Source organism: Tursiops truncatus, chromosome 3, assembly GCF_011762595.2.
Source record: "Tursiops truncatus isolate mTurTru1 chromosome 3, mTurTru1.mat.Y, whole genome shotgun sequence".
Lineage (NCBI taxonomy): Eukaryota > Metazoa > Chordata > Mammalia > Artiodactyla > Delphinidae > Tursiops > Tursiops truncatus.
Genome location: NC_047036.1, coordinates 36,844,314 through 36,916,402, shown reverse-complemented (window position 1 = coordinate 36,916,402; position 72,089 = coordinate 36,844,314).

The window sequence follows — 72,089 nt, the reverse complement described above, 5'->3', positions numbered from 1 at the left end:
GTGATTCTAGCTAATGACTTCCAGATAAGAATTTGCTTATTTTCCTAATGGCCTACTGAGTCCTGCTAAGCTATCATGTCACAAACAGAATAGATAACTTTAATGGGAGAACTGTCTGAGGATCTGAGGACATAGCCACAGCACCTTTGTCTACATAAAATATTTTTTAAAATAAGTAAACGAAGGGAAGCTGCAAACAAGTAGAATCTAAGAATAATTAAGTATTCAGTGAAACTATTTTCACAACATGCAAAATCAATAAAAGTAAAATCTATAAAGACTAAATGTATACATGTTTTTGGTCTACTGTAAAAAGAAAAAGTTCTTTATTTAAGAGATACTGTGGAAAAAGAGGGGAATGTAATGAAAACATATTTGTTCACTTGAAGGCAAGATTGAGAATTCCAGCCTAGGGTTGCTTCATTCAGCCTTTCCTTTGCTGCTTTTCTGCCATAATTATCTGAGATACATCTCCCAGAGTAGCCACTAATATGAAACCCCTGCTAAACAAAATGTAAACACTAAACAAACAGTAATGATGGTCTTTAGTTCACCACAGAGGTCTGACCACATCAAACATGAATGAGTAGGTGGTTTTCAGAATATTGTCAAATAAGAGAAAACAATCTGTTGCTGAAAAAAACATTGAGTAGTGGAAAAAGAAATCCCCAAATTGTTTCATCCTCATAATAATAAATGAAATAAAGTAAAAATATTAATAAAAACATAATAGCAGACCAGAGCTATCATTCAAGAAAAACTTTTCAATATGCTTTATTATAATTAACAGTTATAGGGAGGAAAAAGCAAAAAATTGGGAGGAATTGTGGTTACCATTTTCAGAACTGCTCTAGCATGGAGGGTACTTTTCCTGTCTACAGGAAAACATTTACTTTTCACTTCATTTTTATCAGTCTATAAATGATACTCAGGGAGAAAAAAAGAAGTCTTACTTTAAAGAGATATTTGGCTTAATGTTTATAAAGTGGTTTGGTTGCTTATAAACTAAAAAAAGTAAGAAGTATTATTATAGCATTTGTGGCATTTAAGCCTATAATTAAGGTGACCAAATATTTTCTATAACTCCCCCTTTATATTCAGTCCTTTACAAACTTTTTGCAAGTTCACAATTTGAAGCTAAAACTTCCCATGTTCTATACATTAGTAAATATATATTGCCTGGAATCACTTAAAAATTATTCAAACAAGTTTGATTATTGGTAATTTGTCTTTTCTTGGATAACTGGAAAGTCACTGATGTTTCTACATAAAGCAAAAGAATGCTGCATTTCACTTTGGATTAGAGCTTAAAATCAACTGTAGCATTCAGGGAGCCAAAGGGAGCTTATATAAAGTTGGAAAATAATAGTTTAATGATAATAATGATTGATAGATTAAAACCCTGATCTAAACATGTTCCGTTGCAAATTTTACCTTAGAAATGCATTTTTGATAGTTGGACCAGTTCCTCTTCTCTCATTTGACTTGTACCTCACCAACTGGTTGTTTGAATGCTGCACAGAAAGCTTAGAATGTAATAATTAATTTTATATTTAGAAAAAGGCTGTATTTCTAGGACCAGTGTAGATTCCAAATTTTTCCATTATATTATACTTTTTAAAATTATTTAAGAGAAACAGTAATTATGTAGACTTTTGAGATGAATTACATTCTCATAAATATGTGCTGTAACAAAATTCAATCATAGATGATAATATTTTCGTTTTTGCTCTTCAGCACTTAGCCAATGAATATTCTGAGGCAAGGGGTATAGGATGAGAGTGGAGAGGAGGATGGTGAAATAACAATAGTCTTTTCAGTTTTGCATATTATGTATATGTTTCTTTTATATTGTTTTAAAATCCAGCAACCAGAAAGTTCAATTGGCTAGGCTGTTCCTCTACATTACAAATGAAAGGAAACAAGCTGATGTAGATTTTTTTTTTACTTATAACACTCAGAGGTTTGGTAAAGATATTGGCATATTTTGCACACCTAAACTGAGAACACAGGCCATTCATCATACATTTCTTGAGAATATTCGGTGTTCCACTGGATCGGGCAAAAGCAGTGCCAAAAGAATTAGGCACAGAGAGTTGTTTCAGAGAGTTGAGGGGAACAGAAAATAATTTCAATACATGGTGATGAAGGTTATATCAAACATAAATTTGCAGGGTTTTGGAATTGCTGGGGAAGAAAGTTATAACACTCTAAACAGTTGGCAAGGCCAGTTTAAAGGATGGTACGCTATCTCAAAGATTTTCCTTGACGTTAACTCTGCCTTCCAATCAGTTTCCAAATGCTCTGGAACTTAATGTGATTCCATTTCTCACAGTGCAGTTCATGGACTGGCAACGCTGGAATTACCTGGAAGCTTGTTCACATACAGATTTGGAGGGCTCCAGTCCAGACCTACTATATAAGAATCTGCATTTTAAAGCGATTGCTTGGTGATTCATATGCATATTGAAATTTGAGAAGCATTATCCTAGATTCTGCATTCTTAATAATTTTCAAACCTAGCTGAAAGCAGAAGTTTGTATTTCCCTTTATGTTTGAACTTTGGAAAGACACCACCTCAAAGAGCACCTCCAGCACACGGTGTATTTAATCAGAGAGAATGGACCCAAGATAACCTTTGACTCCAGTTCCCCATGGTGTGAATGTAAATGGAATAGGTTCACAAGCTCCTGTTTGCATTTTAAAGTGCTAATAAGTGGTCTGGAGATCTGAAGACACATGTAATTCGTACTGGGAAAGTATTTAGTCCCCTTTTGACTGGAAACTGTGGGATGACAATGGGCCATAGTAGCCGATGCTACAGACAGAAGGGAATGGGTACATCAATAAGGGAGACCAGAAAGAATCGAGAGGGCAGCTCATGGAAGAGAGGCCCCTCTTACCCCACTCTTACAAGTTTTTTTTAAATGCTCAGATATCCACCAAAGAGAGGTGTAAAAGAAGGGTGACGTGGGAGTAGATAAAATAGAGTAGGTGGAGAGCCTCTGATTTACCTAGCTAACCTGGAAGAGACTAAGTTCTAAAGTGGAAGAAACTAGGTTGCTTGGTAGGGTTGAGTTTGTAAGTTATTTTTATTTTTCTCTCTATTAGCAGATTTGGGGCTAAAATCAAAAATAATTATTTTATGGAAAATAAAATTGCACTTCCGTATATCTGATTGATAATATTAAAAATTTAAAGCACAATATAAACATGAGATACCTTTGCTTAGAATCCTTTAGTGGCTTCTTACGGCTACTAAATTATAAATTGGCACATACCATTTCATTTGGTTCTTGCCTATGGCTCTAGCATCATTTTCTGAAACCAGCAATGGAGACTGGAAAAACAATATTAAAGAAATAAAAGAAAATTTTCATGCAAATTCTAAGCCAGTAGACCTGTATTGGAGTGTCTGTGTCTGTCTGTCTGTCTGACTGTCTGTCTATGTCTGTGAAATACATATGACATTACCCCTTTATCAGTTAATTCTGATCAAAATAATGTTGTGTTAAAAACCATCCCAAAACTCAATGAGGAAAAATAGAGGACCCAATATATAACATATCAGAATCATATAAAAATTTGTGAAAAATTCAAATTATTGTTGTGGTCATCCATTTACAATGCTTGGTGTCAGTTTATCTCTTGTAAAAATAAAATACAGTGTGTATGTGTGAAAAAAAATTTTTAAATAAATAAATTAATTAATTAAAATTAAAGAACAAACCTGAAATAGATCAGCCCTAACAGTCCAAAACCCAGTCTCTCATGGAACAAGGTGATGTGTTCATACTCGTCTACCTAAAGAAAATTAAATCCTATCTGGAGAAAGACCACTTCGAAAAACAAACGAAAAAATTCGAATTATTGAGGTCGTCACCACCTGCCCTCTCTTCCCGGCCCCCACCCCGGGTTCTCTCAGCCCAGCCCGGTCCAGCCCAGGAACTGGGAGGATGAACTTCGTGTATAAAGAGGAGTATCCGTTAGAGAAGTGTGGCTCTGAGGGCTAGAAGATCTGAAAGAAATTGGCACATGCACCAATTAATTTCTCTTAGATGTCACCAAAGATCTATTTCCTTTCAAAAAGAAGAAAGTTTTAATAACTAACAGAACCAGGATCTGAATGCACATCTAGCTGACTGCAAAGCCAATGCTTTTTCCAATATATTACACTGTTTCCACAGTATTTGCACTGTTTTGAAGAATACTACTTATTCTGATAAGAGATGGGAAACAGAGGGACCAATGTATCAAAATCATGATCAGAATCATGTGAAAAGCTCGTTAAACATTCAAACTCTTGAAACAAAGTCTCTATGCTTGGGAGCTGGAAATCTGAATTTTAACGAATGTCATAGGTGATCCTTTTTCACACTGAAGGCAAAGAATAAAGGTATTAGTGAAAGAAACAACTTGATCGATGTTGAATTTGAGTTGATGGATTTGAGGAGAGTTGAAAAGCTTGATATCATTATGGTCTTCAAGGGGCCATGGTGAAATATGCCTGGAAGAAGATGGGGCAACCTTACTCCTGACCCAGTTCTCTGCAGTTCTTTAAGGGTTCGAGAGAGGATAGCAAGTGTTCTTGACGCTACATGTAAAGGTGCATGAAGGTTAGTGGTGGGCATGAGCTGCATTGCTGCTCAAGAGGTCATAGACGTCAAGTGAACAGATGTTCATACCAGAGAAAGATTGGTGATTTTATACCTTTGACTTGTCAAAGGGAGTCGGGGCTATCCTTTGAAGAGGGAACGGAGTCTGGAGCAAGCTGAGGAAAATATGCCCATATGTCTTCAAACATCATGTCAACAGAAAATACTAGGAGAAAATGAGACCAATCAATACCAGAGTGAAGCCAGAGGCATCCCTCTCTCACTGATACCTAAGTCCCCTATTTATCCACCTTGCCCCCAAAAGTGGGGAGTGAGTGCATAGAAGGGAAAAAGATGAGATTTCTTTGAGCCAGAACCTGCCCCCTTACTCCAAGAGTGGAGGAGGCCAGATTTGAGCCTGCAGTGCATCAGGGAAGGACACAATCCTTGAACTGAACTGACATTAAATCTTTACAATGAAAAGGAATATATCCAGTTGTGAAACAAACAGAAATCTCTGCTAATAACTGGAAGTATTTTCTGAAAGACAATTCCCCATGAGTCTCTTGCATTTCTGCACTTCTTTTGAGCAGAGGCACTAACTAGCTGCCTTTGTATTGAACTACCTTTTCACAGACAGCTGTATAATGAATAGCCTTGGAAGACAGATATGTCTTCTTCTGAGCAAAAGGCCAGTATAATGAAATTACTGTCTTCCTCCAGAGCAACAGCAAGCAGGTTTACTGCCCATGATAAAAGATTTGGGTTCCATTAGCTTGGAGTCATTCTCTTGTAACACAATCTGCTGTATGTGCAAGTGTAATATGGATCTCTGTTATCTTGTGAGAATTCAGATGTGTGCAACTAGCACAAAAATGATAATCCTCTGGCCACAAACTATTGTTGAGAGTAATAACCTATCTTTTAGCTCTAATCCAGGACTCGTCTGCCTCTACCAGCATCCGTGATATGGTGGCAGGCTAATTTGTCTCATATTTTTCACAGTTCTTGATAAGGAACACTTAAGAATGTATACCAGGGAATGTGGGGAAGAGAAAACCCTTGTGCACTGTTGGTGGGAATGTAAACTGGTACAGACCTTATGGAAAACACTATGGATGTTTCTCAGAAAAAATTTTAAAAGAACTACTATATGATCCAGCAACTCCACTCTGGATATTAATTTGAAGGAAACAAAAACACCAACTCAAAAAAATATATGCACCCCCATGCTCACTGCAGCAGTGTTCACAATAGCCAAGACAGGAAAACAACTAAGTTCCACTGAAAAATGAATAGGATAAAAGAAGATGTGATATATACTATATATATATATATATATAGTGCAATATTATCCAGCCATAAAAAGTAAGGAAATCCTGCCATTTGTGATAACATGGGTGGATCTTGAAGGCATTATGCTAAGTTAAATAAGTCAGGCAGAGGACTACAAATAACATCACACTTATATGTGAAATCTAAAACAAACCAATGAACAAAAAAACTGAACTAACTCATAGATACAGAGAACAGGTTAGTGGTTGCCAAAGGCAGGATTGGAGGGTGGGGGAAATGGGTAAAGATGGTCAAAAGGTACATACTTCCAGTTATAAAATAAATAAGTCCTGGGGGGGTATAATGTACAGCATGGTGACTATAGTTAATAATACTGTATTGTATATTTGAAACTTGCTAAGAGAGTAAATCTTAAAAGTGTTCATCACAAGAAAAAAATTATAACTATGTGTGGTGATGGATGTTAACCACAATTATTGTGGTGATCATTTCACAATATATACAAATATCAAATCATTATGTTGTACACCTGAAACTAATATAATGCTATATGTCAGTTATGTCTCAATTAAAAAAAGGTAATAGTCTATCACAGGTCACCTTCTGGTTTCCAGTGATGTTCATGTCTTTCCCACTTGTAAAATATACTTAACTTCCCTCTCCTGTAATACCTCTTAAACCTCATTCCTTAATGGCATTATGCTCAAGGCTTAGTGTCCAGAATCTCATAACTGAAATCAGGTTCCAGTAATGTATGAGAGTTTTCGGGTGCAGCTCTCCCTTAATGAAGATCTGTGAACTAAATCTATCTATCACCCATATTCTATATTGAGGGTAAGACAGGGACAAATGAACCACAGTAGAATATCTTACTCAAAAATGAGGGCTGAGGTGATGAGAGGCACATAGCAGTCACTGATCTATAGAAATTCTGAAATCCAGCCCTTTTCATTGTTCTGGAAACAAAGGAATTATGTTCATTAAGACCAAGTTCTGCTCTCTGGGAGTGGTTTTCTGCAGCTATTTGTTCCACCCTCTGGGGTACTGGCTCTGCCTTCTGAGACATCCTTCATTTTCCATAAGAAAGGCCAGCGTTAGCATGTGAATAGTTTTCTCAGCCAATATTTCTGACCTATAGAAAAGAAAAAGAGCTCAGAGATTTTGTTTTTCTTTGAATGTCTCTGTCTCTTTCAGTCCAAACTGATATAATTCCTTTAAAAGCTTCATGGGTTTCCAGATTATCAAATTATAATCCAGTCCATTAGACAAAAGCCATAATAAATCTCTTAGAAAAAGACTCTGTCTACCCTGAGTGCTATAGAATGATTCCCTTAAGTCTTTTTTTTTAATGTTTATTTTATATTGGAGTATAGTTGATTAACAATGCTGGGTTAGTTTCAGGTGTACAGCAAAGTGATTCAGTTATACATATTCATGTATCTATTCTTTTTTCCTTAAGTCTTAAGAGTGCTTTTGTTTGACATAGAGACTATAAGAGGCATAACCTTAAGATTCTTATATGTCTTTTGTATAGCTGAGAGGACTATGAAGCACCATCGTAAATATTCCTCAAGCCTCAAAAAGGGATCTTATAGCTTGACTTGACTTGATTATTACCCTGAAGTCACATTTTACTGTCAGCACTCTGTACTTGATATTTGCACTGAGGCCTTTCCCAACTTTGAAAACCTTTTGCCAACTGGAAATCCTGAGAGTGAAAAACAGTTTTATTTTCCAACCCAGTAAATCCTGTTGTGTAAATAATTCTTCTAAATTCTGCTCAAAAGTTGAACATTTCCTCCCTTACTTAGTACATCTCTCTTTTGAAATACTTTATCAAAGACAGCTTAAAAATGTACATTATACTTTTAACATTCTGCCTGAAAATCACCTTATCCAGACCACAGATTTATTAGGTCCTTTTCACATCTTCCAGCTTATAGCTAGTGACAGTCTCACCAATTGCTCCACCAAATATATAACACAAATCCCTCCAGCTTGCAATAGCACTGTTCTCCCTGAACTTCAAGCCCCCACCAACAGTGTCCTTACTGACCACTCCCAAAGCCATTGCCCATGATTTAGGTTATTCTTACATCAGTATCTACCTTTTTAGATATTAACTTCTATCTTGGTTACACACTGCTGCGTAACAAACAGTCCCCAAACTCAAGATCCTTAACTTAATCACATCTGCAAAATGCTTTTTCCTGTATAAGGTAACATTCACAGATTCTGGGGAACAGGATTGGGATATATTTGGGGACTCTTATGTCATCCTACCACAGAGATACTAAATTATACATACTATATTAAAATTATACATACTATACTACATTATCATTTTCTCTCTCTCCCTTGCTCAATTTAAGGAGAGTGTCAAGTCTTGAACAACAAAAGGGATGGTAGCAGGAACAGAAAGCAGAAATAAACTGTGGATATTTCTGGCTTTTGTTTTCTGAAAATCTATGTCCTAAGTGAATTTAAAGCATATAAAGGAAGATCTGCAGATTAAGACAATGTGTTTTGGAGAAATATATGGATGAGAGTGTCCATAAAGGATAGGAAAACGTCCCTCAAGAATAGAGATCCCCTGAACTTGTGGAGGAGGAAAGAAAGAAGGATGGTGTTTTCTGGCCTCATCAGGAAAGCAAAAAGATTTCAGATATGAAAGGAAAATGAGTGCATGGGCAAGTCAGAAAACATTCCCTCTCTTAAGCCTGGCATAGAAGTAACAGACCTGAAGTGGTTTTGCAAACAAGGGAATAGATGACAGAATGCCAGTAAATGTCCCCCAAGGCCTTCACTCTGGAAAAAAACCTGTCAAAATAGGGGAGACACCCAAGAATGATGACAATTGAATTTTTTAGATACATATAAGTAGATATAAAATGGAGTCTCAGGGTCAGAAATGAAGTTGTAGAAAATTTTAATTAAAATATTTCCTGCATGTCCAGGTTTAAGGACAAAAGTTTATCTCTGCTTTCTCTTTCTTCTTTCTTTTTCTCATGTGTATGTGTGTGTATGATAATTTTTTACATTGTTTAAACAATGTGCCAAATTATCATTACTTTCAAGGTATATATAAAAAGAAGCACTATAATTTTGGTGCATAAACTTTTCTTGAACAAGAGCATAAACATACCTTTAGAAAACAATTTATCACCCACTCATTGAGTGTTACTCTTTAATGATCATGTCAATTAGGTCATTTTTGTTTTCATTTTTATAAATAGTGATGTATTTATTGAGTCTCAGAAACAAATGTAAAACTTTTCTCACTAGACTTTAAGTATCTTAATTCCATAATTTCTTGTTAATAATATCCATCAAAGTATTACACTGACTTTTTCCAATTTGTTACTCAGGGGAAAATATAGATATCTATAGGTTCTTAGTTTGACTTATTGCTTATCAAGACTTACAATCTTTATACAATTTCTTTTTCCTCTGACAGTAACTGAATTATGAAAAAATAGCTATGAAATTGATATCAAGAGGGGTAGCCAAGAGTCCTTTCCAGTGGGAATAATAACTTCAATTTTCAGATGGTTTCTATATAAATTTTTCCATTTGATTTTTCACAAGAACATTAGATAGCGTGGCAGGAGTTTTCATGTACATTTTACTAAATTAATTCTTTCAGAAACTCGTGTGGTCTACTGTGGAAACCAGAAATAGAAATGAGAAGGAGCTAACACATTCTAATTGTTCAGTAAATGGTAGCCATCATTGCTATTATTTGGTGCCTGTGAGAAGTGAGGGTCAAAGTGATTATGGCTTGCCCAGGTCTTCTGACTCATAGTCCAAAATTTCATCCTCAGGGCCTCACAGAGATTCTCAGCTACTTTTTCCCTTCAAAGAATGGGGATTGATTTAACAATAGAACAACAACAGGAGTAATCCCACAGATTGTATTCCACCTGCAGGACCTCAGGCTTTTAGGTTCACCAGTTAGTTCTGGACAAAAAGTGTCTGCCAAGTCCCTGATCCTCTCAACCTCCCACACTCCCAGTGTTTATCTTTAGAAGAGAAAAAAAGGAATCCCTTAGAAAAGGTCTTAGTCCTCTTCTCTCAAAGGTGGGGGAAAAACACCTTTTGAAACTACTCCTGCTGTCAAAGTTCATGCCTTGATTTGTGAAGCCTGGTCTTGCAAAAGTACTAAATCAAAGTAAAATGGATTTACATTTGTAAACTTTGTTTCCACTTAATGGGATTAGAAAGACCACTCACATTAAACAAACAAAAACATCAGTTCAGCAGCAAGACAGATAGAACAGTAAATTAACCGTACACAAGCTCTGAAACTCAGTGTGAACTTAGGCCTAGTAATTTTCTTTTAAGATAATTTGAAAAATCAAGAAAGTTCCAGAGCCTACTTATATGTTTTCATATCTACTCTTTACCTGAGCCACGTACATTGTTGGGGAAAGATAAAAGCCACAAAGAGAGTGATAGACAATGTGCAATGAAGTTGGTTGGAAAGCAGTTAATAAACAGGTTTTCTAAACCTAAACTTCTCCAGTTGTGAAGATTTAAAGTCTGAGAACTTAAACTCAGACGTAGGCAGCAACACGGCCGTTGAAAATCTTCTCAATATGCAGTGAAGAAATGCACAATGTTTCCCAGAATACACAGCAGTAGAAAGTTTTCTTAAAACCATCTTAAGTACTCCCAAATAAATTAGCTTTGAATATTTCAGGCAATAGGAGAACCTGATAATAATTACTCTTATAACCCAGCGTCTGCTCACACATCTAACAGATTTTGCAATGTTTTAATTACATCTGTTTACATTTTTTCTCTGTCCCAAAAGAAGGCTCAGTGCTGTCTTCACCTTCTGGCCTCGGTTCCCACTGACATCAGATTTCTCCCTGTGGAAATCAAGCAATGGACACAAAATTCAAACTGCAAAGGGTATGATTTTTATCAATTTGTTTTGTCTTTGTGGCTTTGCCTACATAACATCCCAACTAAATTTGTAAATTCAGGCAACATCCTCATTTGAATTGAGGGTGAAAATGATCATGCCAGGGCTTGAGCAGCCACAGAGCAGGTGGGCGTAGGGGGGGAGTACAGTTGATAAAATAGGAAAATAGGCTAATATATGGGTCCAAAGTCTCATCCAAAAAGTTCCACTAAGAGACAACGTGTGGCGGATACTGTAGGGCAAGGTCAACAAGGAGACTGGGCAACTGGATTTGAGCACCAAGGCTCGGTGCTCAGACCCAAATCAATAGAGCTGAGCAGCAAGAAGGTATCTGGGCAGAAAGTCTTGAGGGACCAGAAAAAATGTGAGCTGATGCAGAGCAGTGTCTGTGTTGCAAAAGCTTTTTTCAAGGAATGGCTATGAAATATTAAGAAGAATTTTAAGTGTGTCTGGCGTTTTAGCAAACATACTAAAGCATATACATTCAGATGTGTGTTGTCATGCATATGAATCACCAGAGTTAACCCTTAATTCGTTGAGGCTGCTGTTAACAGCTCAGTTTTGAAATTCCTATGTTAAAATCGCTTTCACAACCCGCTTAAAAACCACACAGTGAGATCAATGGTATTATTCATGGACAAGGCAAGCAGACCTTATGCTTATGCTTATGCATGTCCACTCTGCTTCCAAAATCTCACCCTGACATTCGCCATTACTTCAAGTAAAGATGAAAAGAATGAATTAGCTATTACCTATTGTGGCAATCAGACATTTTAAAACAATAATGTGAAACTCCTGACTTATTTACATACTCAGGTCACTCTCAGTAGCCTAGTGAGAGTGGTGCAGGATTCCAGGTGAGGAATATTTCATCCTCAGTGTTAGGGAGTGAGAATGTTGCCAATAGTTACCAACATTTATATGGGACTGTGTCTCATTGATGTGACATAAGTAACCCCAGTGAATGCTAGGCTGAAAAAAAATATACTTGTCACCATCTTCTCTTGGATGTCCCAAATTCCACTGATTGGACTGCCATTGCTTCTCTATACACTTACACACTGGCAGAATTCTTTCCCAGGACTACAAGCAGAAAGCAGGTTGATGCACATAGTTCTTAGCCCAATATCTATCGACTAAGTGCCAGTGAGGTGTTGCTGATCTGAGACAGGATTGCCTGTACTTCAATGCCGAATTTTGCAGCACTCTGAATAAATGATGCTTTCAAAACTTAACAGTATTCACTGAGTTCTTTCTCATTAATATTTTTACATAGTAACTTTGTTTGTAAAAATTATACCTTCTAGGATGTTGTACAACCTCACTAGACAACCTCTCCCCAACACAAACACATACACACACACACACACTCCTGACTAGTTGTTTTCTTTCTATTTATTTATTTATTTTGCGGTACGCGGGCCTCTCACTATTGTGGCCTCTCCCGTTGCGGAGCACAGGCTCCGAGACGCGCAGGCTCAGCGGCCATGGCTCACGGGCCCAGCCGCCCCGCGGCATGTGGGATCTTCCCGGACCGGGGCACGAACCCGTGTCCCCTGCATCGGCAGGCGGACTCTCAACCACTGCGCCACCAGGGAAGCCCTTTCTTTCTATTTTTTATCGTCTCCAAATAGACATACAAAGAGAGAGAGTCATGGTAGTAATAGTCATTGGGTTATGGAGAGGGAAGAAGAATCTCAAAATGTGGTACACATATAATAGATAGTTCCCTAATTTCCAAGTCGATGAAGATTTATTTCTGAATCAGGAAAAATAGCAAAGAGGGAAAATTTTATCTACTTTTAATTGGGCAAATAATGTTGGAATACCTATTACAATTTTTAATACAATTTTCTTAGCTCTGTTAATGAACATTCTTTACAGATACTGGTAAAAATTTTATTATCAATTCTGATTTACAGTGTTCTGACTTGTGATTTTCCTCTGCCTTCACGGATATTTTTGGGCACAGTTGAGACCAGCTGGATCATGGGCTGCAAACCATATGCCATTTTACACTAGAAACCTCTTTTCCCTCTGGACCCGCTTGCAATTACTCCCATCTTCTGATTTCCTGAATTTTTGGCGCCTCAGTTCAATTTCTACATCTGCTGCTTACCCATTTGCTTTAGTGAACATCCCTTTCCAAGCTTCTTGGACTTGGATTCTGCACACATTTCTGGGATCTGTTCATTCCTCTGGTTTTGGTGACCTCTATTCCATCTCTCAACTTGTTACATTTCCAGCTTTTGTACTGAGACAATCGCTAAATGTACTTGTCCCAGAATTACATGGAGTGGTAATGATTATTTTGTAATACCACAGTCCATGTATAGTCCTTGAATCAGGTGAGTTTGTCTTTCTGGGGTATGAGTATTATATTATGATGATGATGATGTACTTATTAATGTTTTTGTGTACAGTCTATGATCTTCTGTCATTAAAGACAATTTCCCCATGATATGCACTAAATAGAGAATATATTTATTTAGACAAGACCCTTAGTGAGGTCTGGGTTGCCAGAAAATATGTTTAGAAAACAGATATAAGATTATACATGAGATAGTTATATGAAGAGCTGAAACAAGACTATTAACTGTGATGTAACTAAGAATTATTGTGTTAAGATATGAAACTCTTATGCTTACTGCATTATTGTAAATTTAATCTAGTGAAACTAAACAAATTCAGAGGATGAATATCCCTCTAGTCATGCTAAATTGTATTAATTCTTATCCTTCTTAATCTTTTTGGCATCAGAGATAGGAAGAAACAAGAGTTTTGACACGCCTGGTGCCCTTGGCGAAGAAAGGAAACCGTTTACAAGTAAGCAAGTGTTTGTGCTTTTGAAATGACTGGAAATGACTTCACAATGGATCTTAAAACAAAGCAGTTAAGTATTATTCCAAAATGCAATTATCTCACTATTCAAGTGAAGCATAATAAGTTAGCTGCTATTGTTGGAAGCTAAAAGAATAACAGAAATGGGGCTTCCCTGGTGGCACAGTGGTTGAGAGTCCGCCTGCCGATGCAGGGGACACAGGTTCATGCCCCGGTCTGGGAAGATCCCACATGCCGTGGGGCGGCTGGGCCCGTAAGCCATGGCCACTGAGCCTGCGCATCTGGAGCCTGTGCTCCGCAACTGGAGAGGCCACAACAGTGAGAGGCCCGCTTACCGCAAAAAAAAAAAAAAAAAAAAAAAAAGAAGAAGAACAGAAATGATTTGGAGAACCAAGAGAATTCTTCAGTCACCAAAAATCAGAAGATCAGCTCCATGAAAAATGATGTCTTTGTCTTTAAGATGAATATTCTAGTAATATATTATCTGTTCATGACCTGCCTAACCCTTTAAACTTTTGTTGTCATGTAGGTAAAACATCTACAATATATATATTTCCATGGAACAGTATAAATTTCTTTATTCATCTGATTTCATAGTCCCTTTTGGATTAAAAAAGTCATGAGGTAAACAAATAGCATATTTTTGAGTTTTCATTTAACTTGCTGTTTAGATACATATCATTTTTCCCTTTGTGAAGGGATTTGACATTTTTATTTCTTTTTTCTTTAAATGTCTCTTTCATGTTCTTTGGAATATGAGGTCAGCAGGCTTTAAAATATTACGTCTTAGAATCTAAAGTCCTACATTGATGTGACCTAGTTTCCCTTTATATTTCCAGATATCTGATTTTTAAAATAAGATAAATAAGTACTAGGGATGTAATGTACAACATGATGACTATAGTTAACAATGCTGTATGGTATATTTGAAAGTTTCTAAGAGAGTAGATCCTAAGAATTCTTATCACAAGGGAAAAAAATAATTTTGTATGCTGCTGCATAACACATTTAATTGAACTTATACTACCAATGAACAAAGATGGTGGGGTCTTTCTTTGTTTTTATGTTTTTTCTTTGTTTCTTTTTTTTTAATGGCAATTTTTTGCAGAAAAGTCTGTATTCCAGAATATACAGCCTGTCACCTTTGATCCATTTCATTGCTGCTTTGATACTTCATTGTGCTGCTATATTTGGGCAGGGGGCAGTTCAGGTATGTTGAAGAGAGACTGCCTAGAGCATGCAAGATGAGCAGACCACAACTGCAGACAACCTATAATGAATTAGAGAGAGGTGAGCAAAAGATGGAACTAGAATCCATGGAACTAGAAATAAGATTAAAATACAAAAGCATATGTGAGAAATTAGTTTTGGTTCAGCAGGACTATAGTTTGATTTTCATAAAGTGGATGCTGGGAAGTGATCAACTTTAAGTCCTTACTGACGACAAACTTTTCTGTAGGGGATAGTATTATATGCATTGGATAAAACGTCTTCATTAGTCATAATAATTAGTTATCAACAAATCATAAGTTCCTTGATGGCAAGATCTAAGTCTATTTATCCTTTGAATAACCTAAAATATTAAATTATCTGCAAAAAATTTTGATAAATTTCTATGTTGCAGATATTGTTAACAGGCTGTGAAGTTCTTGGCATTAGAGAGCTCAAGGTCCCAGGAAGGAAAGTGAATAGTAAACCAGGAGTCACAGTTCATTATGACCTAGTTGCCAACTGTTTGCATTTATATAGCACATCAATAAAAATTTTAAGTCATGCATTCTCAATATATGTATTTCTATTCATAAAGGTTTTATATATACTTCTATTAATAGTTAGCATCTCAAAGTGCAATTTATACTTAAGGAAAAGTTCATTTTCAATGACTTTTGTTATAAATCCACATAAAAATAGTTTTCTTAATGATTTCAATTTTTTATCTGATTTCCTCAGATAATTTTAATATTCTTAGTTAAGCCTTTTTCAGAGTTGGATAAGGTCAGCTCTGCCACATGCTCACACGTGCTTGCATTATGTTTAATCCATGGATTTTTTTAAAAGTAGAAACTTTTAAAAGCTACCCTCTTAAGGCTTACTGTAGCATTTCGACTTGATATATAGTATATAAATATAAAATTTTGAGCACATGCAAATTGCCAGTGGGTCCTGTGGCGCAATCCCTGAGAGGTGAACGCTCAGGGCAAGCTTTCCTAAGACATGGCAGGCACAGATCCACACGGCAGAAACTTCTTAAATACACTCCCAAGCTTCACGCTCCTTCTTAAACTCCTGAGCCATGATAACCCATGTAACATCACTGTTCACTAATGAACCAAATAAAAAGTCGAACTGCATTTTCAATCCGGAAAAGCCTGTGAGGAAAAATGCCAGTTAACAGTTTGATGAACATAAAATTTAAGGTAAAAACCATTAACACAGCGTTTGAATATAAAAAAGAGCTACGATAGCCCAGAGATGGAGACAACCTAAGTGCCCATCATTCGATGAATGGATAAAGAAGATGTGGCACATATATACAATGGAATATTACTCAGCCATAACAAGAAACGAAATTGAGCTATTTGTAATGAGGTGGATAGACCTAGAGTCTGTCATACAGAGTGAAGTAAGTCAGAAAGAGAAAGACAAATACCGTATGCTAACACATATATATGGAATTTAAGAAAAAAAAATGTCATGAAGAACCTAGGGGTAAGACAGGAATAAAGACACAGACCTACTGGAGAACGGACTTGAGGATATGGGGAGGGGGAAGGGTGAGCTGTGACAAAGCGAGAGAGAGGCATGGACATATATACACTACCAAACGTAAGGTAGATAGCTAGTGGGAAGCAGCTGCATAGCACAGGGATATCAGCTTGGTGCTTTGTGACTGCCTGGAGGGGTGGGATAGGGAGGGTGGGAGGGATGGAGACGCAAGAGGGAAGAGATATGGGAACATATGTATATGTATAACTGATTCACTTTGTTACAAAGCAGAAACTAACACACCATTGTAAAGCAATTATACCCCATAAAGATGTTTTAAAAAAAAAGAGCTAAAATTTGTCCATATAGGGGAAAATAACATCTACCAAAATATATGTTACAAATAGATATAATAGTAGAAAGACATAAGAGAAAAACATTGAAAAATGACAATGAGGTCAATGGAAGGTTTGTGAATTTTTTTTAGAAATTTTTGAAGCTTTGAGGGTTTTTTTGTTTTGTCTTTTTTAACTTTTTAGTGTGAGAACAGTTAAGTTCTACTCACTTAGCAAATTACAATTACATAATACAGTGTTATCAGCTATAGTCATGTTTTACATTAGATCCTCAGACCTTATCTGTCTTATAACTGAAAGTTTGTACCCTTTTAGCAAATTCTCCCTATTTCCCAACTCGCCCCAGCCTGGGATCCACTCTTCTGTTATGTTTCTATATTTTGGCTATTAATCCCTTATCAGAAGATATATGATTTGCAAATATTTTCTCCCATTTGGCAGGTTCCCTTTTCGTTTTGTTCATAGTTTCTTTTGCTGTGCAGAAGCTTTTTAGTTTGATGTAGTGCCACTTTTTTATTTTGGCTTCTGCTGCTTTTGCTTTTGGTGTCAAATCTGAAAAATCACTGCCAGGACCTATGTCAAGGAGCTTTTTTACTGTACAGTTACTGTATAGTTTTGGCTTTATTTTGTTACCATAATGTGAATTATTAACCTAAATAACACTTTTGCAAATGAGTTTGATTGTTGAGTCCAAATATGTCAATAATTTGAAGCAAGGAAATATATATGTATATTTATTTAAAATCTATTAATGACAATGGATTATTAAAATCAATTATCTAAGGAAAAGTCAAACATATTAACAGTTCTGAAGATTGTTAACTAACTCTAAGAAAAGAGAGCAAACCGTAAGTAAAATAACATTTTTAAGGTAACTTCTCCACTGTAATAAATATTTCAACCAATGAAAAGTTGCTTCTTGCCATCAAACTTTGAGATAATAATAATAACAATAGTAATAGTAATAATGAAAATCAAGCAGAAAGAAAACAAAGCTAAGGATACTTCATTTGCTGAATATCAATTAAGTTATTATGCAGACCACTTTCTGAAACACATGTTTAGATGAGTTAAAGCACTGAAACATATAACAGTTACTAACTCTTAACATACAGATGTTAAAAAGTAGTTTATTAAAAGTCATCCAAGAAATGCAAATTCATATTGTTTCCTAGAAATTTCTTTAACATACAGTTGGCCATATGAAGAAATTGAACATCACCCTAGGTTTGTATTGCGTCTTTTAGTGGTCCAAAGACTAAACAAATATTTAAAAACCCAGCGATAATATGGATCTAATTTACGGTTTACTGTCTTGCTACATTAAGTAGGTATAAATAACGTGCAGAATACACCTTTTTCAAAACTGAGAAAATGCCATTGATGCTATCTGTAATGGTTACTTTTATTTAAATTGAAAGACAAAAGCATTCATGTGATTCCTCAGGCCAGCACTGTTTTGATGTGAGAAAAAGAAATGATCATCAAAATGCAGCTCCTTAAACAAGTGCTTAATTTCACACTTTCAAAAATAGTGCTATCTTTCGGGTCAGGCCAGCAAGAATTGAGAAAGATTAAGAAAATGCTTAAAGATGTTTATTAAAAAATAATTATAGGGCTTCCCTGGTGGCGCAGTGGTGGAGAGTCCGCCTGCCGATGCAAGGGACACGGGTTCGTGCCCTGGTCCGGGAGGATCCCACATGCTGCGGAGCGGCTGGGCCCGTGAGCCATGACCGCTGAGCCTGTGCGTCCGGAGCCTGTGCTCCACAACGGGAGAGGCCACAACAGCGAGAGGCCCGCGTACCGCAAAAAAATAAAATAAATAAATAACTATAAAAATGTGAAGGAGACACAGCACTGAGCATTCCAAATAGAATAAAACTATCATCAAAAAGACTCAACAACTATGAAGAGTTCTTCAAAATATACCACGTTTTTTCTAGATAACGAAATCTATCAATTCCAAATGTCTACTTTAGTCATGTATAAAGGCCCCAGTGATTCACAAAAAACAAACAAAGAAAACTATCCCAAGGCATCCTTGCTTTTTATCACATCCACCATAGAATCTAGAAAAAGTCTGCTTCTTGAGAGTTTAATTCTAAGTGAAATTTTAGTTCTCAGTGAATTTTTTGGTCATAAGATGTTTTGCCAGAACATGAACATGGTAGCTGTTTTGTTCAGCTTAAATTTTTTAGTCATCTTAATTTTTATTGTTCTATGTTTTATTTTTATTTATCTTTTATTACATTGTTTTAAAAATACAGAAGTACTACATACTCGTATTAATTTGGGAAATAATACAAGACATATAAAGAAAAGGTTAACTATTTCTTCCTTCTCTGAAATCTCTACATCCGTTGCCCTAGGAAACATGCTAAAAGCCTGATGTGTTTTCATCCACATATTTTCCCCTGCTCATAAATACTTATGAATATTTATATGTATATGCATTTTGATTTTTTTGTTCCTGTTGCACTTGAATATTTTTTAAACCAAAACCATAACTCTGCAATTTTCTTTTTTCATTGGACTAGGTGTCCCTAGCAACAGTTCAGATCAATATAGTTGATGTATTAACACATTTGTTTTCATAGCTACATTGTTTCTATAGTATGGTTATTCCATCATGTGTGTGTGATAATATCCAAAATGATCTTATAATTTACACTTGGATCATTCAATTTGTATCTTCCAATCAGTAAAGCTGAGAAATATTTTATGCTTTTCTGACCTTTTGGAATATCTCTTTTATGAATTAGTATCATTATCTATGATAGTCAGTACTTGGTATTGTTTGTCTTTCAAGTTTAGACATTCTGGAGGACATGTAGTAATATCTCATTTTGAATTTAATATGTATTTCTCGGATTCCTTAAGATTTCAAGCAATTTTTCATAAGTTTATCGGTTATTGGTTTTCTTCTCTATTTTGAAGCCAATTGTACATTGTTCTATTGGTTTGTTTTTTATTGAATTGTAAACATTCTTTAAATATTTACATATGAGGTCTTTTTTGTTTAGTTTTATTTTTTATACATCTTTATTGGAGTATAATTGCTTCACAATGTTGTGTTAGTTTCTGCCATATGACAAAGTGAATCAGCTGCATGCACACACATATCACCATTCCTCTCCATCTTGAGCCTCCCTCCCACCCTCCCTATCCCACCCCTCTAGGTGGTCACAAAGCACGGAGCTGATCTCCCCATGCTATCAGCAGCTTCCCACCAGCCATCCATTTTACATTTGGTACTGTATGCATGTCAGTGCTACTCTCTCACTGCGTTCTAGCCTCCCCTTCCCCTGCTGTGTCCTCAAGTCCGTTCTCAACATCTGCATCTTTATTCCTGCCCTACCACTAGGTTCATCAGTACCATTTTTCTAGATTCCATATATATGCGTTAGCATACGGTATTTGTTTTTATCTTTCTGACTTACTTCACTCTGTATGACAGACTATAGGTCCATCCACCTCACTACAAATAACTCAGTTTTGTTCCTTTTTATGGCTGAGTAATATTCCATTGTATATGTGTGCCACATCTTCGTTATCCATTTGTCTGTCAATGGACATTTAGGTTGTTTCCATGTCCTGGTTATTGTAAATAGTGCTGCAGTGAACATTGTGGTACATGTTAGATATGAGGTCTCGATTGGTTACATGTCAAAAATATCCTCTTTTTCCACTCTGTTGCCTTTTTATTATTCTAAAAGTGCCATTTGATGCAAATTAAGTAGCTCAGTTTTAATATTGTCCAATATATCATGCTTTTCAGTTATGGTTAGTATTTTTGTGTGTCATGTTTAAGAATTCTTCCTCTACTCCACTGATGGCTCTTATATTACTTCCCAGAAATGTTATTGTCTTGCATTTCACATTTAGATCTTCAAACTATTTGGAGTTAATAGTACATATGGTAAGAGATGAGAGTAAAGCTTTGTTTTTTTCTCCCATGCAGTTGTCCAAATTGCCTATTTATTGAAAGACCATCTTGTTCTCCCTACATGGTGGGGCAGCCCCTTAGGGTGGGTCTGTTTTGAATCTCTTTGCATCTATTTGTCAATCCTGTGTTAATACCTCACTGTTTTAATAACTGTAGCCTTTTACCTATTAGTCTAAATAACTGGTAGAATTAATATTCCTTCTTTTGCTCCTTAATATTGTCTTTGCTATTATGAGTACTTTTCATGACCATATACATTTTAAATAAAATTAGTTTCTCAGTTTCCACGCAATGCCAAAAATTTCTCAAACTTTAGTGAAATTGCATTAAAAAAATCAATTTGGAAATATGACACTATCCAGAAGGACAGTACAATGATTTATTTCTTTAATTTCTCTCAATTTCTATGTAATTGATTTGTTTTTTTTTTTTTTTTTTTTTGCGGTGCGTGGACCTCTCACTGTTGTGGCCTCTCCCGTTGCGGAGCACAGGCTCCGGACATGCAGGCTCAGCGGCCATGGCCCACAGGCCCAACCTCTCCGTGGCATGTGGGATCTTCCCACACCGGGGCACGAACCGGTGTCCCCTGCATCAGCAGGCGGGCTCTCAACCACTGCGCCACCAGGGAAGCCCGATTTGTTTTTTTTGCTACAGTAAAATATAGCTTTAGAATTTTTATTGCTATTTGTTTCTGGCATATAGAAATATAATTGATATTTTAATACTGACACTGTTCCAGCAATGCAACTAAACTCACATTTTAATCCTTCTAATTCATTTCTGGACTTCACAGGGATTTTTATAACTAATAATAACAGTTTTATTTCTTCCTTTCCAAGCGATGCATCTTATTTTTTCCTGCTTTTTTTGAACTATCTAAGCCCATTCTACATATAAAAGGGAAACTTTTCAATATTCCATCATGTATGATTTTTTTTTGCATTTTATTTTATTTATTTTTTATACAGCAGGTTCTTATTAGTTATCTATTTTATACATATTAGTGTATATATGTCAATCCCAATCTCCCAGTTCATCCCACCACCACCCCACCACCCTGCTTTCCCCCTTAGTGTCAATACGTTTGTTCTCTACATCTGTGTCTCTATTTCTGCCTTGCAAACCAGTTCATCTGTACCTTTTTCTAGATTCCACATATATGCGTTAATATATGATATTTGGTTTTCTTTCTGACTTACTTCACTCTGTATGACAGTCTCTAGGTCCACTCACATCTCTACAAATGACCCAATTTCATTCCTTTTTATGGCTGAGTAATAGTCCATTGTATATATGTACCACATCTTCTTAATCCATTCATCTGTCCATGGGCATTTAGGTTGCTTCCATGACCTGGCTATTGTAAATAGTGCTGCTATGAACATTGGGGTGCATGTGTCTTTTTGAATTGTGGCTCTCTCTGAGTATATGCCCAGTAGTGGAATTGCTGTGTCATATGGTTATTCTATTTTTAGTTTTTTAAGGAACCTCCATACTGTTCTCCATAGTGGCTGTATCAATTTACATTCCCACCAACAGTGCAAGAGGGTTCCCTTTTCTCCACACCCTCTCCAGCATTTGCTGTTTGTAGATTTTCTGATGATACCCACTCTAACTGGTGTGAGGTGATACCTCATTGTAGTTTTGATTTGCATTTCTCTAATAATTAGTGATGTTGAGCAGCTTTTCATGTGCTTATTGGCCATCTGTATGTCTTCTCTGGAGAAATGTCTATTTAGGTCTTCTGCCCATTTTTGGATTGGGTTGTTTGTTTCTTTAATATTGAGCTGCATGAGCTGTTTATATATTTTGGAGATTAATCCTTTGTCCATTGATTTGTTTGCAAATATTTTCTCCTATTCGGAGGGTTGTCTTTTGGTCTTGTTTATAGTTTCCTTTGCTGTGCAAAAGCTTTTAAGTTTCATTGGGTCCCATTTGTTCATTTTTGTTTTTATTTCCATTACTCTAGGAGGTGGGTCAAAAAAGGTCTTGCTATGATTTATTTCAAAAAGTGTTTTTCCTGTGTTTTCCTCTAAGAGTTTTATAGTGTCCGGTCTTACATGTAGGTATTTAATCCATTTTGAGTTTATTTTTGTGAATGGTGTTAGGGAGTGTTCTAATTTCATACACTTACATGTAACTGTCCAGTTTTCCCAGCACCACTTATTGAAGAGATTGTCTTTTCTCCATTGTATATCCTTGCCTCCTTTGTCATAGATTAGTTGACCATAGGTGTATGGGTTTATCTCTGGGCTTTCTGTCCTGTTCCATTGATCTATATTTCTGTTTTTGTGCCTGTACCATATTGTCTTGATTACTGTAGCTTTGTAGTATAGTCTGAAGTCAGGGAGTCTGATTCCTCCAGTTTTGCCATCATGTATGATTTTTGCTATAGACTTTATCCATACCTTTTAATAGTTAAAAAGTTATACCTTTTATTACTTTATTAAGTAAGTGCCTTTCTATTTCTAGTTTACAAAGTGGTTTTGTTTTTAATCATACATGAAATGCCAAATCATGTCAAATGCATTTTCTAAATTGGTAGAGAGGAACATATGTTATATTTATTTTAGTCTATTAATGTAAAGAATAGTACTTAGTAATTTTCAAGTGTTAACTTAGGCCTTTTTCCTGGGATACTTTCAACTGTGTTGAGATAAATTATCATTTTTGTATAATACTAGATTTAATTTACTAATGTTTTCATGAAGATTTTTTGCCTTTCTCTTCACAAAAGAGAAAAAACTATATATATATTATATATATATGTGTGTGTGTATATATATATATATATATATATATATATATATATTTCTTTTTGATAATAGCTTTAGTGTTCTTAATAAGTTTTAACAATACCTGATGCCTTAAGTGTTATCTGTTACTTTCATGTCTAAAATAGTTTGTGTAAAACTAGCTTTCTTCTTCCTTAAACACTTGTTAGAATACCCCATTGAATCTACCAGAACCTGTAGTTTTCTACAGACAAGGTTTTATTTACAGATTCAATATCTGTATTGGATAAAAGAATATTAACATTTTCTATTCTTATTTTAGTTTTGATATGTTGTATCTTTCTAGATCATCTACATTTGCAAATTTATTGGCAAAAATTTTTATAAGATTCTCTTATGAACTATTAAATATCTGTAGCATAATACGTATACTATGAATAATATGTACATATAGTAATTGTTTTTTCAATCTTAGTGTTGTTATTTGTGCCTTCTCTCTTTTTTTCTATATTAATTCTGCAAGAAATTTACAAGTTTTTCCAAAGAAAAATAACTTGGTTTTCTTGACTCTCTTTAGTTTAAAATAGCTTTTGCTATTTTATGAATTTCTCCTATTAATTTTTATTATTTTTCTTTTATTTTTTCTGGGGTTTATTTATGGTTCCTTTTAAAAACATCCTTTCTACAATATGCATTTTACACCTGTCAACTTCTCTCAGAGCACAAGAGAACTATTAATGTACATGCAGGTCTTTCTCCTTAAGTAAGAAGCAGGCATGAGAAGCATTTAGGGGACAGAGGGAAAATATTGAGTACCTTCAATTGCTTTTCTGTTTTTTTTCTTGGAATGCTGCATTCTCTAGTATTCTTTTTTGGTATTTTTTAATGTTTTTAAACAGATTATAATTATTATTTGTCTAGCTATTCTCGTTTCTTTTTTTCAGTGGAAGGCTTGGTATAAATGACATTTCACCATTACTAAAAATCTGGAATTTATTTTTATACATGATGTAATCTAGCTTTACCCCCAAATATTTAATGAATTGTGTTAATGCCATTTTTTACATAAACCATCATTTTTCTTAGAATTAAATGAATGCCAATTGTGCCAAACCAAACACTATATATATATATATATATATATATATATATATATATATATATATATATATATATATATGACTTATCTGTATCCCCATTCTGGTTTCAGGTTTCTCTATTCTGTTTGACTACTTACTTGTCCATTCCTGTAATAGTATTTTTTTATTACATTAGTTTTATAATCAATTTGATCGTACTAATTTTGTTATTTTTAAAATAGTTTTCTATATGATTTCCTGGAGCTCTACGGATATTATAGCTACCAATAACTTGTAAGTTTACAAGATTGTGAATTGATAGTGTTAAGTCAGTCCATCAGTAAAAGGGGTATATTTATTTATTTTAACTCTTTTTATGATGTTCTTCAAGACAGTTTTTAAACTTTTTATCTATATAGATCTTACACATTTTAAGACTTCTTAATAGATAATATAGTTCTGTTGTTTTGTAAAACTGTTATATTATTAGTTGAGTAAGTTTTGAGTATCTGTTGATTTTGTGAAGTTTTCTATGTGGATGTTTATATAATCTACAAACAATAATAGTTTTATTTCTTCCCTTTTAATTCTTACATCTCTCTTTTTTTATTTTCTTATGGATAGTGTTAAATAATAGTAATGATACTGAACATCCTTGACTGAATACTGCTTTTGATTTTATCAAGTTTATTCATTAAGTATTATAGAGATTTGTGTATATGGCTTTTACTAAGTTAAGTTTTTATTTCTAGTTTTATAAGTGTTTCAAATAATAAATAAATGGTAAAATATTTCTATTGCTTTCTCTAAATCAGTTGAAAGAACATTATTTTCCTTTTGACCCATGAAAATAATGAATAACATTAAAAATTACCCAATATTGAACCATCCTTTAATTTCTCAGATATCCTTACTTAAGAAATTCTTGGTGATTATATTTAAATAATCTATATTCTCTATTTACACTATTTTTCAGAAATTCTATTATAAAGTTATTGACACTTTAATTTTTTAGCACTTACCATTTTCAATTCTTTATTAATTTTGGTGTTTTCTGGCAGTTATTCAATCTGAAATTCGAACCCACTAATTCATTATTTGGCTATTCATCTTCTCTGATGAGCTCTTTATTTAAACAATTTTATTTTTCATTCTCAGTATTTCCACTTGGAGATTTTATATAACTGCTTGCTCCTACTTGGTGTTATCAGTGTCTTATACCTATGAAAATTTATATTTAATTCCTTGATTTATTTTTCACCAAATAATCTTAATCCTGTTACAGCAGTTCAGTGATTATCAGTCATCAGTTCAGGTTCCCTGCCCCAGCCCTGGTACCCATGGGGGTTGCTGCTGTGACTTTCTGTGCTTACCTGTCTGCCTCTGCAATTTGGGGCACCACGGTTTACCTTGTGAGCTCACTACCCTTACAGATCTAAGTAAGTTGTTGATTTTCCAGTTTGTTCAGCTTTTTACTTGTTATTAGGATGGAGTAGCAATTTCCAAGCTTCTTACATGTGGTGTGGGAAACTCTTCTCTCACATTTTTGAAACAATTTTATTCAAACTTGTTAAATGCATCTTCGAAATTATTGTAATTTTTGCCACTGGTTCCACTTTATGAATCATTGAGTACTTGTTTCTAATGCACATAAACTTCACATCATCTAAGTTGTTTAAGACATAGCATTTTTTGAAATCACAGCTGAATTTCCTAACACACTTCAATCTTATTTGCATGACATAAGACAGTTTTTCTCATTCGTTCCAATCTATTCCAAAATGAATTTGCATAATCTCTAAACTGTGACCATACATTTTATTCCAAATAATTTTTAAGATCCATGTTTCTCATAAAATCCCAAACATATAACTATAAAATCATTTACTCAGGGATAATCACTAAATCCACCTTCAATTTCCTTATTACCTTCTTTAACAAATTCTGTCAGGTAAACTTTATTATTATCATCCCAAACTAGCACTGAGGGCTGTCATTTAAGATTAATATGTCTTCCTCAAATAGATCATTGATTTTCAAAACTACTGAGAGCCTGATAGACTATTTGAGAGGTTTTATAAGAACTCAAATATACAATGATTCACTTATGAGGGAAAACCTCATAGAACAACAATAAAAAAACCACACCTGCCTTTTATGTAGGCATTTATGTATTTACTGTTCAAATTTACTTCCCATAATTCTGCAATAATTTAGGCATTTAGGTTATAACTTCTCTCATAAGTCCAGCTTTTGTATGTCTCATAGGTAAGTTTTATTTTCAGTTTCTCTTTGATTTAGTGGTTATTCCTGAGTGTATCTTAATTTCTAATACTTCACATTTTATTGGTGATTTCTAGTTTTATTAGATTATCATTAGAAAATATGCAAGTGATTTTTTGCCCCCAAAATGAAGCAGCCAAACAAAAAGAATTGGCAAACCCTTACCCTTCTAGCAACTATGTGGAAGACATTTTCATCCTCCAAGTTCTCCCTGTGTGCCAAGTGCATTTCTCTCCCAAACGCTGGAGCAGGAACAACCCAGGCCAGTAATACGGTGACTCTCCAGTTCTAATAGCACCGGCATAAGCAAACAATGCCACCAAGAACAAGTCCAGGGGTAGCCCCTCTGCAAAGGAATCAACAGGATTCTGCCACTTGAAGTGTTCAAATATGAATTTTGCCCAGTTTCTGAGAAAAAGGTCTTCTCTGCCAAGAGTTTCTTGGCTTTGGCTCAGTACCAAAGAAAATAAAGTTCTGGAGCTGCTCTCTTTCTCATGGATCTCAGACAAATCCCAGCAGCAGTGTGCGTGCCCTCTAAATGAGGGCAGCATGCCTCTCAGTATTACGTAACTTCCCAGAGACAGAGGGAAGGACCATGGCACCCAGGAGTGTGGCCAAGATGCCAGCCTCCTGGAATTTCTCCAGCTGGCAGCCAAGCGAGTCTGGATCAACTGTTTCAGTCCCATATCTCAAACAGATAAAATGATCACATTGTTTCTGGTACAGTTCTAAAAGGATGCTACAAGTATGTTTTGTGAGATATTAATAGGTGATAAGTCAAACACAAAAAAATTACCTGAATAAATGTGTTTGGAAAATGCTTGGTTAAACTGGTTTGCAGGGCAGAAATTGAGACACAGATGTAGAGAACAAACATATGGACACCAAGGGGGGAAAGTGGTGGGGTGGTGGTGGTGGGATGAATTGGGAGATTGGGGTTGACATGTATACACTAATATATATAAAATGGATAACTAATAAGAACCTGCTGTATAAAAATATAAATAAAATTCAAAAATTCAAAATATATATATATATTTAGACTGGTAAAAAAATTTTAAAAATAAAAAAATAAAGCAAACAGTCACAAAGTTTTTTGAGTTTATTCTCTCTGTTCATATACATTATTTTCCTTAGTACCATATATTAAAACATTGCATTTTATTTCAAAATATGATTATATCTGAGGAGACTGGTAATACGAAAAGAAAAAAAAATGAAACACTTGGTTAAAACCAGTAAAATTTCTTGTCTGCAAGATTTTTAAGAGGCTTGCATATGTGAATACTCATTATTGCTGTCTGAGGTAGAGTTCAAGGTGGTTCTGATTATTTTGACTAAAGAACACTTTTCTGTTGTAGTTTCGTTATGGCTGTTTTTGTCATTGTTTTAACAGCATCTCCAAGACTATTTCTATAAAACATACTTTGAAAAAAATTGCCTTACTTTTGTTCCCCAAATTATGAAATATATCAGTATTTTCTTAATTTCCAACATAATTATTATACAATATTAACTGTAATACAATTATACAATTTTAATTATTAAAAATAATTTATGTATTTGATAAAATCATCAAACTATCAAAATTATTTTATAATTTTAGTAGTCAAACCATAAAATATGGCTAGAATATAAAGTTAGCCTCCCTCCCATCCTGATGTTCAGTTATATCCCTCAGAAGTGCACACACAAACACACACACACACACATGCACACACGCAATTACATTTCCTAATTAAATCTTTAAAAATTTATATAATTAGGCACATAGTCTAACCATGTTTGGGACCTTTTAAAAATAATTTTACACTTACTTTTAGATAGCTTTGTGTTAGCTGTACACATATACCTGTCTCACTTTTTAAGAACTGAGTAATGTTTCATTGTATGTATATATACATATATATACTATATATATATATATATAGTGTATATATATATATATATTATATATATATATATATATATATATATATATATATATATATATATATATATATATATATATAAAATTTACTTAGCTCTTCCTCTATTGAAAGATTTTAGATTGCTTCAGCAACCTAAACCTGGGGGAAAGCAACCTAGACAACCACCCAGACTCTTTCCCCATGGCTCCATAACAAAATTCATTCAAGCTTACTACCATTAATTCTAAGTCTTATTCCTTTCTCCCAGAGTCAGAATAGAATTAGGCATTGTGAGGTGACAGTTAATGATGAAAAAAAGTTCTTTGTAGGAATATTATTTCCAAATTCAGTGATCTGGAAAACTAGTTCACAAATTGTGTTGTTCATCATTTTGTGATCATTGTAATTATTAAATAACAAATATTTTTATTTTGGTATGAAATATATATTATGCTTTAAAAAAGAACAAGTGATGAAGAACACTATGGCTGTTATAATTTTAATTTGCCCTTCTTAACTAACTTATAGGAAATCTGCCTTTGCCTACACCTATCACCTAAGTATCATCAAAAAGAACACAAATAACAAATGTTGGTTAGGATGTGGAGAAAAGGGAATACTCGTACACTGTTGGTGAGAATGTAAATAGGTGCAGCCACTGTGGAATGTTCATAGCAGCATTATTTACAATTGCCAAGATATAGAAGCAACCTACATGTCCATCAACAGACAAATGGATAAAGGAGATGTTGTATATATACAATGGAATACTACTCAGCAATAAAAAAAGAATGGAATTTTGCCATTTGCAGCAACATGGATAGACTTGGAGGGTATTACGTTAAGTGAAATAAATCAGACAGAGAAAGACAAATACTATATGACATAACTTATATGTGGAATCTAAAAAACACAACTAGTGAATATAAAAAAAAAGAACCAGGCCCATTGCTGCCGTCTTGAATGCGGTGTCCTGCCTGAGCTTCTGCCCATGGTGCTGCGGAGCTGCAGTGTCGGGACAAGCCGTTTCCCACTAGGAGCTCTGGTCTGAAGGGCTTGGTGCAGGGCTTCTGCACATGGTACCCAATGAGCAAGTGAAGCTAGACTAAGCAGCAAAAAAGGAAAAAAAGAAAGAAAAAAAAAGAAAAAGGCAGGAGAAGGAAAAGCCAGAGATTTCTCTTCCTTCAGATTTTGAGCACACGATTCACGTTGGTTTTGACGGTGTCACAGGCAACATTACACCCTGTGGATGAAAGTCTCCTGGTGCTACAGCCAGGAGTCAGTGCTATGCCTCTGACGTGGAAGAGCCAACTTCAGGACACTGGTCCACAAGAGACTTCCCAGCTCCACGCAATATCAAACAGCGAATATCTCCCAGATATCTCCATCTCAACACCAAGACCCAGCTTCACTCAACGACCAGCAAGCTACAGTGCTGGACACCCTATGCCAACCAACTAGCAAGACAGGAACACAACCCCACCCATTAGAAGAGAGGCTGCATAAACTCATAATAAGGCCACAGACACCCCAAATCACACCACCAGATGTGGACCTGCCCACAAGAAAGACAAGATTCAGCCTCACCCACCAGAACACAGGCACTAGTCCCCTCCACCAGGAAGCCTACACACCCCACTGAACCAACCTCAACAACTGGGGGCATACACCAAAAACAATGGAAACTAAGAACCTGCAACCTGCAAAAAGGACACCCCAAATAAAGTAAGATAAGCAAAATGAGAAGACAGAAAAACACATAGCAGATGAAGGAGAAAGATAAAAACCCATGAGACCTGGGCTTCCCTGGTGGTGCCGTGGTTGAGAGTCCACCTGCCGATGCAGGGGACACAGGTTTGTACCCCCTTCCAGGAAGATCCCACATGCCATGGAGCAGCTGGGGCTGTGAGCCATGGCCACTGAGCCTGCACGTCCAGAGCCTGTGCTCTGCAACGGGAGAGGCCACAACAATGAGAGGCCCGTGTACCACAAAAAAAAACCAAAAGAAAAAAAAAAAACCTCACCAGACCTAACCAATGAAGAGGAAATAGGCAGTCTACCTGAAAAAGAATTCAGAATAATGATAGTAAAGATGATCCGAAATCTTGGAAATAGAAGAGAGAAAATGCAAGAAATATTTAACAAGGACTAGAAGAACTAAAGAGGAAACAAGCAATGATGAACAGCACAATAAATGAAATTAAAAATATTCTAGAAGGGATCAATAGCAGAATAACTGAGGCAGAAGAATGGATAAATGCCCTGGAAGATAAAATAGTGAAAATAACTACTGCAGAGCAGAGAAAAAAGAATGAAAAGAACTGAGAACAGTCTCAGAGACCTCTGGAACAACATTAAACACACCAACATTCGAATTATAGGGGTCCCAGAAGAAGAAGAGAAAAAGAAAGAGACGGAGAAAATATTTGAAGAGATTATAGCTGAAAACTTCCCTAATATGGGAAAGGAAATAGTTAATCAAGTCCAGGAAGCACAGAGAGTCCCATACAGGATAAATCCAAGGAGAAACATGCCAAGACACAAACTAATCAAACTATCAAAAATTAAATACAAAGAAAACATATTAAAAGCAGCAAGGGAAAAACAACAAATAACACACAAGGGAATCCCCATAAGGTTAACAGCTGATCTTTCAGCAGAAACTCTGCAAGCCAGAAGGGAGTGGCAGGACATATTTAAAGTGATGAAGGAGAAAAACCTACAACCAAGATTACTCTACCCAGCAAGGATCTCATTCAGATTTGATGGAGAAATTAAAAGCTTTATAGAGAAGCAAAAGCTGAGAGAGTTCAGCACCACGACACCAGCTTCACAACAAAAGCTAAAGGATCTTCTCTAGGCAAGTAACACAAGGGAAGGAAAAGACCTACAATAACAAACCCAAAATAATTAAGAAAATTGGAATAGGTATATACATATAGATAACTACCTTAAGTGTAAATGGATTAAAGGCTCCCACCAAAAGACACAGATTGGCTGAATGGATACAAAAACAAGACCCATATATATGCTGTCTACAAGAGACCCACTTCAGACCTAGGGACACATACAGACTGAAATGGAGGGGATGGAAAAAGATATTCCATGTAAATGGAAATCAAAAGAAAGCTGGAGTAGCAATTCTCATATCAGACAAAATAGACTTTAAAATAAAGACTATTACAAGAGACAAAGAAGGACACTACATAATGATCAAGGGATCGATCCAAGAAGAAGATATAACAATTGTAAATATTCATGCACCCAACATAGGAGCACCTCAATACATAAGGCAAATACCAACAGCCATAAAAGGGGAAATCGACAGTAACACATTCATAGTAGGGGACTTTAACACCTCACTTTCACCAATGGACAGATCATCCAAAATGAAAATAAATAGGTAAACACAAGCCTTAAATGATACATTAAACAAGATGGACTTAATTGATATTTATAGGACATTCCATCCTCAAACAACAGAATACACATTTTTTCAAGTGCTCACGGAACATTCTCCAGGATAGATCATATATTGGGTCACAAATCAAGCCTTGGTAAATTTAAGAAAATTGAAATTGTATCCAGTATCTTTTCCGACAACAACACTATGAGACTAGATATCAATTACAGGAAAAGATCTGTAAAAAATACAAACACATGGAGGCTAAACAATACACTACTTAATAACGAAGTGATCACTGAAGAAATCAAAGAGGAAATCAAAAAATACCTAGAAACAAATGACAATGGAGGCACGATGCTCAAAACCTATGGGATGCAGCAAAAGCAGTTCTAAGAGGGAATTTTATAGCAATACAATCCTACCTTAAGAAACAGGAAACATTGCGAATAAACAACCTAAACCTTGCACCTAAAGCAATTTAGAAAAAGAAGAACAAAAATCCCCAAAGTTAGCAGAAGGAAAGAAATCATAAAGATCAGATCAGAAATAAATGAAAAAGAAATGAAGGAAATGATAGCAAAGAGCTGGTTCTTTGAGAAGATAAACAAAATTGATAAACCATTAGCCAGACTCATCAAGAAAGAAAGGGAGAAGACTCAAATCAATAGAATTAGAAATGAAAAAGGAGAAGTAACAACTGACACTGCAGAAATACAAAAGATCATGAGAGATCACTACAATCAACTCTATGTCAATAAAATGGACAACCTGGAAGAAATGGACAAATTCTTAGAAATGCACAACCTGCCAAGACTGAATCAGGAAGAAATAGAAAATATGAACAGACCAATCACAAGCACTGAAATTGCAACTGTGATTAAAAATCTTCCAACAAACAAAAGCCCAGGACCAGATGGCTTCACAGGTGAATTCTATCAAACATTTAGAGAAGCGCTAACACCTATCCTTCTCAAACTCTTCCAAAATATAGCAGAGGGAGGAACACTCCCAAACTCCTTCTACGAGGCCACCATCACCCTGATACCAAAACCAGAAAAAGATGTCACAAAGAAAGAAAACTACATGCCTATATCACTGATGAACATAGATGCAAAAATCCACAACAAAATACTAGCAAACAGAATCCAACAGCACATTAAAAGGATCATACACCATGATCAAGTGGGGTTTATTCCAGGAATGCAAGGATTCTTCAATATACGCAAATCAATCAATGTGATTCACCATATTAACAAATTGAAGGAGAAAAACCATATGATCATCTCAATAGATGCAGAGAAAGCTTTTGACAAAATTCGACACCGATTTATGATAAAAACCCTGCAGAAAGTAGGCATAGAGGGAACTTTCCTCAACATAATAAAGGCCATATATGACAAACCCACAGCCAACATCATCCTCAATGGTGAAAAACTGAAACCATTTCCACTAAGATCAGGAACAAGACAAGGTTGCCCACTCTCACCACTCTTATTCAACATATTTTTGGAAGTTTTAGCCACGGCAATCAGAGAAGAAAAGGAAATAAAAGGAATCCAAATTGGAAAAGGAGAAGTAAAGCTGTCACTGTTTGCAGATGACATGATACTATACATAGAGAATCCTAAAGATGCTACCAGAAAACTACTAGAGCTAATCAATGAATTTGGTAAAGTAGCAGGATACAAAATTAATGCACAGAAGTCCTTGGCATTCCTATACACTAATGATGAAAAATCTGAAAGTGAAATTAAGAAAACACTCCCATTTACCACTGCAACAAAAAGAATAAAATATCTAGGAATAAACCTACCTAAGGAGACAAAAGACCTGTATGCAGAAAATTATAAGACACTGATGAAAGGAATTAAGGATGATACAAATAGATGGAGATATATATCATGTTCTTGGATTGGAAGAATCAACATTGTGAAAATGACTCTACTATCCAAAGCAATCTACAGATTCAATGCAATCCCTATCAAACTACAATTGGCATTTTTCACAGAACTAGAATAAAAAGTTTCACAATTTGTATGGAAACACAAAGACCCCAAATAGCCAAAGCAATCGTGAGAATGAAAAACGGAGCTTGAGGAATCAGGCTCCCTGACTTCAGACTATACTACAAAGCTACAGTAATCAAGACAGTATGGTACTGGCAGAAAAACAGAATGATAGATCAATGGAACAGGCTAGAAAGCCCAGAGATTACCCCACACACATATGGTCACCTTACCTTTGATAAAGGCGGCAGGAATGTACAGTGGAGAAAGGACAGCCTCTTCAATAAGTGGTGCTGGGAAAACTGGACAGCTACATGTAAAAGTATGAGATTAGAACACTCCTTAACACCATACACAAAAATAAGCTCAAAGTGGGTCAAAGACCTAAATCTAAGACCAGAAACTATCAAACTCTTAGAGGAAAACATAGGCAGAACACTCTATGACATAAATCACAGCAAGATCCTTTTTGACCCACCTCCTAGAGAAATGGAAATAAAAACAAAAATAAACAAATGGGACCGAATGAAACTTCAAAGCTTTTGCACAGCAAAGGAAACCATAAACAAGACCAAAAGACAACCCTCAGAATGGGAGAAAATATTTGCAAATGAAGCAACTGACAAAGGATTAATCTCCAAAATTTATAAGCAGCTCAATAACAAAAAAACAAACAACCCAATCCAAAAATGGGCACAAGACCTAAATAGACATTTCTCCAAAGAAGATATACAGATTGCCCACAAACACATGAAAGAATGCTCAACATCACTAATCATTAGAGAAATGCAAATCAAAACTACAATGAGATGTCATCTCACACCAGTCAGAATGGCCATCATCAAAAAATCTAGAAACAATAAATGCTGGAGAGGGTGTGGAGAAAACGGAACACTCTTGCACTGCTGGTGGGAATGTGCATTGGTACAGCCACTATGGAGAACAGTATGGAGGTTACTTAAAAAACTGCAAATAGTACTACCATATGACCCAGAGAACAGTATGGAGGTTACTTAAAAAACTGCAAATAGTACTACCATATGACCCAGCAATCCCACTACTGGGCATATACCCTGAGAAAACCATGATTCAAAAAGAGTCATGGGGATTCCCTGGTGGGGCAGTGGTTGAGAGTCCGCCTGCCGATGCAGGGGACATGGGTTCGTGCCCCGGTCCGGGAGGATCCCACATGCCACGGAGCAGCTGGGCCCGTGGGCCATGGCCGCTGGTCCTGTGTGTCCGGAGCCTGTGCTCTGCAACTGGAGAGGCCACAACAGTGAGAGGCCCACATATCGCAAAAAAAAAAAAAAAAAAAAAAAAAAGAGTCATGTACCAAAATGTTCATTGCAGCTCTGTTTACAATAGCCCGGAGATGGAAACAACCTAAGTGTCCATCATCGGATGAATGGATAAAGAACATATGGCACATATATACAATAGAATATTACTCAGCCATAAAAAGAAATGAAATTGCGCTATTTGTAATGAGGTGGATTGACCTAGAGTCTGTCATACAGAGTGAAGTAAGTCAGAAAGAGAAAACCAAATACCGTATGCTAACACATATATACGGAATTTAAGAAAAAACAATGTCATGAAGAACCTAGGGGTAAGACAGGAATAAAGACACAGATCTACTAGAGAATGGACTTGAGGATATGGGGAGGGGGAAGGGTAAGCTGTGACAAAGCGAGAGAGTGGCATGGACATATATACACTACCAAATGTAAAATAGATAGCTAGTGGGAAGCAGCCGCATAGCACAGGGAGATCAGCTTGGTGCTTTGTGACCACCTAGAGGGGTGGGATAGGGAGGGAGGGAGGCAGGGAGACGCAAGAGGGAAGAGATATGGGAACATATGTAGATGTATAACTGATTCACTTTGTTATAAAGCAGAAACTAACACACCATTGTAAAGCAATTATACTCCAATAAAGATGTTAAAAAAAAAAAGTACCAGACTCACAGATATAGAGAACAAACTAGTGGTTACCAACTAGTGGGAAGAGGGAAGGGGTGAGGGGAAACATAGGGGTAGGGGAGCGAGAGGTACAAACTATTATGTACAAAATAAGCACAAGAATATATTATACAACACAGGGAATATAGCCAATATTTTATAATAACTATAAATAGAGTATAACCTTTAAAAATTGTGACTCACTATGTTGTACACCTGTAACTTATGTAATATTGTACATCAATAACTATACTTCAATAAAACTATACTTCAACAAAAGATTAAAAAAATTCCTAAATTAATGAAAGCCTGCTGAAAAAAATTTAAAGAAGCTTGGTAACTACATTCTATTTCATGATTTTAACTAAATTGTGTTGTGTTACAAAAATCAAATATAGCGTTTAATGTATTTTTTCCTTAGGTAATGTTCTAAGGAAAATAAGTTTCTAGAGAAAAACTTTAAATGTGATGGTAAATATAAAGATCTACTTTCTAAGGTCAGAGATTTGTTGCTGTACAAAATGGTGACATAAGCAAAATTTGTTCAGGAACATGCACATACCTTTTACTTATTCTTTTGAAGGTGGGAAGGAGGGGATCCTGTCTGTTGTCTCAGAACCTTGGACACAGTACCAACCCCAGCCTCAACCTGGGCAAGGAAGATGCCCTAAACAAATTAGGACTGGGGATGCCTACTGCACATTTCACATATGAGGCAACTAAGACACAAAAAGGACAAGGTATTTGTTCAGTTTCCAGAGAGACCAAGTGAGAAAGTGACAAGTCTGCTGATTAATATTCAGCTCATGGGGCATGTTGCAATTCTAATACTAAAACTACTGTTATAGCCAAGAAGTCACAAAAATTATTCTTGACTGACTACGAGTCAAGGAAGGTAAGTGCCCTATTTTTTCATTAATATAATATGAAAACATAGTTAACTTTGTAAGGCCCTATTGAAGGGTGACATCTTTAGAATTTAGCTTATATATGGTCTCCTCAAGCAAGCTTCCACACTGTCTCCCCTCAGCCTAACCCAGTTTAGGTTCCCCTCCCACATGCTTCCATAGTTCCCTTTTTCTATCATTGTACTTTCCCTACTTTGATTGCCTTATATCTTGCTTGTCTCCTCCAGTGAACTCTAAGCTCTTTGAATACAGACATCATACACATGCATCTCTATGCCCTAAATTATATTATTGCTTAGAATAAAATAGGTGCCCAGTCAATGCTTATTATCTAAGTGAAGGAGTGAATGACCATTCATGGTTCCAAGATCCTATTTCTACTGTAACCAGAAGACCTGCTCACCTTGCTCTCAAGGCAAGCAAGATTTTAGCTAATATAGGTTACCGTGCTTTTCCTTTTAAGGATATTTGAGTTTTCATTGGGGACACATCAGAGTCTATAAAAAAATTCTGGTAATGGACTTTTGGTAATTGTAATAGACAATCAGGGATATATTTTTTTAAACAGAGAGACTCTCCATATCACATCATGTATGCAGCTCACATCATAAAGCTAGCCCAGACTTGGTGTTATGTAGAGATGTACAGATATGTGTGTTTTCAGGGAGATCCAATGGGTCGGATGAATGCTAAGGTACATGAAACCATACTGCTGCAATTGAACTTGACTAGATTAAACTTACTTTTGGCTTGCTTTGCAATGTGTCTGGCACGAGATGAAGTGAAAGAGATAAGTGGTACAGTGGCTAGTTATAACCTTAGTAAGCATGTGTCTCATGGTTTCCGAGACATCCACTTTTTGCTATTTTTATTCTCACCTGGTAATGATTCCAAATGTATGACATTTGAAAAAGACATAAATCATTAGTCCCCAGTTAGAACAGCAATTGTAAACCAGGCAATGTGTTTGGCATTTTCCAAAATGCTTTATTGGAATGATCAAGGGGTTGAAAGGCTAGAGTTAGGTATAATGATCATTTTCTTTAAATGGGAGAGGGTCATGATGAAAGTTCCTTTTTATCAGTAATTAGAGTTCTATAGCAGCAACATGTCCTAATTATGATATTTAGACCATTAGCAAATGAACAATGTTATTTAGATTCTGCTACGGAAAATTACCCCAGGCCATGTGGCGTCTTATGAAGTGATTGTGTATAAAGCTATTTGTGGTCTACATCTCACGCACTTACCTAACCCGTCTCACATACACGCTCCATCTGGACTCATTTATTAAGGGCACTTTAGTGTTCAACACAGAACTTGAAAAGTGGCATCACAATGGGCTTGGAGATGAAAACGAACATCTCTGTATCTTATTAAATTTTGCACGACAAGGAAAACATTATGGATGGTGAGATACAGTGAAACTCTGGTATCTAATGAGCAATAAACATTTATGAATGATCACAATTCCCTCTGAATCATTCTTTCAGAAACATGGGCAATGAAATCAGAAGGATCTAGAATCAGAAATTATAAAATATCTAGTGATTACTTCAGAATAATTTTACCTAGCATAACGTTTAGGGTAACTTACCAGACATATTCATGCATCATTCACATTCACCGTGTCAGACACCATAACAGGCATTAAGGACCAGAAGACTCCTATAGATGCTTTGATCTAGATGAGTCTGAAACGTATAACAAAAATTTCTACCCAGTGGACTATGAAGATTGATTGTTGGTACAGTTACCCAGAGTATTTTGCACTTTTTGAGAGTGAGAAAGAAATAATACTGATTTCATGTTCCCACAAACACAGCTAGATGTTAAACATTAAAGGAATTTCCTTGGTCTGACTTGGATTGTTAGTCCAGCAAGGCTTGCCGCAGGCTGCCAATCTAGTGTTGCCCGACCCAAGGGCAGCTCAGTCACTCTGGTCACAGAACAACAGTACTTCAGAGTTAAGAGCTCTTTTGTTCCAGGAAATTTTGCCAATTATTCAATCTAAGGTTTCATTTGCTTAATGACTTCCTCATTTTACCATCTAATGTGCTTCCTCATTCCTTTATCTTTTTGCCTTTTATTTCTTTTAGTTATTCTTTGGTCTAGCTACGGTTAATTTAATCTTTCCTCTTAAATAAATGCCTCTAACCCCTGAAGGCACAAGGCCAAAGGCCAAATGACTTTAACTGCCAATGTATGAAAACTCTCAAAGCTTGGTGAGGTGGGTGTCATTACTGGGGGCACAGAAATGGAGGGGGGATGTCTATACTGTCAGTCATAGTAAAGTGTCAACTCGAAGCTGCAAACATTCAAAATGAAGTCCTTTTATTAGGGGTAGTAGAACTTTTAAAGGTCTTCCCTTTCTTGTTTATTTAGGCATTTCGTCCCATTAATTGGGTTGGAGGGATTGAAGAGTTTATAGGAACAAGTTCAATAAGCACAAAGGGGAGTTAACCACCCCTGGGTAATGTGTGGCCATTTGGAGCTGTCAGAGAGAATGTGTTTTGTGGAAACTACCTGAACTCTTTTCTATAAAATGTTTAAGAGAATTTGTGCATAATATAAAAATACTTTAAAAGTTTTACTAAGCAGATTATTTCCTAATTTGCAGTAAGACATATAAAGCAATGGAAGAAATCTTAGAGACTTTAAACATATCAATATGTGCCCATTGCTCCTTTGTCAAATCTGTGATTTTCTTTTTGTCAAAATCAACATCAGATACATAACAGTAATAATGTTATAAATGTTAGTTAAATGGGATAATTTTTACTTATATTCCTCACAATTTTCTTCTTTTAATTATTTGTGGGTTTTGTGTCCCATGAATTGTAACCTTATTTTGCCAGCCTTCTTTCTTTTAAGTTTTAATTTTAAGCCTCCTTTTCATTTCTTTCCAATATCTTCAGGTTTTGTTATTGGAATTTATACTTTATGCTCTTTTTGTCACTTATTCAATTTTGTCTTTGTTTTGTTTTGGACATATTTCTTTACTATTTTTTGCCAGTACTTGTTGCCTTTGCAAGTGAGCTTATAGTAATTTTCATTTTAAACAGCTTAAAATTTTCTGCAAAATTATTTCAGTTCTGTTTGAAAATTTATGCCTCATAAAATGATTTTTACATAAATTAAAGATTGAAAAATGTGTGGCATTAGGATATTATATCACTTTCCATACAATGAATGCACAATAATTTTGAAAATCCTACTTCTTATCACTAAGACAATTTTTAAAGTCAATATTTCACTAGTTGGGAAGTAATTTTCATTACTTTATGCCAGTAATTCTCATACTTTATATTACACGTAATAAAAATTACGTTCTGTTATCTGATATGCTTTGGGTCCTAGGAAATCATTTTACATAACAAGGGAGAACATTACATTTGGATACAATTGTCAGGGAAATAAGGTGGCTCTTCTCCCCGCTCTTGAGGGTCAATTATCTATCTTTTAGGCTAATAATGTTTCAGAGTATTTGGAGGAATCTATTGGTCCCTTCAATACAGCCAAATAAACATCTACCAGCAAGTGCAAGAAAGTCCTTTCAATCATTCTATTAGGTTAAACCATCTTAGATATTTAAGGATTAGTTTTCATGGAAAATACCATGTATACTGTTTCTAAATATAGACTCAAAGAAATATTATTAATGAATATTTCTAAGCATCACAGATTGGACCATTCATCTGATGCTTTCAGATGTCTTAGCAATTGATCTGAAACAGCATATATTCCATTTGGTGGTAGCAGCCATCAGAATAGCCAAAATTACTACACAGGCATATGCCAGGTCCAGTCTGGAGGTAACATATAAACATGATCATCATCAGCAAATATGGGCCAGATGTTCATCCCCTAGGAATCTATGGAAATGATTACTTATGTTATGGTATATAGTCAGTCCTGACATGAAAGAAACAAACTTAATTTAGCATAGAAGAAAGTACAAAATTTCAAATGATCCTACTGTACCTCTGGAAAAAAGAAACTATGAGATTTTCTTAAGTAGAGTTGATATTTTTGGATATTGATGCCTATTAAGTTGCTCAACAAGAGTAATCTTTCCATCTATTCCTAACTATGGTTCCTTTACTATATCGTCTGGTCTACTTCATTAGAATGGCTTAATTTAAAAGAGTGAGAACATGTTTTTAAACTTGGATATACTGTTTTTCTTAGTTACGCTAACTCATCTACTAACTGTACTAAGAGAGACACGACTAGTTATTTCTTAACTAGTCTTCCTTGTTTAAAAAAATTACTACTTTTTTGTCCACATGACTATACTCTATCACCTCAATTGGCTTCCAGACAAAACTTCATTAATAACCCTGTAGGACATGTTGTCATATTTGGGGCTATTTTTGTTTTCTTCTTGAGATGAAGGCTAGAGAATTGTCACTTTTTAAAATCCTGTTTCTGGACACAGCTGAATCTTTTATCTTATGTTGAAGTAGAAATAAAAACTCAGTACTGTAGATTAGAATATGGCTGCCTAAGTAAACGAATACGGAAACTTCTGCAGAGAGAAAGATTTTTAAACACGGTGCTTGAGTATCAAACTATACTGAATAATATGTGTTATAGTGAGGTATTTCGTTGAGTCATGACTGTACTACTATAGTGTATTACTCTGGGGAATTATATTCGTTAAAAATTTATTGTAAGAGCATGCATTAATTTCTCATACATCCCAATTCCATGTGTTAATCTTTCATTAGCATATTTGAAGCAAAGGTTTTCAATGATGTGGATGTGGATTGTTTATGTAAACCACAGTAAAAAGAACTTTGAGACTCAGTTCCAGAGTTTATACTTTCAGAGTCATGCCACGATATGTTCGTCACAACCCAGCTGTGCTTAAAATGTATTTCTCCTTTAGAGTCCATGTATGTAAAGGCATATCTGAAGATGGCTAAGCAGGATTGGCTAGGCATTGTAATTCCTTCTCTTCATTTGAAGGCATTTTGAAATGAGTTGACAAGTATCTATGAAGTGTGTAAGTCATGATAATGGTGCATACCAAAATTGGTATGAACACACCCCTCATACAATATCAAACTCTAGATCCTGTAGCTAATGAATCAAATGTTTTGTTTTTCTTAAGCATTTTTAGTTTAAAATTAAATAAAAAGTTCTCCAGTGACAGGATAGGAATTGTCTTTCATATTCTAATGATACAATGTTTAAAAGAATTTTCAAACTAAACATTTTCTACTTAAAATTTGCTTTATAAATATTTGTCATTTTTAGCCTAATCAATCAACTCGTTATCGATGCAAAGAGCATGTTGCCAAATTCTCCCTGGGCTTGTTCTATTTATGTATATCAGAGGCTCAGTTTCTATTCAACTGTAGCTAAAAATTAGCCACAAGTCTTAAGACCACTTAAGTTAGTCATAATTAGGTATTTTGGAGAAGGTTAATTGAAAGACTCAACATTAGCACTGACATAAACTTGAATTTTTTCTTGTAATCCTTATTAGGATAATGGTATTAGATATACTTGTATTTCTCTTATGAGTTTATTTTGTGAATTTAATGTTCTTAATAAAAGAATAAAGTTCTACCACTCCCTCCTTTAACTCTCATCTCAACTCTTGATGTCCCTAAGAAGTGTCATTTAAGTTTTTGGGCTTACATTTATTTATCTGAGCACCCTGTATTAGATATTTCTTTTACAATCTCCCTTACTTTCTTTTTGTAGCATGTAGTAAACTAGAGGGCATGTAATATTGTACAAAACTACTATTTGAATTGAGATAGAGTTTTGACGTCTTAATGGGTTCTCATAAACCAGCGAATTTTCATATACATATATATGTATACACACTCATATATAAGATTTTCTGAGCGAGATAATTGACTGACCATAAAAGAGTGTGAAAAATATATGTGTGTATATATATATATGTATATGTATATGCATTTATGCACCTATTACAATGGCCAAAATTCAGAACACTAGCAAAACCAAATGCTGGCAAAAATTTGGAGCAAAACGAGCTCTCGTTCATTGCTGGTAGGAATGCAAAATAATGCAGCCACTTTGGAACACAGTTTGGAGGTTTCTTACAAAACTAAACCTACTCTTACCATATGATCCAGCAATCACACTCTTTGGTATTTACCCAAAGGAGCTGAAAACATGTCCACAAAAAAACCTACACACAGATATTTACAGCAACTTTATTCATAATTGCCCAAACATGGAAGTAACCAAGAAGTCTTTCAGTGAGTGGTACATCCAGACAATGGAATGTTATTTAGTGCAAAAAAGAAATGAGCTATCAAGCCATGAAAAGATATGGATGAAATTTAGATGCATATTACTAAGTAAAAGATGCCAATCTGAAAAGGTTGCATGCTGTGTGGTTTCAACTATATTACATTCTGGAAAAGGCAAAACTATGGAGACAATAAAAAGATCAGTGGTTGGCAAGGGTGAGGAAAAAGAGAGAGATGAATAGGCAGAGCACGAAGGATTTTTAGGGCAGTGAAAATACTCCCTATGATATTAAATTAATGGGTATATATTATTATACATTTGTCAAAATGCATAGAAAGTACGACACCAAGAAATGAACCTTAAGGTAAACTATGGAGTTTGGATGATTATGATGTGTCAATGTACGCTCATCCTTGGTAAATAATGGGGCTTTAAACTGTTTCAGGCTGCTTAGAATAAAAGCCTAAGTCTCCCGCCCTGCTGAAAATCCTCTGAGTTCTGCAGCGAACAGTAGAAATGTTCACAAACATTTTCACTCTTCTCTTCTGAGCACACAGTAGAATTGCTCTGCCCCACTTGCTTTGAAGTATGTGCAGCCATAATATGTGTTTGGGCCACAATAGTTTGACCAGAAGTGATGTGACAGGAGTTTTCAAGCCAATGAGCAATTTGCCATATTTTCTTCCCACTGCTTCAGTGATTTTGAAAGCACATGTCAAAAATGACTCCAGGGCTTCCCTGGTGGCGCAGTGGTTGGGAGTCTGCCTGCCGATGCAAGGGACACGTGTTCGAGCCCTGGTCTGGGAGGAACCCATGTGCCGCGGAGCAACTGGGGCCATGAGCCACAATTACTGAGCCTGCGCGTCTGGAGCCTGTGCTCCACAATGGGAGAGGCCGCGACGGTGGGAGGCCCACGCACCGTAATGAAGAGTGGCCCCTGCTTGCCACAACTGGAGAGGGCCCTCGCACAGAAGCGAAGACCCAACTCAGCCATAAATAAATTAATTAATTAATTTTAAAAAAAGAGGTAGAAACTTTATAAAGTTTTACCATAACTTTATAAAGTTATGGTAAAAACTTTAAAAAAAAATGACTCTGTTGGTCCAATTCTTTGAGTAGATGTGGTGAACAAAGTCCTTGACCAACCCGCATTAGACATGTAGCATGAGAAAGTAACACATATTTTTCTATATATAAGCAACTAAGCTTCTGGAGGTTACATATTTTTTGACAACAATATAACCTGCCATGACATATCCTAATACAATTATTGAATATATTTTTATTAACTTACATCTTGCTTAATTCTATAGAGTTTGTATGTTTCTTACAACCTGACTTCTAATGAGTGACCTCAGACTAGGTGAAACTTTGGGGGACAAAGTGGATGCTGACATAAGAGAGTATGATGGCCCTGAAGAGTGCAAGGCCTATCGGGGGTGAGGAAAGGGACGAGTTGCTTCTAAACACATGCATGGCTTAAAGAAAAGAAAATGATTGACAGAAGTCTCAAAATCTTGATTTCAGCCCAAATACCAGGGTTTTTATACAAGCATACTAAAATATTGTCTTTTGTCTAGAGTCCTCAGGGTTGCAACTGCCAAAACCAAACAAAATTTGATTGTTCAGGTTGCCAGATTATCATACTAATTGAATTCACTAGGCCTTTGACCTGGGGAAAAACTGGGATTCTGAAAACTGGAATGGGAATTTATAGGAGGAAAACACTGGAATTGGGTCCTCCTCCTTGTCGTTAGGTCTTATTGGAGGGCACTGAGTTCCCTGACGGAAGGATCATACCAGGTACCTGTGACTCCTCACGTAGTCCCCAGACCTATAACCAGAATCAGAGTCAAGAATATTTGGGTAGGGAAATCACACACACACACACACACACACACACACACACACACACACCCTTGGCATAGAAAGCTTATAAGATATCGATAATTTGTATGATTTATATGAACATAGATGTGGAGAAAATGTGCAAGAATGGAAAATTCTAGATCTAAGAGGGAAAGGAATAATTTTAGAATGGGTTACATCAATCAATATACACTCAGTTACCAAGCTGATTCTTGGTTCACTGTGTCAGCTTGAGCAGTTGAGTGTGGGTTTTTTTTTTTTTTCAGTTTGGTTAACTTTACACTGAACTCAAATTCTTTGGCATAATGTAGACGAAAGAATCTAAAGGCTCATGGATTAGCAAATGTTAAAGAAGGTTGAACACACTGAACGGCTCAACTGCTGCCTGACTATGCTCTCTGAAGGGCCCAGTAAACATTCACTACGCCAAGTTTTTGAGAAATATTCTAGGGAATGGAGTTCCCACATCTCTAAAAGGTACTGCAGGGGGTTGCACTCTGGAGAAAAGTAATGCTTGTGCAAGATACTGCAGTCAAGGGCTCCCTGACTTCAGTGTGATACTGGCTCCCAGGATGTCAGAAGGTAAGAAATGGTGCATCACTGTTGGACTAATCAGGTCATAATGACTATAAACAGCAGTAATATGAGCAAAGGGATCAGAATGGTGTGTTCCATAAGGCATTTTGTGGTGACATGTTGATCATAGGGTCCTTGATATGAACACAGAACTGCATAAACTCTAGACCTCATGAGTAGAGGCCTTACTTAAGCCACCACAATTTATAACATTTCCTCACCCGATTTTTAGAGCTGGGTCAGTACAAATATCTCATGACCCTTCAACCAAGGGAGGGATAGATAATTTTGTTTGGAATCTGTTATATCAGAAGTACATACTCTGACTCTACCTCTTAATGTTTTCCCAAAGAGAATTGTGTCTATTTATTAGAATAACTGCATCTTTGGAAAAGATAATTTCCATAACTTTCAGGAGTTCTTGGACACTTGGTTCAAGGTAGATCCTGGAATAAAGCCAGAATATCACTGTACCTGTCATAAAGGGGTTTATGGGAGTCAAGACCCAAGTCCATCTTATGTTAGGCTCAGTGAAGACCCTACATTTTATTCCCTAGTTTCCAAATGGAATTAATATTCTAAACAACTGACAGAATTCCCACCTTTACTCATAGAGTAAAGATTAACATGCTAGAAAATGCTAAAGGGAAACCCCAGAACCTCCCCAACCCATACCAAAATAGTAAAACAAAAACAATACTGCAGCTCAGAGAGAACAGTAGAGATCGATCCTGCTATCAAAGACTTAAAAGATTAAGAGATGATGATTTTTGTTGTGTCCACATTGAACTTTCCTCTTTGACTGATACCAAAAATAGCAGTTAAATTATCTTTAGTTTAAGCAGTAATTCTGATTGCAACTGCAGTTCCAGATGTGGTTTCTTTCTTGGGTCCTATCAATACAAACCGAGCAACTAGTATAATCTGGAAGTTTTATACATATATATGTAATTTTTACCCGTCATGGACAGAAGTACCTCTTCAATATCTTGCAAAAGACATGTGCTATCTCCAGTTATAGACCACAATTTAATTTGCAGGAAATTTAATCTTCTGACTATCCCTCTGTATATCATCTTGGCCCACTACTTTGACAAAATCACACTGTTAGTACCAGGGGAGTAGAAGTTTGTTGGTGCTTTGCTAGAAGATAGTAGATAAATTCATGAAAATGTGTTATCCTGACACCTTGGTGAAGTTTCCAGAGACCCACGGATTATAACATGTGGAGGTATGTACTCCCTACAAAATGGCAGAGCAATAGCTGAACTCTATGTTCCCTCCCACTAAGTAGGGATATAGTATTTGGTGAGCCTTCCTGGATTTAGAGGCAACAAACAAATCTGTTTATTGTAAGACCCAAAAGTTTTACAGCTTTAAGTGGGGGCCAAAGAAGACCCTTGCCATGTGGCTCCAGTGAAACCAGTGATTCATGAAATGTCTGTGGGATGCTGTATGGAGCCATGAGCAAACCCTGATAAGGGACCTTCAGTGGAGACCCCCTAATGGGGGTCTAATGCTCCGGCCTCTGCCAAAGATGCCGTAGATTGGAATATAAAGTTAATTGCACCCCCAAAGAGGAATATAACAAAATTCATTCTGAAGATGAGGATAGATATGATGATAGAAATTCTGCCCCATCTCCACAGGCAAAGCAATCAAGCCTCATTCTTCAGGGGCAAGCGTGTATGTCCCTTTTTGGGGTAGGGCTGACTTCTATCTATGATGGGAACAGCAGAGGAGATCTGTGGCCAACCGCCGCCCAGACTGATATGTTCTGCAACATTGTCTTGGAGTTTTTCCTGGCTGTGTGGCCTCCCTTTGGTCATCTTGCAAACTCTGTGAACTATCCAATTCTTTTAGTATAAATCATTTTCTGCCAAATATGTCCAGAGTTGGTTTCTTTTGCTTATGACTTAGACTGGCTGATCACTTAATATGTTATTAAAATGCTGAGAATACTCTGGAAAAAAAAGTTGGCTTATAATATCTACTAGTATGCACATTAGGTGGAAAAATAACTCTGGAAAAACTAGGACTGTTGAAAACATTAAAGGGCCAATAGATTTCAAACTATAAAGTTTAAGCCACTCTAAGGAGTTCTCATAAAATTATGAACCATTAGTCTTATAAGGTAAAATCAATAATAGTAAATTGCTAATCCCCCTGAATAAAATCTGACCCCTTCTCAAGACACATAAAGCAGAGATTTAGCTTTTATTTATTTTATTTTTATTTATTTTTGGCTGTGTTTGGTCTTTGTTACTGCGCGTGGGCTTTCTCTAGTTGTGGAGAGCGGGTCTACTCTTCATTGCAGTGCGCGGGCTTCTCATTGCGGTGGCTTCTCTTGTTGCGGAGCACAGGCTCTAGGAGTGCCGGCTTCAGTAGTTGTGGCGCACGGGCTTTAGTTGCTCCGCGTCATGTGGGATCTTCCCAGACCAGGCTTGAACCTCTGTCCCCTGCATTAGCAGGAGGATTCTTAACCACTGCGCCACCAGGGAAGCCCTGGCTTTTATTTTTTATGTTTTTAAATCATGTGTCTTCCCTGCTTAGAAAGGTACAATGACTCCCTAATAAAAGATTTGCAGTTTATTACAAGTTTTAAAACCTCATTGTTTTTTGTTTGGCTTCATAACATTTTCTGCACACATTTTCTAGAGGCACTCAACAAAAGTAATATTGTTTTCAAATTTTCCCGACACTTGCTAAAGCTTAAAAACAGAACTAGAAAAAAAAGCTGTTCTTCTATCAACTGGTCCTTCATCACTTAAACAGTTAATTCTTAGTAAGTTAACTCAGATTAGACTTTAGCCAAGCAAACATGTTTAACATCACTTACGTACAGGTACATGTGTTTCTCTATTACCCCATCACATACCATGGCACCCATATAAAATTCCTTTATTTTTCACTCTTTAAACTATGATCTTTGATTTTAAAACACTAATCACACACTTTCTGGATAAATAGTACTTACCAGGAATGCATCTTTCCTTCAGGACTACTGTCATCATGGGACATCTGTGGTATAAAGAAAAAAAGGATTGAATTAATAATCAAGTTTTCTTGATTTTATTCATTATTCACTCATTCATTCATTCATCCACCCAACATTTGTTGAAGGCATTCTGCATACTAAGCACTTTCCCAGGTGCTAGAGGTGTATAGGTGAGTACCTGACTTCAAGGTGCTGATCCAATAGAAGTATGAGTCCTACCTTTACTAGGTATTAATTGTGAAATCTTACAAAAGTCATTTTGTTTTTCTGAATCTCATTTTATTTTCCTATAAAAAAGGCAAGAGTAGGATCTATGGGGTTATCACTGATTAGAGATGTGAATATAATTGGACATAGCAACATATTGAGGTGGGATTCAGAGTTGACTACATCTCCTCTGTTTGCAGCTATTAACTTACATCAGGAATTCATATAGTATATCAGTTAAAGAATGAGGATTTGACTACCTAGGCTTGAGTTTCAGCTTCTCCACTTATTAGGTGAATGAACATGGGCAAGTGTCTTAATATCCCTGTGCATTCACTATCCCCTAAAGATAATGAAGATAGTAATATTTGTGACATTTAGTGAAATAGTGCCTGTAAATCACTGCACTCTGTGCCTAGTACTTTGTGTACACTCAATAATGAAGATGATGATGATGATGATGATGCGAGATTTTTTTTTTAGAGAAGAGGGATGAGTATTTTTGCTGGGTCAGTGGTCTAGGGAAAGATGGGGGGCAAGGGTATAGGATGGAGGATCATAGATAAGTATAATCCTCCTGCGTGGCCCTATCAAAAGGAGCAGCAGATGTTGAGGAATAGGGGCCAGATCAGAAGTAGAAGGACATAAAGACACATGTCACACAGTGACCTTGCCTGAGAGTCTGGACTGAGGGTGAGACATTTTTGGGGGAACTCCTCAAAATAGCTGGAGTATATATTTTCAATGGAATTAAAGCATTACATGAGCAGATGGGCACAAGATGAGAAACTTGTGGTTTGGGGAATTAACATGATTTGATATTAGTATGATTTAATTTGAACCACAGGTAAGGCCTGATATTATTTGGTTTATATAAAAAGGAACATTTATACAATAAAATGTTAAATTTTTATATGTTATAATTACTGTATATGCTCATTTCTATATTTCTTTTAACACATTTTTAATCCTTTTTTATGTGCATTCTTAATTATTTTGTGAACCCATTAGCTAGTCTCCTTTTTGAGAGGAAGGAAAAATAAAAGAGTGTGTTTTAGGTTCCTACTAGAGTACTAAAAACCGCTCCCTTGACAATGATCAATATATATTAACTGACTTATTTCAGAAAAGATTTAAGGCAATTTATAAATATACCTGTGGAACCACAAGATTTAAAAAATTAAGTGAAGAAGTTTAATGTGAAAAAGAAAACACAGGCAAGAAAATTAAATTAAAATTAGGATAAAGATTGTACCCAAAATTTCTTGTATATTTTCTAGGATTATGTTATACATTTGATTGTATGCTTTATAGTAGCCAAGATAAAACTGCAATCTTGATCAGTTATATGCATCAACATCCACAAAATCAAAACTAATTTTCCTGAAGACATATAATTAATCCTTCTATTCAAACCTGAGGGAAACTTCTTCCATAAAAATGAGGCCATGCTGTATAGTGAGCATCAACCATATTGTAAATATGATGATGAGATTCTTAGAGATGTTTATTCTAAGTTTAAGCATAGGCTGAGGGATAATATGAAAGCCAAGATTACTAAATTCTAGTCTTTGAGGGACCAAAAAATGTTGCATGTGTCTCAACTCCCTGCAAGTCTGGCTTCATCCCAGGATATCATTTAGAATGTTTAGAGCAATCAGGCAATCTTTAGGAATGTCTTAGTTTACAATCAGGACTATTAAATTTTGTCAGAAAAAATTTCAGGTTATAGTCCTCTACAATGCCCTAGAAAGTTGAGGTAATTGTCAAGTATATTCCAATAAAAGAACAACAGTAACATCAACAAAAATGTCACTGTTGTCTTAATTAAGATCTTTTTGATTAGGGTTGTATCAGGCAGAATGCTGTGAAGGCCCTACAATTACTGCCTACAGTCACTTTCAGTTTAATCTCTTCCACTTAAATGTGGGCAGGGTATGTGAATATGATGGCTATCACTCCTGTGATTAGGTTATGTAACTTGGCAGGCAAAGGTGAAAAGATTTGCATTAAGTCTGTAAACAGGTGATGTTAATACGATCAAAAGGAAGATAATTCTGGGTGAGTCTCAAGCAAGCTTTTTCTAAAGGACTCAGAGTACTATTTGGTAATGTATATATGTCCATGCCACTCTCTCACTTTGTCCCAGCTTACCCTTCCCCCTCCCCATGTCCTCAAGTCCATTCTCTAGCAGTTCTGTGTCTTTATTCCCATCCTGCCCCTAGGTTCTTCATGATCATTTTTTTTTTTTTTTAGATTCCATATATATGTGTTAGCATACAGTATTTGTTTTTCTCTTTCTGACTTACTTCACTCTGTATGACAGACTCTAGGTCCATCCACCTTACTGTAAATAACTCAATTTCATTTCTTTTTATGGCTGATCCACTCGGTGCTTTGTGACCACCTAGAGGGGTGGGATAGGGAGGGTGGGAGGGAGGGAGATGCAAGAGGGAAGAGATATGGGGATGTATGTATATGTATAGCTGATTCACTTTGTTATGAAGCAGAAACGAACACACCATTGTAAAGCAATTATACTCCAATAAAGATGTTAAAAAAAAAAAAAGACTCAGAGTAACAGCTGCAGACCAAGAAACTGCTTTCCTTGGCCATGAAGAAGCAGTTTTCCCTTTTGTGCATCTTGTACATGAAGGTGGTCTGTAGGAGATGCGAACAATCCCTGGCTAACAGCCAGAAAGAAAACAGGAACCTCAGTCCTACAACCACAAGAAGCTGAATTTTGTCAACAACTTGAATGAGCTTGGAAAGGCACTTCCCCAGTCAAGACTCCAAGTGAGAACATAGCCCACCCATTGATTTCAGTTTTCTAAGACCTCTCAAGCAGAGAACACAGTTGGACTATGGTCATACTTTCATCTTACAGATCTCTGAGATGATAGGTAGATACAGTTTTGTGGTAATTTGTTACACAATAAACACAAATACAAGGGTATTTAAACCAAAATAATAACTAAACAGAAACTCCCCACCCTCTCCTATATGAGAAAAGAAAAGCTTATCTCCAAATTTATTTAGATACATTACTAATCAAAATCTGATATAAATTATAAACAATAGGCTAACAGAAGATTAAATGATTGTTGAGCAATCATGTTTTTAAATTTTTAAATAATATTTCCTTGAAATAAATTGATAGAAGGTTCAGAGATGTGGCAATGATAAAATACTTTAGATGCTTCCAAGCTTTGAAAATTAAAACAACACAGCAGAGGGACCTTCTGAGGTTTCTGTTTAGATACCGTGGATTTCAGCAATTTCTATCTCTAATAACTTCTTGGAAAGAGTGAAACATAGATTAAAAAAAAAGAATGAGGAGTTATTAGATGTCAAACATTTTAAGAAATCTGTTGACCTGATTTAGGGTGTAAGCAAAGCATAATATGATGTATAAAAATACATTTAGATGCATACAATGAACGTAGTTAGTGATAACAGTTTGAATATTTTGAAGGATTTCTATGGGGAGAATAGCCAGGAAGAATGAGGATAATTAGGAAGTAGTTCTCTGAAATATCCCATGGTTATTTTTTTAAAGGCAGGGTTAGGGGGAGAATAATCTGGTGTCAAGAAAAATAGCAGTAGTGGCTCGATGCAAAAGCCAGACTGACTCAGCCAAATTGTTGAGTAAATGTTGATCAGAATGAGACTTTTATTCATAATGGTTAATAAGTACCTAATTAAATCAGTTAGGAGGATCCATTGACCCTAGAACTCCCTCCGGCTTTGTATAACCTCTTGCCTGGTCTTTGGGAGGATGCAGCTTTGCCCTATGGACAGCGGTCAAATGTTAATGGGCCATATGCACTGATGAGTAATGCTTCCTATAATAAGGAGGCTGCCCGGAATACATACAAACACAAACAAACCCTTTGGTTGCAGGGAATCTGAAAATGTGATTGCAAGCAGTTGCTCCCTCCAACAATAAAAACCTTGTAATGGGGCCCTGTGCCATGGTCCCCTTGAGCTGGCTAGGCTGCTTGTGGCTTTGGGCCTTACTCTACTCTGACAGCTAATATACACATGCTAATGCAATTACAGAAAGAAAGGGAATTCAGAGGAGAGACATGATACAAGGTGATCAAGCCCAAAACAAGGGAAAAAAGAAGTAAAGACAGGGTTTAAGGCACATTTTCTTTCAGACTTCTAGATGCAACAATCCTCTTGACAAGAGGGAATTAGAATGTTATAACCATGTATTTTCTGCTAAAAAAAAAATCAAACCTATATTATACTTTTAATAATTAATCAGTCTAAGTCTTCCACTGCGTGAAAATTGGCAGCAGAACTGTTTTCACAAAGCTACATATGAATCACGTGTTAATTTTTTTTTTTTTTTTTGCGGTACGCGGACCTCCCACGGCTGTGGCCTTTCCCGTCGCGGAGCACAGGCTCCGGACGCACAGGCCCAGCGGCCATGGCTCACGGGCCCAGCCGCTCCGCGGCATGTGGGATCCTCCCCGACCGGGACACGAACCCGTGTCCCCTGTATCAGCAGGCGGACTCTCAACCACTGCGCCACCAGGGAAGTCCACGTGTTAATATTTTTAAGCAATAATTATTTTTATCGTGGAAAGGGTTGATTGAATCTCTAAGGGCTAATTCCTTTTGATGTGGTAAAGATTTTTACAGTAATTTCTCATTTTTTCTCATAGAAACCTTATGAGGTAAATATGACTAGAATCATTATTTTTATTTGAAAGACAGGAAAATTTGACTTAAGCACTTAAGAAACAGCTGAGGTGGTATGGAGAAGCTAGTGAGAGAAGCTAGATTTGCTCCCAAGACAATACTTTTTTGTCACAGGATGACATTTTCTTGCTTAAAAAAATATAAATCATTATTACTATGGTCAAGAGAAAGCCATTTCACAGGAACATTATTAATTTCATTTCTAACTATAATACTGTGATATTGGCGATAAAGCAATTTAGCTTTGTTAGGTGCAGTAGAAAAAAAGTACAGGCAGTGAAAGCCATTCTGTAATTAACAGTCATAGATTTCTGACTTATTCTCCACCTCTTGCCAAGCACAATTAACTCTTCAGCATACTGAGTTTTAGTGAAACAAATAGCCTTTTTAATGTAGAGTGCTTATTTGACAAACTGAATAACAATACAGTGAAATACACTGAAACTGTATAGTTGATTTTGACATTTGCAGATTTTTGATACTTACTTTTGACTATGAGTGAGCTTGACGATATATGATGTGGATTTCTAATTTCATCAGGTAGCCTTTTGTATCATCTGCATGGATAACCTGGTAAAGGAGTAATTGTGTCTAGTACTATATTCTATTGACCTTTTGGGATGATATAAAATCACCTTTAAGTATCTTAGGACTATTAATATAAATGCAGTTTTACAGTACTGCAGATGTGTTAAGGCATTCAATAATAATGCAAATGTTGGATAAACAAGCTTTTTCTATATTAGGGAGAAACAGAAACAATTTTAAATGTTAGTGTAAATTAAGTTTGGGGTTTTTTTAGTATGTAGTTTTAAAAACTTCACCCTATGTATTCTTTCTAGGTCACCAATAATATGTGTGTGTGTGTGCAAATCCCAAAGGCCTTTTTTTGTTGTTGTTCTCATCTCTTTGATGATTCTATATCCTCTGAAATTGGTGACTCCACCCTTCTTGAACTGCCTTACTTCACTTGCTTCTGTGAAATAATGTCCTACTTTGCTTCCTGCTTCCTTGATTAATCCTTCTTTGTTTCCTTTTCTGGCTTCTCTTTAACCACTGAGATGTCCAAGTTTCAGTTTGGGGAACTTGGTCCTCTTATATGTATTTGTTTCTCAGCTATGTTGATGACTTTCAAATCTGCATTTCCAGAATTTTCTCATCTAGTCTTTGGCTCTCTCTATTACCTTCTGATATTTTAAGATGGGTTCTCTGCAAACTCAATGTTCAAAGGTGAACCTATGATCTTCTTCACTTTATGTCCCTCAATCGGTTCTTACCTGGGACTGAAGATAAGTTGCCTAATTCATACCTTTCTTTGACATATGTAATTAGTAAGTAATCAAAGCGCATCCATGTTTTATTGGAATTTTTAATCCAATTTTACTTCCATCCAGATACATTTCTGCACTAGAATTATTTAGAGGAATTCCCTCTTGAAAAATCAGTGCCAGCCTGATTTTTGACCTACCACTCTGATAAGCTTTCTCTTCTACTCAGAAACCTGCAATAGCTCCCTATTTCTTATCAAAGTAGGTTTGACCTGGGTTTAAGGCTTCCTTACCTGATCCTACCCTACCTGTCCTGCCTTCTTCTCTTTATTGTCTTGTATACACATTTCTCTTCTACCAGGAAAGACTCCTTTGTTTCCTCCAGTGAGCAGACCACTCTCATTCCTAACTCTATGTCATTGCTTTGATGGTTGACTTGCCTGGCATCCTCCTTCATCTTCTTCACCTCTGCATCTGTCATCTATCTTCCAAGTTCCAGCTCAAGTCCAACTTCCTAATTACAGTAGTACTCTGTAAATATGATCTTCTCTGATGTCGCTCAAAATTTAATATGATGTAAAGGGTATATCCTACAAGATATCACTGAATCATGTTGTTTAATATAGTTTAGTTTAGATTGGGAATCCCTGGAAGCAGGAGATATGGTTAATAAGTGATGTGTCAGACACTGGCTCCTAGATTAACTTATACAAAACAGATGGTCAATCATTAATTGTTGATTGAAAACTGGTTTCTCGGATTTCCCAGTCATTCATGTTATTTCAATATCACACCTGGTCATTTGGAAAAATAAAATGGTACCTCAAAGCTTTAAGTATAAATGTAATTATGTTCTCTTGTTTAGTTAAGAACACAGCTTTCAAGTTCACCTTTGGGAAAAGAGAATAAACATTAAACCCTTGATTTTTTAATTAATGGAAATTATTTCACAAGTCTGGCCCTTAGTTTAGTCTAATTTATTAACAGGAAACACCTGAGACTAATTGCTTTCTGGTCTGCAGAATCCTGCTTTATTATTTTTTTAGACTTCTATTTAAATATACATATAGCTTTGATGAATACATAATCACTTATGGTTAGAAAATATAGCACTCTTTTTTTCTATGGCTGATTGAAATTCTTTAATTAAAGGTGATTTAAATTTGGAAATTCAAGATGTTACGAATTAAATTCTACTGTACTTAAAGGAGAAGGAAAACATTTGAAGTACTGCTCTGGGTGTTCTACAAACTATGGAAAAAAATGCTCAGTATAATCTTAATTTATTCATCAAACTGAAACTTCTTTTGTGGCTTTATAGAAGTAAATTTGTACTTTGTACCTGTAGCTAAGTAGTTTATGTTCTTCCAGATTTCTCATAAAGTTCTTTTATTTAATGCTTCAGATTTTTTAGGCATACCTCAAAAAATCTTGAGTAGCATATCTTTTATACATCAACATGAGTTCAAACAGTTGTTTTTGTTTAATTCTTGCAAATTCAACATAAGAATAGAGATTCCATCGCCAAATGTTATAGGGTTTTGGTGGGGATGCTGTGAAAGCAACTCTTAGCTCTCTCATAAAGTAGAAGAGCACTCCTAATAGAATCCCCAGCTGAGTAAGAGTGAGTGTGACACATTATCTGTGGGCTGTGACCTTACATTATTTGAAGATCAAGTTGCTTCTCAGTGGAAGGGTGACATATTTGGCGGCACTTTAGGGCACTTCTCAGGACTTCCGCTTTATGTTTGGCAAGGATACACTCTAGACATACCCAGTTTTTTATTTTTTTCAAGATTTGGTGGTGAGACATTGAGTGAGAAGAGGGGTGGTGAAACCTGAACCTCCCTTTATAGAAGTCTTTGATAAGTCTGATGTAGAGGAACACTCTAAGGAAAATAAATTTGGAGAATTAATTATCGCTTACACTAGTAGCACACAAATACATGCTACCTGAAAAAAATTGAAAAGATAAAGCTAAAATCCATTTTGAGAATATAATTTTCAGTTGTAGTCCCCTGTGTTATCAACTTGGTGTGTGAGCTTTTCCAATTAATTTAGGTGCATATATATGCCCTTATAGAAAATAAGTAACTTTGTTTTATAACTATACTTCTAACAATTTTATTGAGATATAATTCACATGTCATACAATTCACTCATTTAAAGTGCACAATTCAATCGTTTTTAGTATGTTCACTGAGTTTTGTGTACATCACCATAACCAACACTAGAACATTGCTCCAAAAAGAATGCTGCTCCCACTAGCTGTTACTTTCCCAATCCCCAAGCCACAAACATACCCCTCAGCACTAGGCAACCACTAATCTATCTTTATAGATTTGCCTATTCTGAATATCTCATATAAATGAAACCATATGTGATCCTTTGTGATTGGCTTCTTTCATTTAGCATAGTTTTCAAGGTTAATCCATGTTGTAGCACACATCAGCACTTTATTTCATTTTATAACTGAATAGTATTCCATTGTATGAATATACATTTTATTTATTCATTCAGCAGTTGATAGACGTTTAATTGTTTCTACTTTTTGGCTATTACTTATAATGCTGCTGTAAGCATTTGTGTACAAGTTTTTATGTGGACATACATCTCCTTTTCTCTAGCCTAAATACCTAGGAGTAGAATCACTGGGTCATAATGGTAACTCTATATTTAATCTTTTGAGGAAATGCCAGACTGTTTTCAAAAGTAGATGTTCCATTTTACATTCCCACCAGCAGTGAATGAGGGTTCCAATTTCTCTTCATCCTCACCAATACTTGTTATCATAATTCTATCTTTAAAACATAACATTACATTTTTGGTTGTTTTACAATTTTCCTTTTTTTCTCAAGAATATCTGAAAGATCTAAATGTATACCTCATTTGTTTAATAACTGCAATTTCCTCCATACTATGGATATGCAATAATTTCTTTAGTCCTTCCTTTTTCCACAGACTTTCAATTTGCTTCAAATCTTTCACTGTTAAAAGTGATAATACCTATACAATGAAGATCCTTGTAAAAGAATTTTTCCTGTATATGTGAGAGTATTTCTCTAGAATCGGAAACTAGAAGTTGAATTGCTGGTACATAGAATATGCAAAATATTTTCTTTATATTATATACTAAAATAGTCAAAATATACTGTCAAATATGGCTGTTCAAAATACAGTCCTGCTGGCATCTGTTAACCATGCTTTCACCAATCTGTAACCTTATTAAACTATTTATGTTTTTGTAAATCTAATAGATTAAGGTGTATGTTATCTTAATGCGTTTCCCAGATTACCAGCTCTCAAACATCACTCATGTTTATTGGGCATTTCTTTTATGATCAGTTTTCTCTATCTCTTAGTGATATGTAGGTATTCAACTACATTTGCATATTAATCCTTCATCTGTAATATATTAATTTGTTGCTTATCTTTTAATTTAGAAAGAAACTTTAGAAAGAAACTTTAAATTTATACATAATCAAATGTATCGACTTTCTCTTTTTTTTGTTTTTTTGTCTAATTAAAATTATTCCTACCCTAAATTTATAAATACATTTTCTTATACTTTTTCCAATACTTTTATAACTTTCATGATCAAATCTTTGAATATCTGAGATTAATTTTACTAAAAGGTATGAAGTAGGGATCTTTTTTTTAAAAGATAGACTATTCAATATAACTAAGAAAACTGTTTTGAGCAACTATGAAATGCTAGGCATAGTTCTAGGTAATGGGAATCCATTCAGAAGTATGACAAGTTGCTCCTATCAGAAAGCGTACATGCTGGCCAGCATTTTTCAGTGCCATATACTGACTAGGTCGTTCTTTCTCCACGAATTTGAAAAGTAATGTTTATCACATTTTAAAGACACTCACAGGTATATATATATATATATATATATATATATATATATATATATATATGGCAGCCATGGGAACACGTCACTTGGATCTGCTACAGAGACCATAGTTGATTTACAGTCCCAGCTGCCAACCCTTGGGATCTACCGCATTCCTCTGGCTAACTCCCAATCAATCCCTATCAGTGACTAAGCACAACAATGATGCTAATACAAGCTTGTTTCTGCGAGTCAAGGGCATCCTCAAATGGGCAACTTTGGCTCAAAGACTCCCCATTGCCCAGTTTGAAAATTCACTAGAAAATGTATTACAAAGGTGTTGCAGTCTGGGCTCTACCTACCAAAACTTCCTTCGTCCTTTCCTTTCACAGGCCTGCACTGCTGTACAAAGTCTTTCCCTGTCTACTCTTGCTTCTTCCACTTTATCCTTCCTATGGGTTCCCTTCCAGTAATTCTCTTGTATGTCTACTCCTTTCTTGGTGTCTGCTTCTCAGGGGATCTTGACTTACACAAATTGAATGACTAATGGCTCCGTCCTTGTCAGTACTGGCCAGAATCATGACAGATTAGCTGAGGAAGCCACTGCTTGAGGGAGTTGTAGAAAAGAATTCAGATCAGTGGGGGATAAGTTCAAGACAATAAATATGCACCTATCCCTGTCTCTGATGATTTTAAATGTCCCCTTTCTATTAAATGAGGGGTTTCTCATTGTTTTGGAATTATAATTATATCATAATAATATATAATAAAATATATTATATAATTAATACTGTCTAACCCATATACAGAGCTATTACCTGGAAGGACCCCTTCATCTCATGATGGTTGAGTGAACTTCTCTCCACCTGTATCAGGATGAGGACAGCCAGCACAAGGTCTTAAAACACAGTATGTGAACTTGGAAGTGCAATATTTTTTTCAAAGTGCAGAGAAGGGGTCCAGCTCCAGTGAGGTGGCCACCAACAATGAATGAGGAGGCAGCAGTGATTTGGGGTATGTGTCCCTCATCCCTAGGCTCAGGGTGAGATCCAGACTTCCCAGCCCCCTGACACTCATAGTAGAGGTGAAAAATAGATGTGGTAAGATATATCTAGACTCAGGGTCCTGATCGCAATTGTGTGGTCCAGGCCACTCCCTCCTTCCTTACAATGAACTTCTAGATTCTCATCAGACTGCTGAGAGCTCATGGAATCTGTGAGGAACAGTTTTATTCAGAGCATGCTTAGCATAATTAGCTACAGGCAAACATCCAGCCAGCCTGTCGTGGGGGGCAAAACACTGGCCTGGTGAAATATGCCTTTGTTAAACTATTCCAGGGATCCAGCTGCTCCACGGATCATAGAATAGCTACCTTATTCCTTGCTAGGGGACCAACTTCTGTGTTGCCTGGGCAATGAAAAGAGGTCCATTTTCTAATTAAATATTGTTTGCAGGCCACCATTATAGATGGAGACTACCCTTCAATACTTGAACTGTGTGCAGGGGTATTTGTATTCGAACAACCAATGCTTCTACCTCAGTGGCGGAGTCATGACTAGGTTTTAATAAAAGAACTGGGGGTTGCCCCATTGGATAGGCCTCTTTACTATCCTAATACATCGTAAGGGAGTACAGTTATGGCATATCCTTTTCTGTCTTTTCTATGTCCTGCACCCTCTTCAAATATCTTTTAAAAAGTCATTTTGATCGTTGGTATCATTCAGTGATCTGAAACAGGGATCCACCCTTTGGTAACTTTTTTCCCTGGTTACTGTTTTCCATTTACAGGCCATTTCTGTCTGGATGATTCATTTCAAAAACTATATAATAACAAAAAACAAGGAATTCCATGGGTAATCTTATGTCATTTTCTCCCCAGTCCTTCCTTTAGCCTTCCATTCCTTAGCATTTTGAGAGTTCATTCCCTCAATTAATCTGTGATCAGCTATTCCAGTGACTGGCTATGCTGTCAGACATACTTTCCTGCTCAACAAGTAGGTCTTTCATATCCAGTCCTTTGATTCTCTTCCATAATGGCAAATTATATTGATTGTTCTTTCATATGCTATTTGTTGGATCCAATTTATTAACATTTTGCTGAAGAGTTTTGCAATATTTTTATCTGGTTTTTGTATTAGGGTAATGCTGGTCTCATAGAATAAGTTAGAAAGTGTTTGTTGTACTTCTATTTTCTAGAAGAGATTATGGAGAATTGGTATCATTTCTTCAATTCACCAGTGAACCCTCCAGTGAAACCATCTGAACTAGTACTTTTAAACTTGAAACTTAAACTTGTGGTCTAAGAACATACTTCATATGATTCCTAGTACTTTATATTTGGTAGTATGCTTTATAGCTCAGAATTTGGTATCTTGGTGAATGTGACTTTTTTCAATCTGTTGCACTTGTTCTTTTTTTCTATATTTCCTCTCTTTTTCTACCTTTTGTGGTTTTAATTGACATTTTATATGCTTTCATTTTTTCATCTTTCTTAGCCAATCAATTATACCTCTTAAAAAATTAAGTTGTTGCACTACATTTTGAAATTTATATATTTATCTAATCTAAATCCACCTTCAAAAAAGACTATTCCATTTCACATGTAATGCTGGTATTTATAACAGAATATTCCTAATTCCTTCCTCCCATTTCTTAGAATATTGCTGTCATTTATTTCATTTATCCATATGCTATAATCATCCAAAACATTGTTAATATTTCTATTTTAAACAGTGTTGTCTTTTAGATTAAGAATAAGAAAAATAAAATATTTTATTTTACTTTTATTCATTCACTTTCTGATGTTCTTCTTTTCTTTACATAGATCTGCCTTTCTGACCTATATCATTTTCATTATGTCTGAAGAATTTCCTTTAAGATTTCTTGCAGGTTATTTCTGCTGGTGGTGATGAATTCCTTTGGTTTTTGTTTGAGAAAGTATTTCTTCTTCAAATTTGATGGATAACTTTACTGAATACAGAATTTTAAATGAATGTTTGTTTGTTTTGTTTTTTTCTTTCCAACAATTGAAATATTTCACTCCATTCTCTTCTTGCTTGCAATAATTTCTGATGAGAAGCCCATTGTAATTCATATCTTTGTTCCTCTATAGGTAAGGTTCTCTCTGGTTTCTTTCAATATTTTCACTTTGTCTTTGGTTTTCTGCAGTTGAAAGGTGTAGATTTCTTGGTATTTACCTTGTTTCCTATTCTCTGAACTTCCTGGATCTGTAGTTTAGTGTCTGTCACTAAGCTTGGAACAGTTTTTAGCTATTATTAGTAAAAATGTTTCTTTTGCTTTAGTCTCTCATATTTTCCCTTCTTACCTCTCTTTTAATTATTAATGACCTTGTTATATTCACTTGGGTGCACATAGATAGTTATATGCAAATGAGGCAGTTTAAAAATATTTATAATTAATTTATGTTTTTTATCTTGTTGAATTCGTTAAGCATTCCAATAAACTATTACATAGAAGCAATCATGGGATACTTATATCATGAACTTAGAAAGCATAAAAAATTTCTGCTTATCACTGTCTAAAAAAACGATATAGGTGTTAAATTTCATCCTTTAAATGTACAAACATACAAATATAACTAACTGAAGAACCAAAACTAGCTATGTAGCTTTATTGGGAGGAAAAGAAAAGAGAGGTATTTTAGTTTAATCAAGCTAAATCTTAATCATTCGTAGCAAAGAATAAATTGATAATATCTAAAATTATAGATAGTAATAGAAACAATTTATTTAGAGGAAGAAAGATACCTATTGAAATAAAAAACAGCAACGGTCCTTAGAAGAAGTATGGGCAAAGACTTTTAAAATAAATATTCTTAAAAAAAAAAAGAAATATTCAAAGAGCCAATTGGTTAAAAATTCATATGCCTGCATGTATTACTTCAATCAAAAGTTTTAAAAATTAAGCTTTCCTACAGTAAATTCAGTGTAGCTAAATTTACATACTATGTCTATCACTATTTTCCCAGTTACAATTCTAAGAATTGAATTTTTATGTAAAGGGTATATATAATATTTTCACATTATTACTAAAGTGTCTTCAAAAGAATTTATTTTTTCCATGATTCTTCTTTACATCTTTCCCTTTCAACTATTGTTCATAAAGTTTTTGTAGTTGTGAGAAAATGGCTAGAATAAACTACAAGTAAATATTTTTATAGTATATATCAAAAATCTAATAAAAACTACATTACAGAGAAATAATCATTAAATATCTAAGATTAGTTCACACAAAAAAGATAAGTTCCTGACAATCATATAAATATAGCTTATTTTTCTGTTCTGACACCTAGGAAAGATTTCTCCTTTACTTCTTTTCTTTGGTTCTTTTTTTATCTATTTGAGTTGACGATTTTGCATTTACTTCAGTCTTGACTCTACCTGAATATCTTGTATTTTATTCCCTGGAAGGTTAAAAATAATCCAATAGGTAACCAAAACAGCTACAGGAATCTATTTTGTGATGAACTTAGATGTAGCAGCATGGCAGCACAGCACTTTGAGCATCTGTCAGTGCACTGAAATTGGCCCTCAAGGTAAACCTTTGCCTTTCCTATGCTACGTTGTATCTGTAGGCAATAAAAAAAGACCTGTATATTTTACTGGAATTTCGAGGTCAACATGTCCAAAAAAATACTTTAAAAGAATACTTCAATTCTAGTAACGGAACTAATTTTTAAACAAATTTTCAAATTATAATCTAAGTCAATTCTATCACTTCCCTCAACCCATTTGTTCATAACATTCTAATAATAATATCACCTCTTAAATATTTCTTAAATCATTCCTTCTATGGGAACCACCTTAAAACTAAGACTTTTCTCTTGCCTTGACTATGAAAAATTCCCAAACTGGTATGGTTGCTTAGTGTCTCTTCCCCTTTCAATCCTTCCTCCTCTTTTCCAACAGACTCCTCTTTTAAAAATAACAGATTTGCATTTGATTTCTCCTTCAGTGACATTCTACCTGTGTCATAAAGCCAACACTCCACTGAATGATCATTCGTGATCTGGCCCATGTCTTGCTCTCTGGCCTCTTTCCAGATACTGTTTCCTCAGACTGAATGTTCCAGCAACCCAAACTATATTTTCCCAACTACAACATGCTGTTACAGTTCCACTGCTTTGCACATGAAATCATCTTTACCTGAAATACTATCTCCTTTTGCCATCTGCAAATATCCAATAATGATATAATCTTTAAAATAGATATATGCATTATACTAAATCAAGAAGGAATGAACAATGCGTACGACAAAATAAACCCTATAAAATGGTCATTTCTACTTTAATGAACTCTGTGAATTACTTGGCTTTATTGCAGTTGGATGACCCCAAATAACATCAATATAAATTCTAAGTATATTCTCACTCTGCCTTCTCCATCATATCTCTAGGTTTCTATATGAAATAATACCATTAAATAAGTACACAAGTATGGCTTAGAATTGGAAAACACCTGTATTTGAATACCAGTTTTTATACTAATTCTACAGCTCTAAAGCATGGCTTTCTTTCTTTCTTTCTTTCTTTCTTTTTTGCGGTACGCGGGCCTCTAACTGCTGTGGCCTCTCCCGTTGCGGAGCACAGGCTCCGGACGCACAGTCTCAGCGGCCATGGCTCACAGGCCCAGCTGCTCCGTGGCATGTGGGATCTTCCCGGACCGAGGCACGAACCCGTGTCCCCTGCATCGGCAGGCGGACTCTCAACCACTGCGCCACCAGGGAAGCCCTAAGGCATGGTTTTCTAATAAAAAAGTAATGTTAATACTAGCTTCTCATCCATAGGGTGTGGGAATATTAAATGAGATAATACATATAGAGAGTTTATTACAGTACCATGTACAAAGTAGGGACCTTATAATGTTACTCGACATCAAAACATGCCAATTTAAAGGCTTATCATTTTTTATTTTACTTTATCCCCAGTCGTCAAATATGGTAATTTTGTGCTGCATCAGGCATGAGAAGTGTCAACTTTTGCTACTCTAGGTTTGGTCTTCAAACCAGAAACATAAAGCATCTCCTGGAATTTGTGGAGAGGCAGATTCTTAGGCACCCCCAGTATTCCTGAATCAAAGTTTATGTTTTAATAAGATCTCCAGATGATTTGTATGCACATTCAAATTTAAGAAACACTAAATTTTAGAGCATGTTTCTTATAAACCTTCTACTTTGTTTGTATGTGTTACACCTGGTAAGATTTACTCACCTGAACTGTTCACCACGTGTTTTCCTGACAAGCTCTATAGTACAGTTGTAGTAATAGGTATTATCATCATATATATCAAACACTGTATGTAGATTGCAGAAATCCTGGGAATATCAGTGGTTAACTGTCCATTTGCCACATTCATCATCATGTAGGAGGTTAGGATCACTCTCTGAAGTTGCTCTGGTTGCACAACCTTTGTTCTGGTTTCAGAGGATCCCAGATTTCTGAGATATATATTAATTTAACCCATTTCAGATTCCGCCTTGATCAATATTGTATATGTCTTTTTAACACATGTTACGTTCACACATCTTAGGACTTGTTCTTAAAAATCATGCCTGTAGGTCTTCCCTGGTGGCGCAGTGGTTGAGAGTCCACCTGCCGATGCAGGGGACACGGGTTCGTGCCCCGGTCCGGGAAGATCCCACATGCCGCGGAGCGGCTGGGCCCGTGAGCCATGGCCGCTGAGCCTGCGCATTCGGAGCCTGTGCTCCCCAACGGGAGAGGCCACAACAGTGAGAGGCTCCCATACCGAAAAAAAAACAAAAAACAAAAAAAATCATGCCTTTAGTTACTTTGTTTGAGATAAAGTTTTCATACAGTCAAATGCATCTTAGAGGTAAAATTCAATGATGTGCAGGACAAAACTTAAAATACTTTTAACTAGAGAAGCCCGCGTGCTGCAGCAAAGACCCAGCACAGCCAAAAATTAAACAAATGAACAAACAACCAAACACAAAACACTCTTAAGAAGACATTAAAGTATTTTCAAAATACATGTATGTAAACATAATAGTCATTAAAGTTTGCAATAATGTTGATACGATTCACCACTTTATAAGTTGTAAGTTGTAACTATAATTTTGAAGACATTTATGCACTTTAAAAATACCCATTTATCTGTCATGCTTTGAAAAATTACTCACCCAATCAAGAACCTTAAGGATCTTAACTACATAATAAAATTTATTTTAAAAGGAACATGCTTGAAACTACTATAGCAATACAGCTTTTTCTAAATATCCTGTCATAATTTAAATTCTAGTCATTTAGTTTTCTTCAGATTATGATGATTCATTAAGGTTTTGTATATATGGATTTTAATATTCCACTCATAAGTTAGCACTTATAAAATGTATTTTTTCTTGTTCTTTATCTTTTGCGATACAGATTTTTACAGGGAAAGAGACAGAAAATATGTTAGGGACTAAGTTATGCTCACGTATGGTATGCATTTCTTTGATTTTTGTGATTAAAATTGTGTTTTGAGGTGATTGTGAGGGATGAGAGACTGGGGAACAATCCTTGAAAGGTGGTCCTTATCACTTTTTAAAAATTATTTCAAATACCAGAATGGCACATTCCAGTGGATCCACGGTTTTCTGCAGCACCTGCAGCCTGGCGACAAACTGTTCCGGGTCAGCCAAGTGGGGTGACCATTCTTTGAAAGACTCAGGGAGGATGTGCCCAAGACTGTCACTGAGCATTCCACCAGCTTGCTTCTTTCTCTTTGGCTCTCCATCTGTGTTATTTTGGTTTGAGCTCAAGCAGTTCTCAATAACAAGGTAACATTTTCTGATTTCTTTGTAACTACTTGCCATCTATGTTTCTGAGACTGAATGAAGCATGGAAAAAGTGAGAGGCCTGTTTGTTTTGGGAGGGCAGGAGATACCAAAGGCAAGTAGCAGTGACCAATGCACTCAAAACAAGGCCAAAAGACCTTCAGTCCTGAGACTACTTAGGATGATGCAGGGAGATAATTCAGATGTGATCTTGGTCTAACATCCTAAGAAGAGGATGTTTGTTATAGACAGTAAGCTTTGCCATTCAGAAAATCCTCTCTAGCAACTCTTTCATAAACCAGAGGCATCCGCTTTCCATCTGCAATCACTCCCCTATGACCACCTGGAAATAGGCAAGCAAACTTCTTTTTTAAAAAAATATAAGCATATATTTTCAAAGAAAGCAATCAATATGAATAGAAAGTAAAGGATACAAATAATTTTAAGTTGTATAAAACATTTTGAAAAGAGTGCTTAGTTCCCTAGAAATTGATATTCTTAAATTAGTGGAATGTTTTTTATCCTCAAACTTAAATGGTATAGTCTCCTTTTTTCTCTATTATAATACCTCCAAGGACAGACATAGTTTTAAGTAACACACGACAGTTGAGATATTTAACCTTAAATGTGTGAATGCTTCTTTGACTATCAGAGCCTGGATTATGATTCTAAAAGCAGAGAAAGCATTTATAAGAAAAAGAAGAAATCAAAAACAATTATTCATAGAAAACATTTATGTCCCCCCACAAAATATAACTATTCACTATATGAAAATGTTCAGGATTTCCCCCAGGGAAGTAAGTCTATGAATTGCTACTTTCACAATGTGCAGACCTACTACGGAGTTTGGAGACTGTAATCCCAAGTGTTCTGCACTTAAGATGTGAAGCAATGACATGAAGTATGGCTAACATATGTCCCATATTAGTTTCTTATTCCCAGTCAAATGAAATCATCCCCTCTAAATCCAATACCTGTTCATTATAGAATAGTTTTGCCAATCTCAGGAGCCTTATGGCCTACATTTATCCAGATGTTTTGATTTTTCCAACAGATGGCCCTCACAATTTTATTCCTATTTCAGTTGCTGCTGCCACTTTAAGTGTTTCCTGAAGATCTTTGGCAATTCCTTCTAAGGGCTTCATGGCACAACAGTTAGGTATCCAGGCCTTTTAGGTTGTGCTACTCACATCCTCTCACAAAACGTAATGAAATACAGACTGATACAAAGCACCAGAGATGTAAACTATTTTATTTATAAAAAATGTACTGATATTCATGAAAGGTTTATGTGCTCATGTTAGATCACATCTACAATGAAGAATTATAGCAAATGCACATTGCAAAAGCGTCAATTATACATTTATGAACATTCAGTATTCCAAACAAGTAGCTTGATTAATGATTTCACTGTCCATTCCACTGGACTTTTAATCATTTTCAGACAGTTTATACTATCTATTGGTGGTTAAAGTCCATCGATATAATGTTCAGTTTAGATTTATTTGATGCAGAGAGGTTGCCAGTAGTTCACTTTAAAACGTAACATTAGCACTTTTAGCATTTTCCCCAAGTGATAGCTCAGGCCTATTAAAGACACAGAGTAATCAAACAATCTATTCTTTGCAGATTAGGTTTAAGTTTGTTAAAGTTTTGCTAATGTAGGCTATATATAATTATGCACATGTTTCTAGTTTCCCGAATTATTTGTGTTTATAATGAGAATTCCTATCATGATATGAGTTTTTCCCTTTTACAACTGAACATATTTTGTACTTTTTTTCATTATCTGAAGAGAGTTCTATAATGATTTAGAACTAAATATATTTTAATGCTTTCAGGGATACCAGAAAAATTACTTGGAAGAATCTTAACTTTTGAAAATTTCTAGCAAATATCAAAGTATTTGAGATTTTTCTTACTTTTATCATTCTTTTCAGAAGTGAAGGGCCGGAGTTGTTAATTGATTAATAGTATAAGCAGGGCTTCCCTGGTGGTGCAGTGGTTGAGAGTCCACCTGCCAATGCAGAGGATACGGGTTCGTGCCCCGGTCCGGGAATATCCCATATTCCGTGGAGCATCTAGGCCCGTGAGCCATGGCCACTGAGCCTGCGCGTCTGGAGCCTGTGCTCCGCAACGGGAGAGGCCACAGCAGTGAGAGGCCCGCGTACCACAAGAAAAAAAAAAAATAGTATAAGCAGATGGGCGGAAAAAGAGAATAAGAGATATAGTGTGAGATAGGCCATTAAGTGTAGAGCTTAAATAATTGAAAGTCAGGTCACATATGGAATGGCTTAATGCAGAATGCAGACAAGAAATAAATAGGAAAAGATTAAGGACACTGAAAGAAATGTTACAGAACGAAATATTGATTTTTTTAAGTTGAACAATATTGTTCGGCACAAAGAGCAAATAAATAATTAAAACAAAAGAAAACAATCCACAAATCTAACTGCCTTATAACTGAAAAGTTTTATATTTTTATTAGTTCCTCACAAGTTCTTCTCCGCACCTATAATTTACTCATAATTACAATCACAGTGTGGGTATATTTTTACTCTGCCTTTTCCTATTTATCTTCTAGCACAAGATACTCTCCAGGCTACTGCTATTATGTTTATATGCACTATTACGGTCAATCAGCCATTTTTGTAAATAATGTTTTATTGGAACACAGCCATATACATTTGTTTCTATATTGTCTATAGCTGCTTTTGTGACACAACAGAACAGTTGAATATTTGCTACACAGACCATATAGCCTGCAACCCAACTGATTTAGCAACTTGCTCTTTAAGGAAAAGTTAGTTAATGTATCATAGTATCCTTTTTCTGCCATTGGACATTAAAGTTCTTTCCAAGTCTTTTCCATGTTATAATAAAATCCATATGACCACTTCCTTTTTAAAATGTTATTCCTAAAGAAACATACTGAGGGTTACTGAATTAAAACATATATGCAAAATTTTTAATTATAAAATTAATTTTAGAAGGCTTTGTACATGTGACTACAAGTACAAATTGCCAAAAGTGTTGTCTCAGAGTATGAGGTTTAATAGAACTTTGCCAGTATTAAACATTATTATATATTTTATTTTTTAATAGTTTTGTCATCATTGTACTTTTGATTATAAAAGAAATACAATGCTGACAATTTTTTAAAAATAAAACTTGATACATTGATTCTAAAATTCATCTAGAATAGAAAAAATATTACTGGGAGCTGGGTGAGAGGAAAATTTTACCAAATGTCCAAACCTACTGTAAAACTATATTAACAAAATGGTATGGAATTGGAACAGAATTAATAAGATCAATTAAACATAAGACTTCTGAAAATATAGACATACATAATTTTGATAATTTTGTATATATTAAATATGTGATTTAATGCCATCCTATGAATGATATTTTAATAACTGACTATCTGTTTGGAAAAAAAAGTTAAATCCTTACTTCACACCATATACAAGAAACAAATTCTAGAGGATTAACTAGTTACACATTTTTAAAAAACTATAGAAACAGGGCTTCCCTGGTGGCGCAGTGGTTGAGAGTCCGCCTGCCAATGCAGGGGACACGGGTTCGTGCCCCTGTCCGGGAAGATCCCACATGCCGCGGAGCGGCTGGGCCCGTGAGCCATGGCCGCTGAGCCTGCACGTCCGGAGGCTGTGCTCCGCAAGGGGAGAGGCCGCAACAGTGAAAGGCCTGCGTACCGCAAAAAAAAAAAAAAAAAAAACTATAGAAATAATAATTGTAAGGAAAATTTAACTTGGATTAGTGAAGGCCTACTTAATTAATTAGCAAAACATAAAACACAAATATCTCAAAGAAAAAGACTAAGATGTTTGCCTACATTTTAAAAGAAAATAAAACTTCTCTATAGGAAAATAATCATACTCAGAATCTTAAAAAATAATAACAGGGAGAATGTATTTGGAACCTGTTTATAATATATACAGATTAATAGGTAATATTAATATACACACACAATCATTAAATCAGTACAGATATAAATTCATCAACTTTTTAGAAGAGTGTTTGGAATTACATTAAAATGTAAATGCCTATCTTCAATTTAATAATTCTACTTCCAGATATACTTGCACAAGAAAAGTTATAGGTTTGTAATAATGAAAACTGTAAATAAACTAAAAGAATACACAATAATTAAACATATTTAAAGTATCCATAATATGAATTTCTATTAAATACTTTGAAAGAGCAATGTAGATTTATATAAACTAATATGGAAAGAAACTCTCCAACATATATTGGGATTCAACAAAAGCAAATTATAGACAATGTTTAGAATAAGATCCTACTTATATAAAGTACATACATAACAAAATTATGTTTATATTATTTAGCTATGTTTCAGGACTTATTCCAATCATTTCCATTTTTAGATGCACATATGTACAGACATATATATATACAAGCATAGATAAAGCTATTCCTAATGGATTAGGAAAGGCAAATCCAATTCTTCTTTTGGATTAATTATGGAAAGTGTTGGGAAAAAAGTCTCAGTCTTGGAAGACTGGGATTCAGAAGAAATATACAATTAAGGACTAAAGAGAGGATGTACAATCCTCCCACATGATGCTTGCAACAAATCTACTTTACCAGTAATATTCTTTGTGTCCCTCCACTCTGCAACCTTAAAATACCTGTCAAATGACTTTAGAATTAACGTAGGTCTCTTCTGTCCTGTTGACCACTGCATTGCCAAGCAGCCAGGATAATGTCTGGTGCATAGGAAGCACTCAATTAATATTTGTTAAATTAGTAATATAAGATTTAATCTTTAGATTACTAACATAAAATCATGTTTAGAGGCAGGGTTTATAAAACTAAACTGCAGTTTGGACACTGCACACATTCTTCATCTATCCATTTGTTAAACTAACATGTACGTATTTATGTACGTATGTATTCATCACATCTTTATTATACATAAGGCAGTCATGGCTTCTGCTCTCAAGTCACTTATACTGTATTGGTGGCCGGGGATGGGGGGAATAGACAATAATCAAATAAATCATTTAGCAAGAAAAGATTAAGTGATTAATGTGCTTTATGATAGATAAAGATATCTATCTATCTTTATCTATAGATAAAGGTAAAGGGGGATAGATAGTGATTCAGGGGCTACCTTTGGCTGAGTAATGAGGAAAGGCTGCTCTGAGAAAGTGACCTGAAGCCAGTGATTTCAGTGGTGTGTTTGGGGTGGGTGGTGTGTGATTTTGCCCACTAGGGGATATTTGGTCATGTCTGGAAACATTTTTTTCTCTTTACTACTTGGGGGAGTGGAGAGGTGTTCTACTGGCATCTAATAGACAGAGTCCAGGGATACTCCTGAATATCCTATAAATCACAGGATTCCTGTCCCCACCACAAAAATTTAGCCAGACCAAACATTAACAAGGCAGAGACAGAGAAGTCCTACAAGAGGTAAAATCGATAGGGCAAAATTTAATCAACCTTAAGTTGCTTGCTGGAAAAGCATCCCAGCAGAGGAAATGGCTATAGAAAATACCCTAAAATAAGAACATTCTTAATGTGCTTGAGGAATGGATGGGAAGAAACCTATCTTGAGAAAGTAGAAGGAAAGATAGAAA